Source organism: Ictidomys tridecemlineatus, chromosome 11, assembly GCF_052094955.1.
Source record: "Ictidomys tridecemlineatus isolate mIctTri1 chromosome 11, mIctTri1.hap1, whole genome shotgun sequence".
Classification (NCBI taxonomy): Eukaryota; Metazoa; Chordata; class Mammalia; order Rodentia; family Sciuridae; genus Ictidomys; species Ictidomys tridecemlineatus.
The window spans coordinates 35,664,345-35,736,433 of NC_135487.1; the positions used below are offsets into that span (position 1 = coordinate 35,664,345).

At 36.6% G+C, this 72,089-nt stretch overlaps 1 protein-coding gene across 1 annotated transcript; it reads right to left on the reverse strand.

Moving 5' to 3' along the window:
* Positions 1–24,409: 24,409 nt before the first annotated feature.
* LOC101957860 (putative selection and upkeep of intraepithelial T-cells protein 1 homolog) lies at positions 24,410–46,426 on the reverse strand. The gene is made up of 5 exons (XM_078027758.1): positions 46,182–46,426; positions 37,537–37,884; positions 35,752–36,033; positions 33,119–33,232; positions 24,410–25,514 (listed from the first exon to the last, which is right to left on the reverse strand). The coding sequence occupies exons 1-5, from the start codon at positions 46,255–46,257 to the stop codon at positions 25,348–25,350; spliced, it is 987 nt and encodes a 328-aa protein (XP_077883884.1). The 5' UTR covers positions 46,258–46,426; the 3' UTR covers positions 24,410–25,347.
* Positions 46,427–72,089: the final 25,663 nt, after the last annotated feature.

Here is a 72,089-nt window from a genome sequence, read left to right on the forward strand (position 1 = left end):
AAAGCTTTGCCTTCATCCTTTAGACAAAACTGGACCAGATGTTAAACAGATTGCTTTTTCAAATCTAACATATATTTTTTGAATTGCCTATAACAAACCTTATTCCATCTATTTTCCCTGTAAATCATAAACCCAAACTTCAAATCTTAATAAGCCCAAAAGACAGGTCCACCAGGATTGACTAAAAAATAGCAAGGATGAATAAAGATGTATAAGATATAATTCTATTTCTAACACTATGGAGAACTCCAAATCATTTTTTTTCTAACCACATGTGCTATAATATCTACATATGTATGTATGTGTGTACATTTCTATCTATCCATTTAATTTATAATCTTATATATCTGTCCAAGTATCATTTTCAAATTGTTTTGACCATTAAGAAAATATTTTGAGTAATGGAAAAAAAAGAGATATAGGTTTAGTCAGCTTGTTTGCTGCTGTGACCAAAAGACCTGACAATAACAATTAGAGGAGGAAAATTTTATTTGGGGGCTCACAGTTATAGAGGTTAAGTCTATAGATGGCTGACTCCATTTCTTGGGGCATAAGGTAGTGCAGGACATCGTGTCAGAAAGGTGTGGTAGAGGAAAGAGGCTTAGGACATGGCACCCTGAAGGTGGGGGAGAGTAAAGGAAAGGTGGGGGGCTCCCTTTATCACAAAGGTGCACCAAAGACACAATCCCCAGGACCCACCTTCTTCAGTCGCATCCTACCTGCCTATAGTTACCACCCAGCTAATCCCTATCAGGGGATTAATGCACTTATTAGGGTAAGACTCATGACCCAATCATTTCACTTCTAAACTTCCTTGCATCTTGTCACACATGAACTTTTGAGGGATACTTCATATCTAAGCCATAACATTCCACTCCCCAAAAGCTCATGCTAATCTCCCAATGCCAAATACATTTAGTCCATTTTCAAGAATACCCATAGTCTTGGGGCTGGGGATGTGGCTCAAGTGGTAGTGCACTCGCCTGGCATGCATGGGACGCTGGGTTCGATCCTCAGCACCACATAAAAATAAAATAAAGATGTTATGTCCACCGAAAACCAAAAAAATGAATATTAAAAAATTCTCTCTCTCTCTCTCTCTCTCTCTCTCTAAAAAAAAAAAAAGAATATCATGGTCTTAACAGTTTTAGCATTGCCCAGAAGTCCAAGTCCAATATCTCTTCTGAGGCTCAAGGCAAACTCTTATCTGTGAGCCTCTGTAAAAATCAAAACCGAGTTATTACATATTCAATATCTAAAGGTACAGAGTAAACATTTTCATTCCACAAGGGAGAAATGGCATAGAAAGAAAGGATGGGACCCAAGCAAGACTGAAATTCAGTTATAGGCCCTGTAACTCTACAGCCAGCATCTGGAGTACATGGTACAATGACGTTTTCTCCAAAGGGCTTGTGTAGCTTCACCCTTCTTTCTGGCTTTGCTATTTGCAGCCTACATGGCCTCTCTCTTGGCCTATCTCTGTTCAATTCCTGCAGTTTCCTTGGCACACAGTCCGTGGTATTGGCATTTCTCAGTCTTGAGAGTCTCCTCTGCAGCTTCAGCTTCCTTCTTACATCTTCACACATTTCCTTCCTAAGGGCTTCCCATAAGGACTCCAACCCTGGGGCACTTTGCCTGGCTTCCCAGACCTTCCTTTGGTGAAAGCCTCTATACCCCCAACCCCAGAGCCTGCATTTCTGTAGAATCAGCACCGCAGGGTTACTGCCAAGGTCTGCTACCATCTTACACTGTAACCAAGCCTCCAGGGACACTGGCTGCAGCAGCTTCTGAGTGTCCGGGCAGCTGAACGTGGTCAAACAACTTCCTAGGTCCTCCTGTGCAAGCAGGGTGCCTCACTGGTCTCTTCTCAAAGAATTTTTACTTTTACAACCTTCTGAGATGGGCATAGTCTTGTCAATTCCTGAGATACCCTTAAGACATCTTTCCTACTATTTCTGGAAAAGTATATAGAGTTTCTTTAGTGTCAGTAGTGTTTTTAACCACCACGCCTTCATTAGCTCTAGTTTTGCTGACAGATTTCTGGCCAAACTGCAAGTGTAAACATTTGTTTCTGCTTTCTACTCCTGATTACTACAATAAACTTGGCTAAAAGCCACCAGGATTATCTCACAGAAAGTCTCAGGACACCGGCAAAATGTAGACAACTTCTCATCCCAAGCAAAATATGATGGCCTCAAGTCTATATTCCAATAGAGTCCTCCTTTTCCTCTGAAACTTCTTGAACCTAGTCTTCACTGTGCATGGTCCTATCAGCAATTTTGGTCTTCTGAGCTCCACCAGACTCACACATTAAACTCTGCTTACAACAATCTAAAACTTTCTCAGCTTGCACCAATGCACTTTTGGAAATTCTTCCCACAAATTCTGAAAACCTACCAAATCTTCTGAACCACATGGTCAGGTTAGTCACAGCAATGACCCCACTTCTTGGTACCAACCAATTTCTGTTTTAGTTAGCTTTTTTTTTTCATTGCTGTGACCAAAAGACCTGATAAGAACAATTAGTGGAGAAAAAAATTTATCATGGGGCTCACACTTTCAGAAGTCTTAGTTCTCAGGGCCTGAGGCAATGCAGAACATCATGTTAGAAAAGTGTGGTGGAGGAAGGCAGAGGGAGAGAGAAAGAAGAATAAGGAGGAGGAGGAAGAGGAGGAGGAGGAAAAAGAGAGAGAAGAGAGAGAGCATTTCTTTCATCACAGACAAAATATGAACACCAAAGTCATGCCCCCATAGATCTACCTCCTCCAACTACATCCTACCTAGCTACAGTTACCACCCATTTAATACCTATCAGGGGACTCATTCACTGATTAGGTTAAAACTTATAAACCAATCATATCACTTCTAAACTTTTTCATATTATGTCACACATGAGCTTTTTGGGAACCCCTCATGTCTAAACCATAACAATAGTCAAGATCATATTTTGATGTCTCTCTTTCTTTCCTTTCTCTGCCCCCCTTTCTGACCCAGGTTGCTTACGTAGCTTTTATTAGAAGTCCACATTGTGATCAAGTGGCTCCATGACAGTCTCCAGAACCCTCATCAAGGGGGAATCCAGTAGAAATACCTGCATATGTCGGGAACCCCAAAGGAATGAATACTAAAATAGTCTGTGCAAAAACTCACCAAGAAAAAAAATACACCCAAGTGGAATGTAATAATATGAAAACTATTCTTGGTCCCTTGGTTCTTGTTATGGTTTAGATATGAAGTGTCCCTCAAAAGCTCATGGGTGAGACAATGCAAGAAAATTTAGAGGTGAAATGATTGGGTTATGGGAGTCTAAACCTAATCAGTGCATTAATGCACATGAATGTATTAATTGGGTGGTAACTGCACACAAATAGGATGAGGCTAGAGGAGGTGGGTCACTGGGGCTTGTCTTTGGGGTATATAGTTTGGGGTATATAATTTGTCCTTGGTTTAGTGGAGCTCTCTCTCTGCTCCCTGGTGCTGTGTCCTGAGCTGATTTCCCCTGTCATACCCTTCTGCCATGTTATTTTGCCTCACCTCAGCCCCAGAGCAATGGAGTTGGCCATCTAAGGACTGAAGCCTCTGAAACCATGAACCCCAAATAAACTTGTCCATCTCAATAATGTTATTGATACTTCTTTTGGCCACAGTGAAAAAGCTGACTAAAACCATACCAAAGAGTACAAATAAAAGTACCCTTACCTTGATAATTCAGAGATGTAAACTCTCCCTCAATGAGATTGGGTAAAACTTGGTAAAACTTAGTATTTTAAAGATAAAGCCAAAACTGATGGACTGCCGTAAAGGATATTAAGGTTTAAGAAAAAGTGTCAAAGACAACTTTTAGTTTTTGAGATTTTGTGTTCTTATTACAGAAGGAATATAATTAGGTTTTAATTTTTCATCTTTTTTGGAAATTTAAATGGATTGCTTAAGTTTTTGACATTTATGTTTCAAATCTCTAACGTTATTTTGTGTTTATTTTACATTCCTTTTCTTTATACATGCTTCCGTTCTTTCTTTTATTATCATTTTATTGAGTATTTTTAATCATCCTAGTTTTGCTTTTATAATTTTAATCATTCTATGTCTTTTTATTTCTAATGGAAATAATTTAAACAGTAGTGCCTATCATAGAAAACCCATGTAAGGAGGAAGAGGAGGAGGAAGAGGTTAACTATCGTGTCCAAATTCAATTAATATCTTAAATACTCATAAAGAATAATAAGACCTTGGACTAGTTTCATAACATTTAACCTCCATGGAGGTATACATTATGGTTGTTGAGGATTTTAATTATGTATTTAAACTTAATATACGGTTATTATATTACTGTTTTATATGGAATTATTTATATTTGTCTATCAGTATATACTTAAAAACATTTTGTAACATTTATTCTTTCTGACCTGTTAGAATTTACAAATACTATCACACTATCTGGTGGCCTTTATATCATCTTTTATTGCAATAGCTATTGGATTTTATGTTGCATTTATTTTCTTCTAGTGCATTGAACATACTGTTTTACTATTTTGGCTTCCACTGTTCCTGTTTTATTGAGAAGTCTGATTTTAGTCTACTTGCCACTTTTGAATTCAACCTCTATTGTTCTGAAGATTCAAAAGACTTTTTTGTGACTTGTGTATTTGTGTGTGTGTGTGTGTGTACACTTGCGTGCCTCAGTATGGGATTAGTTTTATTTTTCATAGTAACTATTTGTTTGGTTCCCTGATTTTCTGCATTAGTATCTTGAATAAGGACTCAAAAATTCTTAGCCATGATTGTTTTAGATACTTTATTTGCTTCTTTATTTAACTTTTCTTCTTTAACAACTTTATATGACCATTGATTGGAACTTTCCATTCCATCTCATATATCTCATATCTGTTCTTCTTTATTTTCTACTTTTTCTTTCCATGTTCATGTTGTTCAACATATTGTCAAGTTTACTAACTCACTCCAAAAGTGACTAATTTGTTGTAGAACTTAGACTTTGAATTGTTAATTTCAAGAATTATGTTTCAATACATAATTTATTAATGTCTTTGTCCATTATTTAAATAGATCGACTTTGTTCTACTTCAATATTATGATCACATTCTGATTATGTTGTATATTACAACTTCCTCTTTCATTCAAACTGCAGTTGCAAAAAATGTTTATTTATCCAACTGCTCAGAGTCCCAATGTGTTATATCTGGTAAAATTTCCAGAACTTTTTGTCTTTACAGATCCTAAATGAGGACATAAAAATAAATAAGAGTATGTTCCTGGTTAGCTATGGATGAATGAATAGAAATAACGTCTCACAATTTGCATTATAGCTCAGGTCAAATTACACATATCATCTGACTTAAACTATCTACTCTTGTCTCATCATGTCATAAAGCCTAGAGTAACTGTTCTAAGTTTGATCTCTTCCTCTTATTAAGTAGGCTCCAACATATCTGGTTTCTTAATTTGTGCATGTTTTCCAGTCTCTATTTTCTTTTAAAAATGCACCGTTTAATTTTTTTTTCTTTTTTTTTCCAGGCCTTATTTCAGATGACCTGTACTCATTGTATTGTGGATGGATATGGGATCTATGCATAATGTTGATTGTATTGATGGTGTTTTTCTCTGTGCTTATTCTTGTTCTATTTAACATATCAACAGTAAGTGAGGCAGTGAGGGTGGGAACTCCAAGGATGTATCTCCCATACCTCTGCCTAAATCCCCTGGGTCATTAGACTTCATTCAATGAAACTTCTGTTATAGGGTCAAGTAGAATATAGAAAAAAATGGTGGCTTGGGTTATCCATGTTTCTCTCTACTTTCATAAGCAGACTGGGACCATGGTACAATTTCCCTGTGTTTTCTTAAGTGTTGTAGGATCCACTAAATTGCAAAGCCCTTCTTGTGAAAGAACACATAAATGTGAGACTATAAATTTTGCTACCCACATTCAAGATTAATTAACACCAGATAAAGACAGAAAGACCCCAGCCCAGCTATATCCTGCTGGTTCAATGTTGAACGTTGCAGATCCACAGGGAAGGCTCATATTGACACCTCCATTGAACTCTTCCTTCAGCTAACCTTATGACATGGTCAGGTAGGCATGTGTACAGGGAGTGGAGGCATACTTCTGAAGTCATGAGCAATTCTCACGTGAGAGTCACATAACAATCAAACAAACAAATAAAAAATAGGTGCTGTGGCATAAGAGCCAGGCAAGTCTGCCTCACTAACATAGGTGTGTTTCATGCCTGTCTTGTCATGGATTCACACTAATCAATTACCCCCCTAATCAATATGTTTTTTACTTGTGTAGGACTAAAAAAAAAAAAAAGAGTCCCTTTAAGGATATGAGGATTATATAATGAGTGAAAAACCACATCTAAATTTCTTGTTATCTGCCCTTCAAAGCCTGGAGAAGTTGGGGAAGTCATACCCAAAACTTCATAAAGCAAATCTCAATTACTGGAAATGTCCTCATTGTACTAGAAGTTTTGTATTTAATTATAGAGACCTTTCCCCAAACATAGTCTTTTAAAAAATATTTATTTATTTTTAAGTTTTAGGTGGACACAATATCTTTATTTTACATTTATGTGGTGCTGAGGATGGAACCCAGTGCCTCGCACGTGCTAGGCGAGCGCTCTACCACTGAACCACAACCCCAGCCCCAACCTGAGTCTTATAACAAAATTTTAGTCTCTTTTATAAGCATTTCCTCCAATCCTGAATATTGAAAGTATAAAAAGATAGAGATAATTGGACATGTTGTAGAATCTGAAAAATACTTCTCCCCTCTTCTCTTTTGGTCCTTTTCCTCCCCCTCTTCCCCCTCCTCCTCCTCCTCCCCCCACTCCTCCTCCTCCTCCCCCCACTCCTCCTCCTCCAACTCCTCCTCCTCCCACTCCTCCTCCTCCCAACTCCTCCTCCCACTCCTCCCCTCCTCCCACTCCTCCTCTTCCCCCTCCTCCTCCTCCCACTCTTCCCACTCCTCCTCCCTCCTTCTTCTCCCCCTCCTCCTCCTCCTCCTCTCCCTCCTTTTCCTCCTCTTACTCCCCCCCCTCCTCCTCCCTCTCCTCCCTCTCCTCCCCCTTCTTTTTCTTGACATGGCCTTGCTATGTTTCCTAACCTGGCCTCAAGCTCACAATCCTTCTACTCTCAGCCTCAGAGTAGCTGGAACTTCAGACACATGCCATTATGCCAAGATAGAATTGGGATTCTTGAATCTTCCTTACCCTCTAATAATTGTACCAACAATATTTCCAGGGAAATAATGAACAAACAATGTTAGGAAAAATCATCGCTCCTTAATATTGGAAACTTTCCTCAAAACAAAGTTAGGGGTCAGTTAAGTAGAGATTAGGCACACTACTACTTAAATCTGAGTTAGGTCTGAGACCATAAATTAAGATGGCACCAAATAACATAGATCTATAAGCCCATTGAAGGCTTGAGCCTGTTGAGTTTACTAAAAAGTCTAGTCCAAATAGGCTCAGAAATCAGAAAGCAAAAGGATAAAACAGTATTTGCCCCAAAGAGATTTATATTCAAGCTCTGCTTCTTTCCAGGGATGGCAATTCACATAGAAGGCATGTGTACTGGGAGGGATGCCATACCATCCAGATCTTTAGCAATTTTTATGAAAGAATTTCATGCAAATAAATAAGAGCAAAAATTACAATCTAAAATGCAGAGAAAAGCAGGGCTTGTGTTAGTACAGGCTTGGTTTATTCCCTTTTCTTGCCATGGTTCAAGGGTTTTTCTTTCTTCCTCAAAGAAAATAAGGTTCATTCTAAATTCATCTCAACTTGGAAGTGTCCAAAATCCCCACCAGTGCTCTAAGCCTGTGGAAACAGGTGTCCCTTTCTGAAAGGGCTCCATTCTGGAGCATATGTCTTATCTCTGGTTTGTTTTTAAGTCCAGCAATTGAAGAGGTTCTGGTTTTCTTTACCTGAACTGCAATTGCCAAAGGAATGAAGCATAGCTGTGATATCCGAGTTCACATTCTACTTCCAAACTAGTACCTCTAACTTCTTTCTTGACATTCCAAATATCCTCATTGAATTAATTAGTATGTGTAATTAATACAAGTTAATAAAAAAACAAAAATCCTATCTGTCTTGAAGGGACTCTACTCCCTTTTCTAACTTAAATTTTATAATAGCAGCTCTCAAATTAGCAGCTTGCATGAGAGGTTTGAGAGGTTACATCCTCTCAAAATTCTTTGACATAGATGATTTATAAAAAAAAAGATTGATACTGGTTTTGCTACAGAATTTAACTGTACAAAACATACAAAGTTTTTTTTCCTTCCTCTAACTGTGATCTGTAGATTTTGCTTTTCATCTTTGTCATATGTTCTATGGATGCCAGTGAGCTCCAGCATCATGGATCTCTGATGTAACTCCCTCCCATAATGTAAATTTAATTAGGTTTGAATCAATATGGATGCAATAACATCTATTTCTTTTTTTTTTAACAGATTTTTTCTAATTAGGAAATGACTCTTTTCATCCGAAACAAAAGAGGCTGGATGACTGTAAAAGAGAAGATATAAAACTTTGAGGAAGAAGCATTTTGTACCAAGAACCTATATTTTTTAGCAAAGCCAAGTAATCACCAAAGTGTGGGAGAAAAATAAAAAATTTCCTGGAGACTCAAAGCTTTCTAAAACATATTATATGAATGTCTTATTTACAAAATTTTGAGATTATTTATGTCAAATATAATTACTTCATAAGAATTCAAGCTGTGATAATATCTAATTGTAGGAAAAGTGATAAGCTAATAAACAAATGTTTCATAAAATCTAAACATTGCCCTGAAATAGTCAAAACATTATAATCAGAAATATAAATAAACTGAAACCTCTGTTTTTCAGTCTGAGACTCAAGTTGAATGAAATTATAAAATAGAAGATATTTGTTTTTCAGGCCGTAGGCTTACAACTTAAGAATAAAAGCAATTTTAATGAAAAGAGATGGAAAACAAATTCCTGGAGACTCATAGAATACACCAATATTTACATTAGTATTATACAGAAAACATAAATACTATAGATAAAGAAGACCACTACATGTTAGCTCAAGGTGTCAGTGTTTGAAATTTTTAATATCTGGTTTGCATGTAGTGCTATCTTTTTGAGGTTTCAATTTTTTGTATTCCATTATGACTGCTTATCTAATCTAGTATAAAGTAGAGGGGAAAGCAACACTTTTAAACATACTACACTTGTCTAACTCAGTGCAAAATCAATCCAAGGCAATTTGTAAATGTCTATATGAGAGTTTAAGATAAGGACCTATTAGAAATTAATCCAGGACATTACAGAAGAAAAACTTGATGTGAAACTAACACTAGATAAGGATTTCTGGAGAAGGTAAGTTTTGAATTAGACTTTTAAGATAGTTTGTACTTCAGGCTTACAAGAGAAAAATCAACCAGGCACCTCGTGGTTCTAAAGATTAATACTTTTGCTAAGAATGGCTTGTTTTAAGTAGTCTTGCCTCTCTCCTGAGTTCTTGGTATTTTTAAAAGCTTATGGATTAGAAGACTTAATATGGTCCAAATGTGTGTACTACTGAAAGCGATTTATAGATTAAATGCAGTCCCCATTAAAATATCAATGACAACCTTTACAGAAATAGAGAAGTAATTTTAAAATTCATATGGAAGCACACACAAAAAATCACATAGCCAAAGCAATCTTGAGCAAAAGGAACAAAGCTGAAGACCTCACGAAACATGATTTTAAGACATATTACTGAGTCCTAGTAACCAAAACACAAAACCTGGTATCAGGATAAAAACAGACACATAGATCAATGGAACAGATTGGGTTTCTTTTATCTCACTAAGTCTTCTATCCAGAAATCTGTGCATCTGTAGTCAACTAATTATAAAAAAAGTTGTCAAAAACACATTGGAGAAAGGATAGCATCTTCAATAAATGGTGCTAGGAATACTAATACTAAATATACATTATTCAGAATATTGAAACCTCACCCCTATTGCTCACCCTGTGCAAAAATAAATTCAAAATGGATCCAATACCTAAATGTATGACCTGAGTGTGGGAGGCCATCCTTACACATGATTTGAGTTACCTCCCTGGCTGGGTGAGAGGTGCTTAGACACAGCTGTGTCAGAGCTTTCCTCACCCTTCTCCAGGTCTGAGGGCTTGTCTGTGCAGAGGCGTGTCTGGCCACTGCCTCAAAGACCCAATCGTTGCCCCTGACCTTGGGATGCTGCCCCTCTTAACCTTCGTTGGATGGGATTTTCCCTGGAAGTTTTTGTTCCCCAATAAAAGCCCACTCCCTCTCTTGCTAGTCTCTTCTGTAAACCTTGCTGCAGCATTAGGTGGCTGGAGGCAGGAGCGAGGAGAAGCCGTCCCGGAAGAGCTGGTATTAAAGGTAATTAGAGTCTTGTCTCTTTAATTTAAAACTCCCTAGCAATTACTCATGAATCGAACCTTCTTTCATGAAGCCAGCTCTGGTCGCGTGGCAGACCTGAGACTACAAAAATATTGGAAGAAAACATGATGAAAATATCTTAAGATGTTGGGACAGGCAATGATTTTCTGGATTGGACCCCAAAGCACAGGAAATAAAAGATTGACAAACAGGATTATACCAAACTGTAATGCTTCTATTTGGCAAATGAAGCAATCAACAGAGTGAAGAGATAACGTACAGAATGGGAGAAAATCCTTGCCAGTTATTTATCTGTTAGAGAACTAATATCCAGAATATAAAAGTAACTCAAAAACTTAATAGCAAAATACAATCCAACTAAAAAAAATGGGCAAATGATCTGAACACACACATCTCTAAAGGAGAAATACATATGATCAATAATTATGTAAAAGAATGCTCAATGGCAGCTATAAGGGAAATGCAAATTAAAACCACAGTAAGATGTAGTCTCATTCTAGTTACAATGACTATTATCTAAAAACAAAAAAATAACAAATGCTCATGAGAATGTAGAGAAAATGGGTATTTTATACACTGTTGGTGGTCATGTAAACTAGTACAGTCATTAAGGAGAACAGTATGGAATTTACTCAGGAAACTAAACAGAGATCTACTATATGATCCAAAATATATATCCAAAGAAAATGAAATCAGCAAGTCAAAGAGTTACCTACACGCCCATGTATATTGCAGCATTATTCACAATTGCTAAGATATGGTGGAATTAGTCTATGTGCATGACAACAGCTAAATGGGTAAAGAAAATGTGATGTATCTACACAATGGGATAATATTCAGCTATAAATAAGAAGGAAATCCTGTTATTTGCAGCAAAATCAATGTACCTGGGAGACATTATGACATTATAGGTCATTTTGTTCACCTAATCCTTTCAAGTATCACCTGCAAAAAATATCTTTTAGCGATTATTCACATGGAGTATGAGTATTGTCACATCTTGGGATTATTTTAAAGAGGTCCATGCATATATTTCTACCAAGATCTCCTTATCACCAATCTTCCAATATTGTTCAATTCAATGTACTGACCATTGTGATAAAGTTTCAGTTAAAGCAGTTTTATCTGGATATCTTGGCTAACTCTCTCTTTCTAATTAAAAGAATTACCATATGATCTAGCAATACTAGTTCTAGGTATTCATACAAAATATTTGAAATCAGTATGTCTAAGAGATATGTGGAGTCCTGTATTCATTGTGGAATTATTAACAATAGCCAAGTTATGAAATCACCTGAATGCCCCTCAGTGGATGAATGGATTAAAAAAATATAGTATACATACATAATGGAATACTACTCAGTCTTTGAAAAATGAAGAATTCAGTCATTTGTGACAGTCTGGATGGAATTGAAGAACATTATATTGAGTGAAATAGGCAGACACATAAAGATAAATTCCACATGCAATCAATCACTTAAAGGCAGAAATTTTAAAAATTGAAATCATAGAAACATCAGAAACTTTGTAGGGAGAAAGTTTCTAGATCTGTGGGGTGAAGGAAAAGAAGATATGATAATTAAAATGTACAAACCCTTAATTAGATGGTTTTATTATTTTTAACTATTGCAAAGCATGGTAATATAGATATAATAATATAATATAGATAATATAATATAGATAGAATAATCCATAACATCTTGAAAAAAATGGATCTCATAAATTACTCATTGTTTATTTGAAATCCAAATTTAACTGGGCATCCTATATTTTGTCTAGTTAACTCTGTTAAAGTCAGAAACACATGAGTTGGTTCACAGATTCTGTAAGTCAAATAAACCCACTAACACACACAACCACCAAAGTTTTTCAAACAATACATATTAAAGGGAAATGTAGGGCTTTATTTAAATCATAACCATGTGCACTAGAAAAATGAGTCAAGATCTGAAGAAAGAAATTTCTATGATCCGGGACACTAACAAAATCTCTCTACTATTGAATAAAAATGATAGGCCTATTTGGCACTTATACAGCCAAAATAAAAATATTTCAAAAAATGGTGCTTTGTATATTATTACTTTACATACCTGACAAATACAACAAACAAGTATCAGCAATGCTTCCCCATTAGAGGATTCACATGGGTGTAGGTAAGATCACATACTATAGAAAAGCAGGTTAAGTTTTCCAAAGAGATATAATCTCTAAATGATAGGTTTTCTGATATCTCCCTCCATTGCCATATGCATGTATTCAAAATCTTTCACTCAAATCTTGAATCTATGAAAGATATTTATCTTTGCAAACAAACTTATAAGAGTGATAAAAGTACAAGAAGGCTTGCATATTTACATTCATTGTGGCCTTATTTATAAAAAACAATAATTGGAAATAACTCAGAACTTCATTAACAGGCAAATGGATGAAAAAGTTGTGATTATCCATACAATATAATATGTATAGCAATAAAAGAACTGAACTATTTTTATACGCAACACACATGAATCTCAACAGGATCACTAAATTAAAGGAGTCGGACAAAAAATTGTATGATGCACATGATATGATTTCATGTATATAAAATTCTAGAAAATGAAAATAATCTTTATGAAAACAAGTCAGTAGTTATCTGGGGACAGGGGGAAGAAAAGAAAGAAGCATTTACAAAAGTACATGAAAACACTTTGGCAATCATGAATGTGTTCATTATATTGACTACAGGGATAATTATGTGGATGTATACATAAATAAAACTTAAATTATTCTTAAATATAATGAAATTTGCTTTATGTAAATTATGCCTCAATAATAAATGTTTTTTAAAAGTCTACTTTTTAAAATGCCATTTAAAACACTAGTAATAACATTTTAATGAACATTTAAATTTATTCACTGAACCATCTGTATTTTAGGAGAGAAGTCTTGGTAACTGGAACATCACTATGATCACTACCAAGTCTAAAATATTGATTCCACTCTTTTGCTCTGAGATCTTAAAAGAAGAGACTAGGTAAATTGCACGAATTCTAAAATTCAGGGAATGGGAGAACATGATCAGCAATCTGAATAAGGAATTTGAAAGCAGATCTCTTTTTTCAAGCAGTTCATTGACTGTTAGCTTTCTAAGTTCCTAGATATCATTATCCTGTGATAAAAAAAGATTGTTGAGATATTACAGAGGTAGAGCTAAATGAAATCCAAAGGCTAGACTTAGGAAGAAATATCCTTGCCTCCAACTGTTGGGACCTCTGCTGACCACGGAAGTGCAATCGCTGGGGAAAAAGAAATCCCCAGTCTTGTGATTCTGGTTTTGTGATTCTCCATGTACATGACAGTTAGAGTTTGAGAAATGGCTTCCATATACGTGCCTGAACGGCCCCAAGATATGGCTTCCGCAAACACAAAGAATAACTCCCCAGCAATGGGGCACACATACCTAATGGGGTATTGTTTCTGCAACTAGGGTAACCGGGGCTCTGTTTCTGTAACTGGGGTGCCTAGGCTACTCCAATCTGGGGGACTCTCTGATCTCTGATTGGCCCCTGCCTTTGCCCCCACCTCTCTTCTCCTCTCTCTATATAAGTCCTCTCCCTCCACAATAAACTGAGTTGCTGCCACCATCTCGGCTGACTCAACTCCTGACTAGGTGTGATTTTTTGCCAGGCAGGGTGGCGGGCCGGGTTGCGACACTCACCCTCTCGCTCAGCCCGGAGACACTCACTAGCTGGTCTAGTGATTCTCCTCAACCTCTGTCGGAGGGCGGTCCGACAACCACCATCAGCATTCTGATCACTTACTTGAGCTCCAGAATACAGAGAAAATTTCTTTCCAGGTCTTTCAAATGGTTGCCTTGGTGCCTGAAGGTAGTTCAGCAATGCTTCTACAATAGCATAGACCTCCACGAAAGTCCAATCCAGCACATTGTTTACCTGAGCTTGCATTATGTGCCAACTAAACTTTTCTTCCTACCAATCAAAAAATTAATCGCTTTTCATGGAGAAAACAGCAAAGCTTCTGCTTTATGCTCAAGTACAATTGCAGCGTACATTGGCATTACTTGAAAGGTTTCTGTGTTCTGATTGCAGTAAACCTGTTCCAACATGATATGCCTGGAACTGAAGTGATATCTGAGCCAAGGTGTGTTCTTTCATATATTTCCTACTTGTATCTTTCCCGGACATCATGCTTCTGCTGGGAAAGATTTAGAGGAATTCTTGTTCTTATTAATAGTCATACCCTATGTAAATAACATTTAAAATTCTCTTTTTTCACTCCAAACCCTACTGGATATCATCTATTTTAAGCTTCCCATTGTAAAGGTAAAATTTCTAAGCTGATTCTAAGCTGCGAAAGCCTGAGTTAAAGTGTAAAAGACTGGGCATTGTAAAGTTTCTTAATTGCAAGGCCTGGGCTAAAGAGTAAAAGACCAGGTATTGTTAAAATTCCTCTGCTACCCCCGGAACCTGTAATCCCTGTAGCTGTTAGGACAATACCTGAACTGCCCAATAAATATTTCTCCTGGTCCCCTGGTTGTTTAATAGCTAAGGGCTCCAAGTAGCTCGGCACGTAAGCATCCAGGCCACAAAACCAATCAGTTTAAATGTGTACCCCGCTTAAGAGTGACCAATCACCCCTGCCTAGACTGTTCCCGCCAATGAATGTACTAATCATGTCTCAGAGTTGTTGTTCAATTTTCCTGCGCCTCATGGTGATTTGTTCTGATGTATGCAAAGCCCCCCCCCCCAAAAAAAAAAGTGCACTTAAGCTCTGCTTGACCTCTGCTCTGGGCTCTGGGCTGCTCTATCTTCCTGAGTGAGCCTGGAACCTCAGCATGCTGAATTAATAAATCCCCTTTTGCCAATTGCATGGAGCCAGTCTCTTGTGTGGTCTCTTTCTCTGACGCTCCGCCGTACCCTTATACCATATCAGTTCTGTTTTCTTCCTGAAAGTTAAGCTACATTCAATTTAGGGAAAGGCACAGGGAAGGCACTTGGAAAATAATTTTTAAAGCTTTCTTATTAACTAGACAATGGATTTTTTTTTTTAATCAGAGGAATCTAGTCAAGGCTTAGGGAGGCTTCTTTTGGCAATTACTTATCCAAAGGGAAGTTTTAAGGAATGTAAGAGGAATGGATATAGGCTCCAACTACCATAAAATACAGTTATAAAATGCAGGTTAAAATGTATAAGCCAAGATGGAGAGGACCACGGAAAATTCCTGAACTCTCCTTATCTCATAGAACACTGAGCTTAGTACAGACACACCTGGGCTGTTCACGGTGGTCAGTGTTTTGTAGAGAGGGTCCCCTGTTACCATAATGCCCTGTGTATTTAGGGGATCAAAAGAAGGAAACACTTATGTGACTCTAAAACGAAGATTACTCCACTATTGGTCATAGCCTGTTCTGTTGAGCTAACTCAGACCTATTGAGCCATCTCTCTGCTAAACTAACTGAAAAGAGCCTAGAAAACAGAGTCACACCTAACATTTTCCTTATGAAGCTGGCACCTGAGGGATTTATACATTTTTCTTTCCATTATTAGTCACTACCTGGGGGAAGAGTGAAATATTATTTGGGCCAAGTCTCCATATTTGTGACAAGAAAAAGAGTTCCTTACTCCATGCCTCAGGGCCCTACCCACATTTGAGGATGGAACCATTTAAGGCTGACAGAGTTCTATCACTCCCCCTTGGAATTTAGTAGGACTAAATTATTCTTGGATCAGAATAATTGGCTTCACAGATATCCAAAGTTGCTATGCTTTTATTCATGTAAACTTTCAAATTACTTAAGGAGTTTCCAGCTAAATAAACCTGCTAGGGTTTTTATTGAAGGAAAGTAACATATTGAGACTTCAGCCCAAAATCATAAGTGCTGATCAGTTTATTTAACTTATTTCAATTTACCTGATTACTTATGAGGATAATAAATTCTTGTTAGACATTAAGGATATCCCTTTATGAGGATAACATAATAGACATTTGTCTTAGTTTAGGGCCCTGGGAAACTGATTCTAAGATGTGTGTAGGGTTTGTTTGTTGGGGGCATATCATCAAGATTAGCACCAATGGTCAAGTGAAAGAAGTAGGATTTAAAAGGAAGTATACTTGAATTGTAATGGAGTCGAAACAAAGATTGATCCTGTAAGAAGTTAAAATTGTTATTCAGGATTGTTGGGCCTTGAGGCAAGTGTGCCAGGCCTTTCTTCTACCATGTTTATCACTCATTGGTATAAGCTGCTTTTGCACATGATGAGGGTGCATGAATTATGATGAGGGAGCTTGCCTTGGCTGAAGACAACTCCCAGAAAGACACTTAGCTGAGAAATTGTAACTACCAATTCTCCCGCAATATAGGGGATGGATGCCTCAGAACTGAAGGGGGCTCTGGGTGGCTTTAGTAGAGCATCTACTATATACCACTCAGTACGTTGGGTTTTTAAAAAGGTTTTGTGGGTAGAGTATAGTTTTAAATAATAATGGGCTTCATTTTGACATTTTTATACATGCATGTAATATTTGCTCCATTTCAATCTGTAGTACTTCCACTTTCCCACCCCTCCTTCCCATCCCTGCTCCGTTTCCTTAATTCTAGTGGTCTTCCTTTGGCTTATTCATCATTTTTTAATTGGTGCTTTAATGATACACTTAAAAGGGTAATTCATTATAATATATTCATTCCTCCATTTTGATCTCCTTCATCTCATCTACTATTCTTCCTTCTATCTTCTTGGAATTCCTTCCTTTTAAAAATAATTTCTCTCTAGATTCTGCATATGAGAGAAAACATTGGACCATTGAATTTCTGAGTCTGTCTTATTTCTGAGTCTGTCTTATCTTATAGCATGATGTTCTCCAGCTCCATCCACTTACCAGCAAATAACATAATTTCATCTTTATGATTAAGTAAAACTCCATTATCATATATAGGACATTTCCTTTATCCTTTCATCTATTGATACCTGGGCTGGTTCCATAACTTCATTAGTATAAATTGTGCTGATATAAACATTGATATAAATGTATCATATAGGATTCTGATTTTATTTCTTTTGGATACCAAAGAGTGGAATAGCTGGGACATATTGATTTCATTTCTAATCTTTTCAGAATTACCATAGTGCTTTCCAGGTAATTTGTAGTCCCATCAACAAATATGAGTGTATCTGCTCCTCCATATACTTGCCATAATTTACTATTATTTGTGTCCTTGACGATTGCTATTTTAGCTGAAGTGGGATGAAATCTCAACATAACCTTGATTTGCATTTCCCTGATTACAACAAAAGTTAATGAGTGCTGGTGAGATTGTGAAGCAAAGGAAGACTTTGTCCACTGTAATTGGAAATCTAAATTAATGCAGCCATAACAGAACACTATATGAAGGCCCCTCAAAAAATTATAAGTAGATTTACCATATGACCCATCAATCCCATTATGGGATTGGTATCAAGGTTGAGCATGGGGATGGACTTCAAATAGGTGCAAGAGAATTTGGGGGGTATAAAATGTTTTAAACTGTATGATTATTTTTATTGCACAAATCTCTGGCAATGATGGCTAAAGAAAATCCTGTAGCATTCCAGCAGACACCAAGAAAACAACCTTCCAAACGATTGAATACATTATCTCAAGGTTTTTTACATTTGAAATAGGCCTTAATGGTGCTCATTATTCATTAGCTTCCAGGTGTGGGAGAACCATTGTAGTTATTGACATTGGAAATGACCAAACTGCAGGGGCATCGGGCATCTGCCACCAGCTGCAGTGTCCTCGGGCAGTCCCATGGTGGGGAGGAGGGCCACCTGCTGGAAAGTTCCCCCTGCACCCGCGACCAGCTTGCATTGCACACGTGGCAGCCGCTTCACACACCCTCTGGTGATGAAAAGTATTTAGTAGTAGCCTTTTGTTGCAACTTTTTCCCTGATACTCCTTCCTCCTCTGAACTTTCTTCCTCTTTCTGACTAGAATTCCTGGGCTTTTATCAACGTATGCCCTAACTGTTCTTGGTTCCACTGGGGTGCCTCTTTCCCTTAGCAATTTACTTAACACCCTTTCCATATTTTTGTAACAAATACGACACACCAAGACAAAACAAGACACAAACATACTGTATCAATCCTCTCCATTTTCCTGAGATGGCCATCCTTCCTCTCGCCCTATCTGCGTCCAGGGACGAGCAGCTTTGCTCCTGTCCCATCTATCTCCAGGGACAGGCAGCCTACCTTGTCACTCACCCCCGAGCATCCTGGGGCTCCCCGTATGGGCCACCATCTGCCGCAGTCTGGCTGGGCAAAATAACCGTGTGTGTGTGTGTGTGTGTGTGTGTGTGTGTGTGTGTGTGTGTGTGAAGCAACTTGTGAAGGTTGAAACAGCAGGAGCCCCTTTATTGTAGGACAGCAGAGGTATTTATACCTAACTCATTATACACAGCTTGTTTCAATTAACATCATCTAGATACAGCAATTAGTCATTAAGGAATCCTCATCATCTTAATAATTACACACAGCTTAACTTAATTAACATCATCTAGATACAGCAGTCAGCCATTAAGGAATCCTCATCATCTTAATGGCTCGCTGGTGTTACTTCTCAAACCACTCCTCCTGGCACAGTGCCAGGCACCATCTTGACTTGTCCATGGCCCTCAACATATTTCTGTTTTTTAATTTGACTTAGTTTCTACTTTGATTGACTATTCCTTATATAAATATGTTGCTTGCATTGCCTATGGTTCTGTCTTCCAAATTGGTGATGCTTTCCACTGAATTTTTTAATTTGATTTATTGAGTCCTTCATTTCCACGATTTTTGCTTTTTTTTTCATTTCCTGTATTTTCTGTCTGATTTCACTCCGTATATCATCATTTACTTCACAGATAAGTTTAACTATGTACATCCTAAAGCCCTTTTCTTACATTTCTTCACCAGTGTTGTCAATGGATTCTATTATTGGAGCATCTTGGTTTGTTTGGGGCCCTTAGTTCCCTTGTTTTTTCCAGTTTTTTGATTTTCTTCCCATCTAGCAGTATGGATCAGAGGCAATACAATTTCTACCTTGTAGACTTATCATGTCCCTGAAGGTTTCCAGTGTCTTGCCTTTAAAAGGAAGACTGATATTAACAGCATCCAATGCAAACAACATATGGCCTTAAACCTAATAGCTCCTATTAAGATGCCTATTGATTTATTGCAATAAACAGAAATTACGTGTTTAATTATTGTCTACAATATAAACAGTAAATTTGTTAAAAGAGTTTACAATTTTAAATGGTGGATAAAAAGATAACAGAATGGTGTATGATGTGATATTTATTAGGGAGGCAGAGAGAAGATAGATGTAAAAATTTATAGAAAGAGTGAAAGAGGAATTGAGTGAGGTTGGATATTAGCAGAAGAAGAGAGAAAGAAAATCCAGGGAAACAGATAAGTGTGAGAAAAAAAATTATACGAGGTGAAAAAAAAAAGATACACAACAGAATTGTAAAAAAAAAAAAAACAAAAAACTATTCAGACATCTCAGACATCCCAGTCCACAATAAACTAATGCATGAAAAATACTTGGTTTCAAAAGTTTCTCAGCTTCCCTTCTTGGGTGGGGTTGATAGGTGGGGTTGTCTACAGTTTGATGTTATCTTTAGTCTGGTGGATGCCAGACTTATTGGCTGAGTAAGCTGCCCTCACACCCTCTTTCAACCTTCTGACCAGATGTAGTCAGCCCCATCTGTCTATAAGCATTTCAGGACTCAAGGAGCTTGGGAGATCCCAGCTCTTTCTAACCTTTCTGACCTGTGCTCCTGCCAAGAAAATGCTCCCAGTCTCTGATTTTTTCACAAAATTGCCAGGCACAGAGTGGCCATGTAAACCCAGCTACTATCTGGCAGATCTAGGCTTCAGATATCCCAGGCTCAGCCATGTTGCAGTCTCAAGATCTCAATTCCATTCTAACATTCATTCAGTGATACCACCAGGGATGAACTCACAGAAAGGAGGGACCCTGTGAAGAAGCAGCAAGATGGTGGCCAATAGCCCTCCTAGCAGGAAGACCTCAGGGGCAGCTAAACCTGCAGGTACCTATCCCTAGACCTCTTGGCCCTGGCCAGTGTCCCCAGACAAAGTTGGCTGTGCCTGAGATGGCCATGGCAGCACAACTGCAGGCACTCTGGCTCCCCAGGTCCTGGCCAATGTCCCAAGATGGAGGTGGCCACATGCAACCAAGTCTACAGGCACCCTATCAATGGAGCTCTGTGTGGTGGCAGCAGCATCGATGGTTTGAATCAAAGAATTATAACCAGACAAATGATTTTGGAATGTGAAAGTTAAGACCAACATATATAAGTGTGGAATAATAAGAGGAATATTGTTTCAAAGGGTTTTTTCTGAGGACTCTGATTACTGGAATTGACCATTAAATATAGTGTTACTTTTATAACTAGAAATAGATAAAGTTGAGGCACATGAAAAATATATAATATCGTTAATCCTTAAAGAAATGTAAATTAAAACTCCAATGAGATACTAGTTTACACACACTACAGTAGCTAAAAGTACAAAGATTGACATAACAAATATTGACCAGAACATGAAACAGTAAAAACTGTCATACACTGCTGGCACAAGCATGTTGTAGTATAATTTAGTAGTTTCATAAACAGTTAAGCATACATATATCATATGTTGATGCTGATATTCCATGTCTACATAATGAAAGATAATGAGGACAGTCCACAAAAAGACTTGCACATGAATGTTCATACCACTCTATTTGTAATAGAGTGGAAACACTGGAAATTATTACTCCAAAGTACATTAACAGTTGAATAATTCAACAAATTCATCATATTGAGTGGCATATCAATACAATGGACTACTATTCTGCTGTATATATATAACAGCAAAGATGAACCCCAAAATAATTATGTGATGAGTCTTTTGCTGAGGGCCATTGCCAAGTAGGAATGACACATCGAAATTTCCTTGCCAGCGTACCCCATGTTAAATGGACTTGCCTTGGAAATTTGCTGTGACATTGCATGTGTGTTTGAGAAAGGTGACCCTGCTCAAGGACAAGGGTGGATCCAGGTTTGGGGTGTATCCTGCAGGTTTTAGGAAGTATCCCGGTTTAGGATAATTTGGGTTTAAGGCGTTCCCGGTTTAAGACAATCTGGGTTTAGGGAAGTTCCAGGCTTAAGGTTATTGCTGCTGGGAATAGGGTGTTCCTGCTGCCTGAGTTCCCGTTGAGTTCTGGAATTCAGAAAGTATTTGGGACGTGAATTTGGGGGCAGAATTTGGATTTCCCCAGAACGTGTGTAGAGGCTGGTGTGAGTTTGGGAATAAAGAACTGCTGTTTGAATCTACAAGGTGTGAGTGGCTTGTGATCTTGTGCCCAGCCAAGACTGCGGCAGTATTTCATTTTCTTTCTGTTTTAATCTTTATCTTTCAACTGCTTAACTATGGAGAGTGTGTCATTTTGTGTTTATCCTAGACAGATGGAAGACAGAACAATGTCTTCCATCAAATTTCTGTGCTTCAGATAATATAATGTCTATTGAGATAGCTTCAAGTCTACCAATTCTTCCTTTTGTGTCAAATATGTACTGAATTATTCCAGTAAAATTTTCCTTTCAGTTATTTTCTTTTCACCATCAGAATCATCTTCTAAAATTATAAATAGAATTTATTATATTATTTAATAATAGTACAATTATTATAATAAATATAATTTCTCTTTTTAAAAAATCTTTATTGGGTTTATTTACCATGCAAAGAGATGATACATTAGGACATACATTTTTTTAATGTTTATTCTTAAGTTTTAGGTGGACACAATATATTTTACATTTATGTGGTGCTGAGGATTGAACCCAGTGCCTTGTGCATGCTAGGTGACCACTCTATGACTGAGCCATAACCCCAGCCCCTATAATTTCTCTTTATTGATTGTCTGTAATTGAGGTTGAAATACAGTTATTTACAAATTTTAAACATTTTCCAATTCTTTGAACACACTTATAATAAATGCTTTAAAGTTGTTATCTGATAGTTGCAACATCTAGACCACTTCAAAGACATGTTTTTCAATCACCTCTGTCATTGTTCTTAGTAGGACACAGAGAAGCACCATCAATCAATGGCCTTGGAGCTCCATGTAGCTGAAGAGAGTATATTTCAGTTTCTTTGGTCTTCTGCATTACAGAAAGTAAAACTTCTCCTTCACTTTCTCTTGTTAGTTATGGAGAGCAGTGATTTGGATCATGGTCTCTGCCTCATGGTTGTGGTACACTTGCATTGGGAACTTCTTGGGCAAGCAAGGTGCAGGTCAAGATTGTCCAGTTGCTATGGACAGCCTGCCTGAAAAGGCTCTGTGCAAAAACACAGAGCTATATCAGTCTTGACTTTGAGCTCAGGCACCAATTCTGAGGAAAAGAGAATTCTGAGCTTGACAAGATAACCATAATGTCTGACCAGTGCTCTGACCTCCAACCCTGCCCTCTTCCTAGGAACTCTGGACAATGGGATTCCTGAACACAACAGGATGCTCCTGACATTGCAACAGTAGAATAGCTACAAAAATATTTCTAGTCCTGTAACTTTTTAGTGCACAAAGAACATTAACTTCCTGATTATGAAACCCTATATAATAAATGTGCTGTGCTGGCTGTGGGTCACTGCTTCTCCATCACAGATCAATGTATTACCTGATCCCAGCTTTCTCTCTAAATATTTATGTGTCTTTCTTAATTCCCCATTGCCCCTTGCCAGTTTCTAAGGTTTGGCTGTGCAGGTCACAGCAGTTAGTCTCATTGAGTCAGTAGGTAAATGTGACTTAAGCTGAAGAGTATTAACTATAGGATCCATACTACTTCCCTTTATCATTAATCCATTCTTATAAATGCAAATGACTGGTTGATTTTCTTGTTGGCAGAAACTAGTATAAGGAGTACAAATTTGTACTTTGCAAATACACTTATACCCTGCATTTGTTTCATTGCAATGGTGGACTGTATCTGAACATTAAGAATGTAATGAGGGAAGTTTGTCTCCTGCCCAATGTCCTGTGTGTGATCCTTTATGTCCCACCATAGGAAATTACAAAGACTTTGCCTAGCAAGCCTCATGGAGAAAGCTGTTTTCCTACACCACATACTGCACACAGCCAGTGCCTTAAAGTGTCTGCAGGGAGTTGCAGGCAAGGAATCAATCCCCAGCTCTCAGGCAGTCATGCTCTTGGCATATGTGGTCCAGGAACTGTCTTTTAGAGGCCTCTTTATTGAGATCCTCAGCTAAGACAAATTTCAATCATCTCTGCTGAGTCTGTCTATTTTATAAAACATCTTGACTATAAAAATTCTTCTGTCTTCTGACTCAATGCATTTCCATTCCTAATCCTTCCCTGTATACCCTCATTACTCCTCCTAATCCACAAAAGGGCAGGAGCCCTCTGTAGTGAGGCTTTCCTTCACATGCACCACATGTCTCAGGTGACATGTCGTATAATTTAACCTTGCTAAAGTATTGTTCCAGGTGGGAAAAGGAACGGCACTGTGTTAGTCAACATTTCATCCTTGTAGTCAAAATACCTAATAAGAACAATTTAGAGGAGGAATAGTTTATTTCAGGATCATGATTTCAGGAATTCAGTCTATGGCCAGCCAACTCTATTGCTTCAGGTCCAAGGTTAGGCCGAGCATCACGGTGGGAATCTGTGACAGAAGAAAGCTTCTTAGTTCATGGTAGCTGGGAGAGAGAGAGAGAGAGAGAGAGAGAGAGAGAGAGAGAGAGAGAGAGAGAGACTCCAGTGACAAGATATATTCCTCAAGGTTACATACTTAGTAACCTACCTCCCTCAGCCATGACCATCTGCCCACAGTTGCCACCTAGCAGAACATTCAAATTATTAATCTGTCAAATGGATTAATTTATTGATGAAGTCTGAGCCCTAATAATTGCTGAAGAGCCCCACTTCTGAACCTTCTTGTATTGGAGACCATGCTCCCAACACCTGATCTTTTGGTGACATTCCAGATTCAAACCATAACGTGTGGAGAACCAGTATTACTTTTCCTCTGACCTCTTTCTTATACTCCTGCAATAAGTGAATAAAGGCTTGACTGGGTTGTCATTTTGTCTTGTCTAGTTGAACATCTCAACACCTGTCTGCTCTCAGTGGGTGGTCTAAATAGAGCCAAGAATCAGTGGATGCAAAGATGAAAACAATACAGAGTTCTGTGTTCCAGTTTCTGAGCCTTCTTTACTTAAGCAAAAACGATTTCTTTGTATTGTGCATGGATTTGCATTTTGTTTGAGGGGAAAAGCTGAAGAGAATAAAGACTATGTACATTTGGTTAATCATGTACATTTTTTAAAGTAGAACGCTTTAAGATTATAGGTTATTGGTAGAACACAGAAATCAAGTGTAAAAATTTCCTTCCTGGGTCACTAGTTCTATCTTCCCTTCTATTTTTACAAGAATTGACTTGAGTAAGGGAATATTTCAAAGACACATGTCCTTTATCAATATAGGTTCAGAAATGTTCCTGGTTCTACCCCTGTAGACACTCACACGTTTCTGAAAGAGAAAACTATGATGTTAAATGTTCAATTCTGCCTCTGAGATCATTTGAAAAGAAATCATGTGTGTTTTTTAAAGAGCTGTATATACAGAAGTTTCAGAGACTGCAGATCAAACAAAGCTGACCCTTCCACATGTACCTGGGAGAGTTGTTATAACTGTGTAATCACAGTTGTGACTGTCAGTGGATTTTGAGCCACTAACATTGGCACTATTTGAAATCCCAGGAACCTCAAGAAAGCTACAATCTACAAATCCTGACATAGGACACAGTTCCTCATTCCTTCCTCCAATTATTAAGACAGAAGGAACAGAAAAGTCACCCTTCTGGATATCCAGCCATCAGTCAGAGTAACCATGCCTTCTGAATTTCCCATTCCCTTTACCTCTCATTTTGAAGTAAATAAGGGAAATGAGCATGGTGATGAAGACCATCAGCACCCAGAGGAAAACAATCATATCTTCCGCCCAGATGGCATCCAATGCAAATAGTGGATCTGAATCAGGAACTGGGAGACATGAAAGAATTAGGGAGCTGCCACTCAGAAAGGAGGGCTGTATTAAAGATTGATGATAGATTTGTTTTTCAGATTACTATTATTTCTTACTTTCTGAATTTGTGAGAATGGGAGAGAAGAGGCTACATGGACAATCCTGGACATGAGCAAGTTTGGGCTAAAGCTGGAGGAGGGCTATGAGGTGGTGATATCTATTCTTCTATTCAATACCTTGGTGCTTGCTCTGGCTGGCCAGAGTCTGGATATGTTATGCCTTTGTTGGCTTTATCTAGTGCTGAAGGTTCTGGAAAATTATAATTCCTAATAGTCATACTGTCATATGGAGCAGAAATTTCCCTTAAAGTGTTTTTTTTCTTGGTAATTCTATAGTGAAAAAAAAAGTCCACAGCTCATGATATTGGTTACTGTGTCTTGTGATGGTAGCACCATTGCTAAAACTATGCCAATTAGAAATTGTATTACTGTGTAACAATGCCAATTAGAAATTACTTTCTGCCAGGCACAGTGGCACATGCCTATAATCCCAGCAGCTCAGGAAGCTGAGGTAGGAGGGTTGCAAGTTCAAAGCCAGCCTCAGCAATGGCGAGACACTAAGCAACTCAGTGAGACCCTGTCTCTAAATAAAATATAAAATAGGGCTGGGGATGTGGCTCAGTGGTTGAATGCCCTTGAGTTCAATCCCTGGTACTCCCCCCAAAAACAAAAAAATAAAGAAATTACTTTCCTATATAAACTATAATTAGCTAGTATCCCATTTATTAGTATAAAAGTTCCTAACAAAAATAGAATAATAATGTGATCCAAAAGTTTCATGTCTGTGTATACACCCAAAGGAATTGAAAGCAGGAACTAGAAGAGATGTTGGTATACCCACATTCACAGTAACATTTGGTATAAGAGCTAAAACAGAAAGCAACCCAAGCATCTTTCAGAGGATGCATGGATAAACATCTTATATCAATACAAAGGAATATTGCTTAACCTTAAAAATGAAAAATATTTTGCAATATATTACAACATGAGTAATTCTTGGGGACATTATGCTAAGTGAAATATGCCCATCAAAAAATGACAAATACTATATGATTCCACATATGTGAGGTACTTAAAATAGACAAAAACATAAAGAGAGAAAATAGAGTGGTGGTTGCCAGGGGCTGGAGGTGAAGATGGTGAGTTATGGTTTGATGAATACAGAATTTGAATTTGAGAAGATAAGTTTTTTGGAGATGGATTGTGATGATGGTTGCACAACAATATGAATGTACTTAATATCACTAAATGGTGGAGTTAAAAATGATTAAAATGGTAAATATTAAGTTGTGTACACTTTACAATAATAAAAAATTATTGTTTCTGTTTTTCAAGGAACAATGTTATGAAAATGAAAAGGCGAGCCAGTCTGGGAGAAAATATTTGTAAAACATATATTGACTAATTATATGAGTTTAGAACATTTTATCTTTCATTTTTTACAAGGCATCTATGGCTATCTATACCTCATTATATCATTTGCATTTCTTTTCACAGAAAAAATAGTGTTGGGTAACAGCTATGAGTCTACCTTCCCTGTGGTTGGCAGTTGTGTGTTCTTGGACCATCCTGCACATCTCCAGTAGAAGCCAGAGTGGGCAAAATTAATTTCTGTCCTTCAAATACAAGGAAATATAAGGGGGCTATTCTGTGATCACTGCTGCTTCTCGTCACCAGATGCCTGGGTGGCCATCATTGTTACAATTTCCCCTCTTATTGCATGTATCTCTCTCTCCGATCGAGGTAACATCCAGAGTACCTACCCCCAAAACTGCTTTGTTTTTCTCTTTTCTTTCATTATCTACAGCTTTAATGCAACTAACTCATACAAAATTCAGTAGCATTTGTTGCAGGAATAGAAAAGCCCATCCTAAAACTCATAGAGAATCTCAAGGAGCCCCAAATATCCCACCCCCCTCGCCATTTTTTTTTTAAAGAAGAAAAAAGCTGGAGGACTCTCGGCCTGCTTTCAAAACCTACTACAAAGCTTACAGCACTTAAAACAGTGTGGACCTGGCATACAGACATGCATGTGGACCAATGGAATAGAATGCAGCCTACGTCCTTACATATTAAAAAAGTGATCTTGGACAAGGTGTCAATACATTCACTGGGGAAAGGACTCTCTTCCATAAATGGTGCTGAGAAATACTGACTATTCACATGTAAAAGATTGAGGTTGGGTCTTTATCTAATGCTGTATCCAAAGATTAATCCTAAATGGGTATATCATTATGTATAAAAAGCATAAATGTAAAATCTGATATTGTGTAACTCTTAGAGAAAAACAGGCCAAGGGCTTCTTGACATTGAACTTAGCAATAGGTTCTTGGATATGGTATCAAAGAAATCATACACAAACTGAACTGAGTGCATAAAACTTTTTAAAAATTGCACATTAAAATGCATCATCATAGGCTGGAGTTGTAGCTCAGTGGTAGAGTACATGCCTAGTATGTGTGAGGCACCGGGTTCAATCCTCAGCACCACATATATAAATTAAATAAAGGTATTGTGACCATGTACAACTAAAAAAAAAATTAAATGCACCATTAATAGAATAAAAACATCAGCCTAAAGAATCATAGAAAATATTTGTAAATCTTTTATTTGATGAAGATCAACATCCACAGTATATAGAGAACTCCTGAAACTCAAAATAAAAAACAAATAATATTCAAAACTGGGAAATTGACTTGAACAACTATATCTTCATCTCACAAAAATAGAAGGGAGACCAACAGAATAGAGGGAGTGGATCAAGAGGGAGGCAGGAGGGTTGGGCATGGGGAATTACTAGGGAGTAAAATCCACTTAGTTATGCTATGTCTATGTATGAATACCATAATGAATCATATGTGTGTATACACACAAATATACATGCACTAATATATATGTATTCCAATAATTAAAATGACAATAATAGTAGTAGAGAAACTAGTAAAGTACAGAAAGAAGATGAGGGGTTGGGGGGGTAGGAAAAGTACTGGGGAATGAGATTGATCAAATTATGTCATATGTATGTATGATTACAGCATGATGAATCCCATCATTATGTATAACTATGATGCACCAATAAAAATTCTCCAAAAAAGATATATTAATGGTCAATAAGAACACAAGAAGATGCTTAACATCATAAACAATTAGGAAAATATAATTTGAAACTATAATGAGATACCATGTTACTCTTCTAGTTGGTTACCATATATGGAAAAAAAAAAGGACAGTGTTGGTGTTCACAGGAAGTAATAGGAATTCTTGTGCACTATTTGTAAGGATAAAAAAATGGTGAAGACACTGTGGAAAACAATATGACAGTGCCTTCAAAAATTAAAAAGAAAATTGGACCAAGTTCCATTTTGTATTTATATCTAAAATAATTAAATTCAGAGTCTAGAAGAGGTAGACCTGTGTTCATAGCAGTGTTATGCAAAATACTGTGCTAGTGCACAATATGCACTTAGACTCTAGCCATTTCAATAATTATAGTGTACATTTCTTCAATGAAAAACTGAAAATATTATAAAAGAAAGGGATGCTTAGTAGTAGCTGTCTTCTGTAAAATGAAATAATGTATTCTAGATTCAGTTATTTGTCAGTATGTGTATTTTACAAATCTTTTATTCCACTCTATAATGCCTTTTCTTTGTTGTAACAGTGTCCCTTGAAAAGTAGAAAATTTTATTTTTTAATCATAGTAAAATATGCATAACATGAACTTTACCATCTTTAACAATTTTTAACTCTACAGTTCAGTTATATCTCATGCTTTCATACTATTTTTAATATATTTTCCACTTTTCACTTTCATTTTATTTTTTGTTCTTTTTAGTTATACATGACAGTAGAGTATAATTAGACATATTTATACAAACATGGAGTACATCTTATTCTAACTAGGATCCCTGTCTTGTGGTTGTACGTGATGTAGATTCACTGTGGTGTGTTCATATATGTACATAGGAAAGTTAAGTTCATATTGTTTTGCAGCTATCACCTCTATTCATCTCCAGAAATTTTTTTATCTTCCAAATTGAAATTCTGTATTCATCTAACAATTCCCTATCTTCTATATTCAGCCCCTGCCAGCCACCACTCTATTTTTTTTGTCTGTATGATTTTGATTACTCCTAGTGCCTTATACAAGTGAAACCATATAACATTTTTTGTGAGTAGTTTATTGCATTTAGAATAATATCCTCAAAGTTCATTCATGCTTTAAGCTGAACATATTGTAAGATGACGCAGAATTTCTAATTTCACCTCATTTGGTTTAAGACCATTTGTGTCTTCATTTTATCAGAAAAAGTTAATGAAAAAAAATCATCTGAAGAGTCCAGTCCTACTTTATGGTTTCTGCATTGTGGTTTTATCTATGACTCTGACATATTATTAAAAAATTACTTTGTCTTTTTTTTAGAGAGAGAGAGAGAGAATTTTATTTATTTTTTAGTTTTTTCTGCGGACACAACATCTTTGTTTTTATGTGGTGCTGAGGATGGAACCCAGGCCACACGCATGCCAGGCGAGCGCGCTACTGCTTGAGCCACATTCCCAGCCCAAATTACTTTATCTTAATGATCATTACCTTGTACATACAATTTTCTTAGGGACCTCAAAGATACTGTGGATGGCACATTTTAAATGCTGAGTTCAACTATCCCAAACTTTTGTAATTACTAATTTAATTTCACCTTCAAGGAGAGGCAAAAAAGAAGGATCAATTTCAGGTGTCCACGCACACCATGACACTAAGCAAAATTCTTATGTACTGATGGATAATTTTGAAAGAGGGTCCCTTTCTTTGCATCAGTCTCTGAAAGATATCTATGACCTACAAACATTTAGATATAATGAATTATTATCTCTAGGTTAAAGTATGGGAATAATTAGAGTAACTTATGAAGCAAAGTGCTGATGGCTAGATTTAGGAGCAAAAATAAGACTATTAAATTGAAGAAATATTTTCTCTAGAAGCAGAAACAGCAGTAATTTTTACTGTATCATTAATCCCATAAAATTCAGGAGGCTGGAATTCAAACCCTATGACATGTGGCCCAAGGGTCTATTGTTCCTATAGTTCACACAAGTATCCCTCCTCTTTGGCTAAGTATCTTAACAGCTATTGGGCATTTGGGGAAAAAAATTTTCATCCTCTTGATCCTACATACCTCTTTGACGCTGATACAAACAGACACTGAGTACGACATCCACAACCACTGAAGAAATGATTATTACTGAACCCACTAACAGAGGAGAATTCCAGCTGCAGCATCTACCTGAAGAAAAAGAGATGTTAATAATCACTGGTTACTGGTGGGAGACACTTTGGATTTGGGGGAAAGGAAAAACGAAAACAACAACTATATTTTGATGCCATCTCCAGTATTGATTAAGAACAGGACTAAGGATTAGGACTGAAACATCAGAGAGCTGTTGATGATAGGTAAAAGGGATGGGAGAGGTGTTGGGCTGAGGCTAAACAGGTCTGGAGGAAAGAAACAAATCTTACTCTACCTAGCCCATCAATCAATGGGCCTCATTAGAGAGCAGGATATGGGGTTTTAAGGTCTTTAAATACAAGAATATCACAAGTGAATGACCTTCAGATAACACATTATTTAAAATCTTCTTTATCTCAAATCATGGTAGTATCATTTGGCTGTCTCTTCTCTTCATGGAGTTATTTCATGCTGTGAAGGCTTACTACTATGGGTTTGCCCATTCTTCTGCTACAGGGTTAAATGAGCAGTTTAACTTAGTGATTAAAATATAGGATATGAGTGTAAATATGGTTTATATTCAAACTTATTTCCTACCATTATCACCTTTGTGATTTTAGGTGCAATACAACTTTGAAATACCTAATTTTCATCATATGGAAAAATGGGGATAGTAATAACATCTAGTTCAAAGTGCATTGTAGAGGTCAAATTCCTTAATATTTGTGAAGTTACTGGAATAGGCCTTGTTAATAGTAAAAACTCAGTAAAGTGTTAGACTCTCATGGTGATAATTCCTACCATAGAATGACTCTGCCACCTTGAAAATGATTCATTTCAAATGATTCAAGAATACCTTCTAGATAAAGATTAATAAATGTTAGGAGTTAAATTATGCCAGAAGGGAATAGTTGAATAACTGGAGGCAATTTGCTTTGTAAAGATCAATTCACTATAATCTCTAAAGAGCTATCTAGAACAATACATGTTTCCTTAGAAGTCTCAATAAAGCACAAGATACTAGAAGGAAGTATGCAATAAAAAAGGAATTACATTAAAAGGTGTAATGAAGCAGAGGAATAATTTAAAAAATCCTTGAAACTTGGATGCTGTCAATAAGCAGATAAGCTACTAAACAAAAATTTACTTTAGTGAAACAGCAACTAGCAGGAGCTAAAGTTGTGGATTTGTGGCTCTCTGGTGCGTGGGTTCTTCCCAAGCCCCATGGACACAGTAATGGAAAATGGCAGCCATTTAAATCAAATAACAGAGTTCAGGCCAGAAGAGCAGGTAGAAATGAAAAAGGAGAGATCCATCAAGTTGGGAGAAATGCAGAAGAACTGAGACCCATATCCTCAGCTGACTACTTGGTTTGGGAGGAGATCCTAGGGGATCTTATCTGATTGTTAAAGACAGGGTACCAGAGTGGGTATGTGAGCTTGAGGCTTTTTAAATTGAGCCTGGAATTATTATTCTCAAATACATCCAAAGACATAGTTTATGTAAAAATTTCTCTTCTAGTCATATGAACGAGCATATCATCTACTTTGGCTTACTGGCTTGTGCATATTGGGCATGACCTTGTCATTTTGTCTGGAAATCTGATGTCTTTTCTTCCCAGAGGAAAGACTCCTCTCCTAGCCTACCTAGAAATGATATCCTTTCCTGCAATGCTGTATGAGGAAATGAATCCAGGAGTCTGCTCTTGAGCCAATCAAGAATTCTGCTATGCCATTTTGAATGTTTTGGTATGTTGTAAACCTTTGGTGCTTTCCAAAACTGAATGGCTATTTATTGTGTATACTAAATTTTATTGTGAATCCTTCAATTTCACTTCCCCCCATAGAATAATTTAGAATGAATGAAAACTTTTTCTCCAGGGAAAAGTAAATCACCCCATGATGCAACTAGTGTATCTATCCCTGAGTGCTCTGTTTTCCTGATGCAGTGGTGAGTGACCTCTCTGAAGCCTTTTCATGGCAATATGCAGTTTGATACTTTATTTTCTGTCCCTGAGAAGGTCATTTCCAAGGGATAAATATGTATTAATGGTGTTAGATGTTGTTAAAATCTTTCCAAGCTTGTTTGCCTATCTATTACCATAAAAAAGAGGTTTTAGCTTTTTTAAGGTACAAGAAGCTCAGGCTTCCAGATAAATAACACTGTAAGCAGCTCAGCAATAAGAAAAATATATCTAGGACCAAGGAATTGGTGTACGATATATATCTAACACCCAAGAGTTTAGAATGTCTCAGGTAGACAGACTTGGGAAGAAAGAGCAGCTTTAGCTCTTTGCCCTCTTCCACTTTGCATCTCTCATTCTTCAAACCTACTTACCTTGTTCCTGTTGGCAATAGAATACAACACTGGGAAATGCAATAGAGGATATCAGCACTGTCGCAAGTGTAATTATAATTATTATCCAAATTTTCTTCTGTGAAAATAGTTCATCTGAAATGGAGAGTTACAAATCTTACCTCTTGGGAAACTTGGGGTGAAGGACCCACCCAATTCAAAATGATGATTCATCCAAAGCATAATCCAATTCAAGATCCCTTCTCCCTGGAATATTAAACCTAAGCCAGTTTGGAGAGACATTTATGATTGGGTAGGTGAAAAGTAGGATTGGGTCTAGAATGAGGCTGAGTCAGGCTGACATATGTGAGTGAAACCCACTCTCTGTATTTCTTCCCATGCATTCTGTTTCATGAGCTCCTTGGGTAAAAGAAAGAGGTAGTTCTAAGTTCTTCCCCCTTAAACTCCCACCCAAGACTCAGATGCAGTTTTTCCAGAACTATAACAAGGTCACTCCCAACTCAAGCCTTCAGTCCTCTTGTCTAAATTATCAGAATATGTGCAGTTCTGAATTTGCCAATGTACTTTTTGGGTCTGGCATTATTCTTCTCAAATACATCCAGAGAAAGAGTCAATGTAAAATTTTCTCTTCTAGTTGTATGAACAAGCATCTACTTTGGCCTACTGGCTTGTACATATTGAGCGACCAAGATACCCTTGGTGTTGTAACTAATCCTGTATCCAGATATCCACCCTGTCCTCCTACCGCAACCCAATGAGGTCAAAACAGACCTTTATCTGCTCACAAGTCAGGCAGGGACAGAGTTCCAAGTAAGATTAAACTTACGATATTTTCTTTATCATAAGTTTTGACTCTTTCCATATGTTCTGATATTCATGCATGGAACATCAGATCTCCCTGAGATGTCTATATTTCATGGAACTGAAAACTATTTCCCAAAGTTTGTGTTAATTATAATTCTTTTTAAAAATATAAGTTTGTAGAAAAGTACGTGTCTACTTTAAGCAAGTGCTAACTCAAAAAATATGTCTCATTATTTTTGGAAGTTGCAATTAAATTAAATATTTTCCCTTCTATATCTGCCATGAACTATAGGGACAGAGAGTAGATAGATCAATCTTTCTTTTTTTTATATAACAGTTTGTCCTTCTTTTTCTAACACAATATAATATGAAGCTTAGTTTTTGAATACCAAATGAGAAAATAAATGTAAAAGTGTTTGAATAAAGTAAATTGATAAAACTGTTAGGAGAATTAATATTATAATATACATGAGTTACAATATGCTTCTCAGCTTCTGGTTCCAACACTAATTTTATGAACTCATACAAACACTAATACATACATATATAACTAGTAGTTTACAAGATACTTTTTTGGTTTTATTTCAATCATTTAAGTCTAAATACCATATGCCATGCAATATTTGAAGCAGTTGGGGGAGTGTCTCAGTTAATAAAACCAACAAAAATTCCTACCTTTATGTTTTGAAGAGGAAAAGAGATAAGAGAAAATAAAATAATTACGCTATGCCGTGGGTTAAAAAGTAATGATACTAAAAATAAAAAATTAAAGAAGTATGAGGAGATAGGAGACCCCAGGTGATAGGAAGCAGGTTACATTTTTTTCAGGTTGGTTTGTGGAACAAGTTCTTATTAAGAAGATTAGAGTTTAGCATAGACTTTAAGGAGACAAGGAAGGTTAGTGAGATTTATGGCATTGTAGGAAGGGGAAACAACTAGAGCAAAGACCCCACAGTAGGAGCTCATCTGCACAAATGGGGGCAGCAAGGAGTCTGTGTGACTCTAGAGTGGACAAAGGAGGACACCAGGAGCCGAGGTGAGCTAGGTAATGGAAACACAGACAATGCAGGACGTTGTGGGGCATTTTACTCTGAAAAAATGGGGAACAATTGCAGGATATTGAAAGAGGGTAGTGTTTTATGTCTCATGTTTGAGATGGGTCCTTATGTCTGCATGTTGAGCTAAGCCATATGAGTAAGAACAGACGTGGGACTCTTTCAGGGGCTATGGCACTGCATCACTCAGTGGGGGCTGGGGTCTGACTTGGAGGGCAGTAGTGAGGTGGTGAGAAGTGATGAGACATCAGGTATTTATTTTAGAGCTAGATATGGTGTTATTTCTTGACAGATACTACATAGAATATGAGAAAAGAATTTGAGTCAAGGATAAGTTTAAGGATTTTGTTCTGACAAATTGAAAATATGAAGTGTGATTGGGAAGGTAGTAAACTAAACCAAGAGTATAGTTTTATTCACTTGGCATGAGGTACCCACTGGACTATGTTGAGATGCTGAGATGAAGATGAGAACAGAGTGGGAAGAGGTCTGACCTGAAGATAAAATTTGAGAAGCCATCATTAGATCAATGGTATTTAGAGCCGGGAGGCAAGATGAACTCATTAGAGAGTAAAGGCTGAAAACCTATGCCCTGGGAAATCCAATATCAAGAACACAGTGAAAAATAGTGACTGTAGGAAAGAGAAGAAGAAAGACAACAAGCAAAATGATGAATAAATCCAAGAGAAACTAATGCGTTGGAAACCAAGTGAAGAAAGCAAGTGAATGTTTCTGTTTTGTTTATTCGTCATGTGACATTGGCTATCATTTGAAGAACAAATACACAGATCTCACCTGCTAAGACAATGCTTGTTCTTTCCTCTTGGCCAGTTAGAGGGTTTCTAAGGTAGCAAGCAACATTTCCAGAGTGGGCATCCCTGAGAAGAAGGGTCATCTTCATGTTGAACAATTTGTCTCCATCCTGTGAGTGAGACTTTGATGTAGGTAGGAGTATGTCTCCTCTGCTGTCTCTCCATTCCATTTGAGGCTGTGGGAACCAACCTCCTGAATGACATTCCATAATAAGACCTTTGGTATTAGGAGGATGCACAAAAATCTGTATGTCTGAGCTTGTAGCTGGTTGGATATGAAGGGGGAAAACAATATTTATAGGTAAAGGAGAAGAGGAACATAGCAGCGAAACAAAAATCCAAAGGAAAACCAAATAAGCCAGGCAAAAGAGTTACACCATACAAAGAACATTTTGCTCTAAATAAGTTAGGGGAGAAAATGCCTCTTTGTCTTATTTATTCATTCATTCATTCAATCAAAAATGTTGATTAGTTATTTACTAAATCTTAGAGGCTTACATGGGTCCTTGGATTGCTAAAATGATTACATTATGATTATATAACTATTATAAGATTACAGACCTCATAGGTATATGGCTTAATATCTTTTATTCTATCTTCATCATGAGTCACTTTTGAGCCACCATAATCAATTATAAATAATTGATTATAGTATGAATCCAAGTTTGCAACTTAAACTGAAACTTTATGTGTTCATTATATATAACAGGTATTTATATACAATATGTCTTGCATAAACAGGTAATATACTGATGACATCAAAATACATATTCATTTAGAGAAAAAAAAACTTTTGAAGAATTTCAAGGTATTGCCTGAGACACAAGACTTGACTAACGTGTGGACAGAGGAAGAATTAGTAGAGATTTAAAGTTTAACCCAAAAGCAGATCTGTCCAATAAGACTTTCTGTAATAAGAGAAATAGTCTATACCTCTGCTGATAGAGTAGCTATGTGCTACATGAGAATATTACCTGGAATGGAGTCAGTGAGATTTTAGAACTGGACATGTAATTTTCATTTCTTTAATTTTGATAAATTTAAATATAAATTTAGACGATCACCTCATATTGGATAGCTCAAATCTAGACTGCAGAGTCAGGTGGTATATAATGCCCAATAAGTATGTTAAACATGAGTGGGAGGGAGTCCTACATTTGGGTGCTCACATATATAAAATTCTTCAGTTTACTCCATATCCCTTGCATTTCTCTGTCATTTGGAATAATTTAAAGGATGAGGAGCTTGACTTAAATACTATGAATTTGCATCCCATATAGATATAGCATATATATCTGAAGACATTGAAGATTGTAGATAAATAGATTTTTTTTCAAATAGGTTTAAGAAAATTAACTCAGCACTAAATAGTCAGAGAATTGAGTCTGGGAGAAGTGACAATAAAATTACCATTAGGGAGACTTTGTAAAGATTCAGGTAGCTTGTAAAATTACATTTTACTAAAGTGCTACCAGAAATAACTGAAAACATAAACAAATCTTAAAAATGGATTTATTGGTCTTTTAGAAGTCTACAATGTATGTGGACATAAAAAGAGGGTATTTGGTGATAGAGTTGTTGTCTTCACAGTTTTCACCCTTGATCATCTACTCTTTCCAGTTCAAAAACTAAATGCATGAATTTGAACTTGCTAACCAAATTATGTCAAAAGGAAATAGTCTGAAACACTTGAGAGTTTTTCTAATGCTGAGCCACAGATGGGTTGAGAATCACAGATGCAGAGAAACTTCAGAGCGATCCATCTTACCTGTGACCTTCACTTCTGTGATGTCCTCTTCAGAGAAATCTCCATCTCTGAAGAAGCAGTGGTACTGGCCGTCGTCATCAACACTGACATTAAAGATCCTGAGGGTCACTTTACCTTCTCCAATGGCATCTTTCAGGAGTTCTGTCCGCTCCACGTACCTGGAGGTAGTTTCTCCATACAGATCTTTACCTGCCTTGTACAGGTAAATAGGTTGTGTGTAGCGGTTACGGAACCAGCGGATCTCCATGTGTTGTGCACTCTGCGGTGGAGACAACTGGCAGCTGAGCTCAACTTCTCCACCAAATGGAGCCAGGATTGGCCCCTTTATGCCTTTCACCATGAATTGTTCTGGGAAGGGAAACAATAACCAAAAGGTGAGAGCATGAGTTAGGACACACCTTCTACTCAAATCATTATCTTCTCTCTCTCTCTCTCTCTCTCTCTCTCTCTCTCTCTCTCTCTCTCTCTCTCTCTCTCTCTCTCTCTCTCTCTCTCTCTCACACACACACACACACACACATCCTTTATTGAGAGTCAATTATTTTGTTTACCCTGAAGACATTTTAACTTAACCCTTGACTTGAGTAGAGTTCATGAAATTATTTACCTTAAAAAATATGAAAATATGGCTTCATTGCTGCTAAATGGTTTGTCTTTGTTAGGAAAAAAGTTTAATAGCTGCTTCTTATTCCATTCTATTTGTTCATCCTTTGTAAACCTCTGTCTCAGACTGCTTTTAATATTTGCTGCACTTTAACTATAATGAATGTATCCTTTTTTCTAGATAATTTTCATAGGGTCTTCTTGAGTTGGAAGATTCTTATTTTTTTTTCAATTCTAGAAATTTCTACTCATTGCATGTTTAATTTTATTTCTCTTATTCTCTATATTCTTTTATAACATAACTGTCTCAGCTGTTTTAGGAATTACCAGGAAGACATCCTAAAGTACCACCACCTTCTCCTCCAAGATTCATTTTTTGTTTTCCCTTTTTGGTGCAACTTGGCTACAGTACATGTTCTTTCAGGCAAGAGAGTCAGAAACTCTGAAGGCTGATTGGAATAAGATGTGAGAATACGGGACATTTTAGACTCTCTCATTTTCGTCTCTTGCACCATTCATTGAGGGGAGAATGAAAAACAGTTGTTCTCACAGTACTCTCCAACTTCCCACATGATGGCCACCTTACTTCTCTCAATATCTTCTGTTATATCACCACTTAATCAAAATGGCCAAGTCAATTTAGGTTTTTTTCACCCTTGGAGGCTTAACATTCTCAAGTATCAGTGTGCGATTGATCAATTTATATTTAATACATTTATGTTAAAAATCATTTTGTAAATGTGAAGTAATGCTACATTAGGTGCTGTTTGTTCGATCTCTAAATTATTGTATGCCTATATAACAAATCTTTGGGGATAGTTTCATATGTTTGAGCATTGCTAGTGAAGTTAATCTTCTTTCCTTAAACAATTAAACTCTTATTTGGATCTCTAAAATACAGATTATTTTGTGTGTGTTTTAAATGCACGTGTTACAGACAATATAATTGCAAAGAGTGATTATACATTGGCTGCCATGTTTACCTTCACATCTACTTCAAAATAATAATGATGAGGGGTTAAATCATTTCATTGTTATTCTCTACTAGTTTTTATATATAACTAGACAAATAATTTGCTACATTTTCATCTTTATTTTTTTATTTGTTGCTTTTAGATATACATGACAGGCATATTTTGACATACATACATGGAGCACAACACATTCCAATTAGGATCCCATTCTTGTGATCACACACAATATGGACTTACACTAGTTGTGTATACATTGATGAGAAAAGGACAGTTATGTTCAATTCATTCTCCTGTCTTTTCTATTCTCTTCACCCTCCCTTCCTTTCATTCCACTTTGATTAATCCAATGAACTTCTATTCTTTCCCTCCCTACCCTCCCTTATTGTAGGTTAACATCCACATATTTATTTTTATTTTTGTTTTTAGATACACATGATAGTAGAGTGTATTTTGACATATAAGTTCTTTTTTTTTTTTTTTAAGACTGGGGATTGAACCTGGGTGCTTTATGCCACCAAACTACATCCCTAGTCCTTTTAATTTTTTTTTTTTATTTTGAGACAGGTTCTCACTAAATTTCCCAAGCTGGGCTTGAACTTGCTATCTTCTTGCTTCAGCCTCTTAAATTTCTGGGATTACAAGTGTGTGCCACTGTGACCAGATACATACATATATGTGTGTGCACATGCATGTGTATGTGTTAGAATAAGAATAAAAAATATATGAGTATATTCTTATATAAGTGTATATATACATATATATATTCTTAAAGTTGTATAATACTTAATTTAATAATTTTTCAGGTTATAAAAATCTCACAGGCAACAGAGAAAGGAAGAAAATACTCAAAGTCAAAATAGAAAATATTGGAGCTTTTCCTATTAAAATCAACAATGCAGAAAGGACAACTCAGTGTAAGAATTTGAGGCTGCCAAGATAAAAATCTTTGAACCATTTCAAAAAGAAAACATGTATATAAACTTCTTTTAATCTATTTTTAAATTGGTGCATGTTAATTACACAGATTGATGAGTTTCATTGTGGCATATGGTACATGCATGTAACATAATTCGATCAAGTTCACTCCCCAATAACTCCTCTTAATTTCCCCTCTTCCATCACCCTTATTTCCTTCCTATACTCTATCAGTCTTCCTTCTACTTTAATATTTTTTTCCTCCCCCTTTTTTTTCTCACTAATTTCCACATATGAGAGATAACACCTGGTACTCCACTTTCAGTCTGGCTTATTTTGCTTAACATGATGTTCTCCAGTTCCATACATTTTCCAGCAAATGATATCACTTAGTTCTTCTTTATGGTTGATAAAACTTTGTGTGTATGTCTGTATGTGTATGCATATGTGTGTACGTGTAAGTGTGTATCACATTTTCTTTATCCGTTATTCTATTGAAAGACACCAAGGCTGATTGTTTGACTTTCGTGAATTGTGCTGTGATAAACATAGGTATTCATGTGTCCTTAAGTATGCAAACTTTCATTCATTGGATAAATACCAATGGTGGTATAGCTGAATCATATGGTAATTCTTTGAGAAACCACCATACTGATTTCCACAGTGGCTATACTAATTTATATTCCCACCAAAAATGGACAAGATTTCCTTTTTCCCTGCATCCTTACTGGTCTTTATTATTATTTGCATTCTTGAAGGTTGGCATTCTAACTAAAGTGAATCTCAGTGTTTTTATTTGCATTTTCCTGATGGCCAAAGATGTTGAACATTTTCCATGTAATTATTGACCATTTGTACTTCTTTTGAGATGTTTCAGTTCAGTCAATTTGCCCACTTATTGATTTGGTTATTTGTATTGTGATGCCTTCAGCTCTACTCTTTTTGATCAGGATTGCTTTGGCTATTCTGGGTATTTTGTCTTTTAAGAATTTTGTAATTGCTTTTCCTAGTTCTATGAATAATATCATTGGTATTTTTATGGGTATTGCTCTATAGATCAACTCTTGGTAATATGTCCATTTTAACAATAATTATTCTCCCTATCCATGAATATGGGAGATTTCTCATATTCTGGTATCTGCTTCAATTTCTGCATTTCAAAATTTTCTTTATACAAGTTTTGCACCTCCTTTGGTAGATTTAGTCTTAGGTATTTTTAATCTATTATAGATGTAATTATTTTTTAAATTTCTTTCTTAGAAGATTCATTATTGGTATATAGAAAAACTATTTGTTGTTATACATCAATTCAGTATTCTGCTTCTTTTCTGAATTTATTCATCAGGGTTAAGTGTCATTTGAACCAATGTTTAGGGTCTTCTAAGTATATGATTGCAGCTGCCAATAGGGATAATTTGACTTCTTCCTTTCCTATTATATCCCTTTATTTCTTTCCCTTGCCTAATTGCTCTGGCTCAAATTTCAAGGACTATAGTGAAGAAGAGCCTTGATGTCTTTCAAAAACAGCAGCTATACTTATCTCAATCCTGAATTTGAAAAAAAAATGCTGTTTTTCTCCATTCAGTATGATGCTGAGTTTGGTTTTGTCATATATAGCCTTTATTATGTTGAAGGATTTTCCTTCTATACCTACTTTCTTTATGGACTTTATCATGAAGGAATGTTCAATTTCATCAAATGCTTTTTCTGTATCTATTGAAATGATTATGTGTTCTTTCCTTGATTATATTATGTTCTATACTACATTTATTGATTTGTATACATTGAACCATCCTTGCACTTCTGGAATAAAACCAATTTGATCATGAATATGTATTTTTTAATAATGTTTGAATTTGGTTTGCAAGTATCTCTTTCTTTCAGTTAGTTTGGCTAAGTTTTTACCAATTTGTTTATTTCCCCCCCAGAGAGAGAGAATTTTTTTATATTTATTTTTTGCTTTCGGCGGACACTACATCTTTGCTTGTATGTGGTGCTGAGGATCGAACCCGGGCTGCACGCATGCCAGGCGAGTGCACTACCTCTTCAGCCACATCCCCAGCCCCAATCATTTGTATTTTTATTTTACTTTTTATTTCATTAATTTTAGCTCTGATGTTTATGATTTATTTCACATTTCTAGTTTGGGTATTGTGTTGTTCTTGTTTTTATAAGTCATTGAAATGTATCATTAGCTTGTTTCTTTGAGATCTCTCTGATTTTTTTAAATGTAGGCATTAATATATATAAACCTCCCTCTTAGAACTGCCTTTGCTGTATCCCATAAATTCTGATATGTTTTATTAATATTTAGGATTCCAAAAATTTTTAAACCCATCTCCACAGTTTCTTCAGTGATCCACTTATCATTCAAAAGTAACTCTTTCATACATTTGTATAATTTCTGTGTTTTTTCATTTTGATTTTTAATTTTATTTCATTCTGATCTGAAAGGATGCAAGAGATCATTTAAAATAGCTAAGGTTTGCTTTTTGGCTTAATACATGATCACTTTTGGAGAAAGTTCCATGAGTTTCTGAAAAGAATATGTATTAAGCTTTTTTGGGATGAAATATTTTGTAGATTCTTGTTAAAGTTATTTGGGCTATATTACAGTTTAAATCTGATGTGTCTTTCTTGATTTGGGGTCAGAATGACTTGTTAGGGAGAAATGTGTAGTGAAGTACTCCACTATTGTTGTATTGGGACCTGTCAGTCCCTTTGTACCAAGTAATGTTTGTTCTATGAAATTAAGTGCAGTGATAGTTGGGGAATAAATAATTATATTTTTGTTAGATTGTTTCCTTTACCAATTGTTTCCTTTATCAAATGTTTTGACATTGTTGGCTGTTCTATTTTTGGCATGAAGTCTGCTTTGTCTGTATTATGAGATTAGCTAATCCTGCTTGGTTTTGGAGTCCATTTGCATGGGATATCATTTTGCATCCTCTCACTTTTCAGTCTCTGAACATCTTTGCCTATGAGATGTGTTTCTTGGGACAACATACAGTTGGGTCTTGCTTTTCAATCCAGTATTCTATTCTATATCTTTTAATTGGAGAATTAAGACCATTTGAACTTATTATAAAGAATTAAGACCATTTGAACTTGTTATTAGAGAGGTATGTACTACTGTCTGTCATTTTATTTCATTTTTCATATTTGAATCATGACTAATTCTCATTTGCTTATCTATTTTTCTAATGGAATTTATTCTTTTCCCTAATCCCTTGGTTATTTTTATCTTCCTCTTCTGTGTGTATCTTCTCCCTTAGATCATTCCTTGGAACTTTGATCATTGTTTTTCAATATTGTTTAGTTGTCACTGGACCTGTATTTTATTTATTTATAGGTGGTGCTGTAACTTGAACCCAGTGCCTCACACATGCTAAGCAAGCATTCTGCCACTGAGTTGCAACCTCAGCCTTTGATCATTTTGACAATCAACTTTTTGAAATTTTTCCTGACATTTCTTCTACTTCATTGTCTATGGGTTCAACTATTGGAAAGTTATAAAATTTTGGAGACATGTTTCCATATTTCTGTTTTGATATTTGAATGTGGTGAGCCGTTTCTGTGAACTGTGGCCGCCATTACAAGATGGCGCTGATAAGCGCCATGGCCTGTGATAAACAACTCCTTGTTTTGGGAGAGTTGGCACGTAGCTGTAAAACACCCTATGAGAAAGATCCACGTGGCAGTTGTGCATTGGGGCTTGATGTGCTTTATCAAGGCTGGGGCGCTCGGGTGAAGTAGTAGTGGTAGAAGTAGAAGTAGAAGTAGTAGTAGTAGCAGTAGCAATAGTAATAATAGTAATAATAATAATAATAATAATAATAATAGAAGCTTCCAGAGACACATAATTAAAGGCCTGAATAAACTGCTGAGAGAAGAATCCTGTGTCGTGTCCTCCTTGCTGGCGAGGGGTCGCGGCATTTGAATATCCGCTGGGCTAGATATATCTTCTACTCTTATGTCAGAGACTTTTTTAGTGAATTACTTTGTCTTTACCATGTGCCCTAGGCTGTGGGTAAATCTCAGCATAAAAGCAACTTCTCAACATATTCACACTACTGTGATCAATCCCCAACCCTTCTTTGAGAAATCATAATAATCTTGAGTAAGTGACCATTTGAGAGTAAACCATATACTAATAATCCATAAAAACTTATAGATAATGATCTTTGTAGCTCCACTCATCCAAAAGTGAAAATGGGAATAATACTATAGTAGGTTGTAAAGTTGGATATTGAAGAAAGTAAAATTAATATTTAACTTTGCCGAGTAGCTGCTTTTATTCCAGATTGGAGGAGCAAACATTTGTATAGCCTGCTTTTGATCCACCATCTTGATCTTTCAATCTCTGGAAATTTTTTATATAAAAGCTCTATCTTTAAGTAACTACTGGGTATGGAATATATCTACAAAATATTAAAGTTTATCGCATAAATATAATCATCTTTTTGAAATCTGAAATTAGTTCATGAAGACATCTCAATGGAACAGAGTTTAGAAATTCAGACACACTAGAAATTTGGTTTATGACAAAGATGACTTCTGGAATCAGTGGAGAAAGTTGAGTTAATCAGTGGAAAGGACAACTGATTAATTATTTTTGGACAAAAATAATGTTGGATTTCTCTCAATCCTTGTATAAAAAGAGAAAATGTTAATAATAAAACTGTGAAATAATAAGTGAATAACAAGTGAAACTGTGTGTGTGTGGAGGGGGTGCAGATGGCAATAAGGAAGTGGGATTATATGGGAACTCCATACACTTCCTGCATAATTTTTTCATGAACCTGAAACTGATTTAGAAAATAGCTAAAAATTAAAAGTTAAAAATAAAAATTAAGTGAGTTAAAAATTAAAAGTCAATTAGGAAAAAATGGAGGACAAAATAAATAACAACTTTGGCAGGTAATTTTGTAATCAATCAAATAAAATTAAAATTCAAAACAAAATAAATTTTATATATCCAAAATATGATTTAAAAATCTAATAAATTATAAACTTGTCATAAACATAGGGAACAGATAAAACAGATTAAAAATCAAATCAATGGTTAGTTTTTTCTTTGTTGCTTTTTATGAATGCCTAACAATGAAGAGGAAATAGGAAATTAGAAAATAACAGGAAGTTCAGAGAAAAAGAAAATACAAAATTTTTGGAAAGATACTCAACCATACTCATTAATAAGAAACTAGAAAGTGATCAGTGTAAAATCCTATTTTTCAACAATAAGTTTGGAAAAGATAAAAAACTTTGATACCTGTAACATCTACCTGACAAACTCATGCTATTTGGCAGAAGTTATTGACAACTACTTCAGAATAACATTTTAATAATAAAATAGTGCATAAACTGTGGTCAGCAGTTTTACTGGAAATACTTTGTATGTTCACACTCACAGTTATGCTCAAAACAGGTACAATGATATTTGTGGAATTTTTTTATTTTAATTAACAAAAGACTGAATCCCACCTAATGTTGTATCAGTAAGATGTTTTTCATCTAACATGCAGCTTTTACTAGAAATTTCTATACGTTTATGTCATTTGTTGTCTTAGAATTTTATGGATCTCTAAATACCTATATTTATTTCTGCCTTTTCTAGATTCCTGGACAAATGCAGATTCCCATCTTCTATCAAGATCCCTCTAGTCTGTTTCATCTTTACTTATTTTATTCTACACTGTTCTGAAAACACACAAGGATTCCAAGATGGATCCACTCTTTGCACCACTTCCTCTCTGCAAAAGTAATACATAAATCATGTCTCCTCAACATGAAAGGTTCTCAAGGGCAAGTTTTATTTTATCTTTATTTGTTTTTCCTTCCTGGAACCTAGTACAAATCTGAGTAAAGAAAACTTGCTCATATGTAATGTTTTGAACAACTAATATAAATAAATAAATAAATAAATAAATAAATAAAATAAAATAAAAAAAGAAAACTTGCTCATTAGGAACGATTAATTCTTCCTAAATATAAGCTGTATCCTATGGTGCTCATCTTCATATCATTACTACATATTAAACCTTAGAAGCAATTGTCAAAAAATAAATAAAAACTTATTTTTTGAGTTCTTCCTTGCTTTTCCTGGCAAACTTCATTTTTCTTATATTTGTAAGGACAAGTGAGAGATCATACCTGAACTTGGTGTAACCATCTGAAGGAGATACAAGACAAGAAAGAGTCTGAAGAAAAGTACCCTTGTAGTTTCCATTGCACCTGTGATAAGGAATGAGGCAAGTTCATAAACAGTGATAACAGGAGAAAGAAGTTGCAGAATTCAAACACCTCCACATCTTTTCATAGTAATTAACTCTCAGGTAAACTTGCCAGGTAAAATTGTAGGGCATCCAGTTAGATTTTAATTTCAGATAAACAATAAGCAAGTTTTAGTATAAGCATTTCCTTTGTAGTATTTAGTATCCTCAAATTTTGATTTGCTAACTCTGGCAACCCAACCCTTAAGAATATGCAATGTAATGAGTAGGCCCAGACTGACCTGTCTTTCCCACTCAAGGGCGAGTTCTTCTCAAGCTAGATGTCATTTGTCTTCTGGTTTTGTAGACTTCATTGAATGACCTGCTTTTTCAAAGTGACAGACCTAGAGAACAGAACCTTATCTCCTAAGTCTCTGTATTGCAAACATCTGTCACATATAATTACATTTACTTAAACAGAAAACTTTACAGACAGACAGACATTTAGGCTTATTATTAGGGGAGATCCAAGTGGCCCTTTCAAAAGGGATATGGCTTTCCAAATTTTATCTTCATGGAGGACTTGTAATTAGAGATAGATGTGTGGACTCGTGTGGTCAATAAAAAGCAAAGGGGAAAATGAAATTGGCTTCCTCAATCAAATGTGAAGGCTTTTCATTCATATGATAGTTTGATTTTTGACTCAGCAGATAAATGTGATAGTTATCAATGGGTACCTCAAAACAAAACAAAATAAAACAAAACAAAACAAAACAAAACAACAAAACCCAGCTTCCTAGGTGCTAATGTTACAGACAAGAGGAAAAAATAGCTGATGGCAACAATGATGTGCCCACCCTGTGTACACGGGCAGTTCTAGCAACCTGGGAGAGCACTTCTCTCTGCAGCACATAAATATAATAACAGAGAGAAGGTCCACAGAGGCTTTACTAGTGAGGAGTGCAACCTTGTGAAGAGAGAGGGGCTTTCTCACGAAGCATGAGGCAAGGAGGACCTACATCAGATTCAATATGAGGAAGCCTTGCTGAGCAAGAGGACTTGAGCAAAACCTGGTAAGAATGATGAGTGAGGCAGAGAGCAAATTACGGGAAGGCTCCACATGCCAGGTTAATGAAAGTAAGTCTTATCCTCTATGCAAGGGAATTGTAACAGTCTAAGCAGTCATATGCATAGGGGTTAAAAGCAGGGTCTTAGAAAGGGACCAACTAAGTCGAAATTCTGCCCTTGTCATTTAACTGTATGAGTTTAGGAAAATTACTAAAACTTTATGTTTCCATTTTTCAGCTGTATACAGGGGATGATAATTTCTTTCTCATTGTATTTATTGTTGGAATTAATGGAGTAATAATATCTGAAGTAACCAGAATAATACCTGACACTACTCTACTATAATGTGTAAGTACTTAACGAACTCAAGGACTATAAGTATTAATTTTCTTACCACTTTTAATATTGTTGAAATATTTAAGAGAGATGAAAAGTGAGAGCCTTGGAATCAGACTCACACCCTGGCTTTACTACTTAACGGTTACCTTGAGGTATTTGTGTAATTTCTGTACCTCTGTTTACTATCCAGAAAAATACATAACAGTATATATTTCACATACCAATTAAATTAATTAAATATAAGTGTTTAAGTTTTTAAAAAGTGGAGCATGAAAATTCTCAAAAATGTTATTTTTAGTTATTGATAAAGAATTTGTAGTGATGGCACAGTTTATATAGATTTACATATTTGAAGTGCAATTCTGAAGGCTGAGGAACAAATGGAGCCAGTAACACCATGTGGCAAAAAGAATGAGTATTTCAACCCAAACAGGTGTTATTGGGGAAGAAATGAAAAGACACCACTTAAAAGAGAGAATAACTGTACAAACTCCTGGATTAAATCAGCCTCTGAATTGAGAGAAGAGCAGAGAAGAATTTTCACATGACTTCTGAGCTTCTTGGATGTGGCTAAATTATGTCACTAATCATGATAAGACCCTTGGGAAGAAAAGCAATTAAATTTTGAACAGGTCAACTTTTAGATTTCTATGCAATTGTTTTTATTTATCCTAGTGAATTATGAAACACACATTATTCTCTGCTACAATTATTAAGGTACATGACTTGGCTAAAGATTTTTAGGATTTTTAATGTAGGAATTATAGCTTCTCTTCAAAATATGTTGCAGAATCCTGTAATGTGTCCAGCATATATTAGATGTGCTGGCTGTCTCCTGTTTGCTTCCCCAGATACAATCTCCGTTTTCTCCACCTTTCTCTGTTTCTCACAAAATGAAACTAAGGATTATAGCAATTGGCTCTCTTTTCAGTGGCTACTGGTGAAATAATAAGCAGATTACACGAATGAAAGAGGATGACTTTGGAATATTTGCTCTCTCAGACTTTTCTGCTGGATTGCTGTGTGAGCTATTTGTCCAATCATTAAGCAAGCAAACAAACAAAACCAAACATAAAACAAACTAAAAACATACCCTGTAGCCGTCTTTGCCCATAAGTTTTGGTTCCTGCTTCCTGCCTTTATTTCCTCAGGTGTATGGGTGATCACAATCTCTTTATCTTAGCTCCAGGGTCCTTCTTTGCTCTTCCAAATTGCTCTACATCTTATTTGCACATTTATAAATAAGCTTTTTAATTAATATTCCTCAAATTTGAGCATGTCTTTCATTTCTTGCTGAAACCCTGGCTGGTAACAGGAATTTGGTAACAGGAATTGAGTGTAGTTCTCAGAAAGAGATTCCCAACATGTGCTTCTGAAATTGGGTTTCTCATGCACTGGGGGAAGGCACAGCTGACCCTACTAAAAGGAATGGAAAAAGAAATCTATAGCATGCCACAGCACCAAACCTATTCAAAGTATGAATATGGGTGGTATAGGATCAAGTGCAGGTGGTGAAGAAGGCACAAGGAAGGAAAGGAAATAGTGTGGTTGGTATGATCAAAAAGTAACTAAAAAGACTACAAGAAGACTGACCTGAAGAAAAGGAAAAATTAAAAGCAATGAATCCACAGTTGAGAACCAGGGGGTCTCCATCCTAACTCTGGAAAAGCTCATTTTTTCCCCTAATTATAAGAGATGGAAATGAGAATTGAATCCAAGATCTAATTTTAAGGGTTTCAGAATTGGAGCAATAATTAAATGCTACATTTATAAAGACTCTTAAGCTAATTTAAAGACACTCTAAGGCAGCCTAAAATGCTGAGACATGGGGCAAGGGGATTTGGGTCAGAGGAACAGGGCCATGCACAGGATTAACAATATGGATATCCTTGCTTTTAGGATTATTTAGCTATCACCCCTGAATGTTCAGCTTATTATTTCAGGAGACTCATGGCTAGCTGGTGGCATCCATCATAAAGGAAACATAAATTTATACTCTAGGGGTGGATACTGACTCTATCATTGGATGTGAGTTTCTGGCTGGTAGTACTTCATCATGCAAGATATTCATACACATAAAAATGCCTTTCATTCCCTTTTTTGTAAAACACATGCAACATTGTCTCTGACCAGGAAATTCATTTTACAGCAAAGAAAGTGCACCAATGTGCTCAGGGGCATGAGATTCACCAGTCTTACCATGTGCCCATGACCTAGATATAACTGATTTGATAGAACCTGAGGAAGGCTGAGGTGTAACACTAGCCCTAGAACATGTGGGGTTTGTTTAAACTAGTGGATAACTGATTGTGACTTCTCTCTATAGCAGAATTCAAGTTCCTGGAAACCAGTTGAGTTAGTAATAACTACGTTTTCCCAGCACCACAAAAAATAATAATAACTATATTCTGTATTTTTTAATCATAAATTTTTGCCTGTTTTTCTTCCAAGTTACTTTGCATGAGTGACACTGCTGATGACAGACTATGTTTCAGGCAGGAAGTGTGACCAAATTAATATTATCTATTAATATTAATTACAGGATATGGCACCTTATAGGATTGAAGTTTCCCCATGGTAATTATACAAACTTATTCCACAGTTGAAAGGCAAGACTAGACTGAGGACAAAACTCTTGCTAAGAGGTAAAGGTTACTGAGATGCTCATCTTACTTTGTCTATCTACATCTACTCTGCAGTTCTCCAAAGATAATTTTTAAAAAACAATTTAAAAAGAAAGCCAAATATATATTTGACCTTTATTTTATTTATTTATATGTGGTGCTGAGAATCAAACCCAGTACCTCACACATGCTAGGCAATTGCTCTACCACTGAGCCACAACCTCAGCCCCAAGCATTGATCTTAATATAGAAAACATTGTCCTTTGGAACATTGCTATAATGAACCCCCAAATTCCAATCTCACTCAAATAATAATCCTAATTAGGTACATGTTTCTTACCATACAGATGAGTTCTAAAAAATATTTGAACAATGGGAGTTAGTGTTTAATAGAGAGTTTTAATTTGGGAAGGTGAAAGATTTCTAGGGAGGGATGGTGATGATTGTTGCCCAACAACAAGACTACACTTAACGCTACAGAGAAGTACACTTAACATTTTTAAAATCATACAGCATGTGTATAACATATTTTATCAAAGAAATTTTCAAATGTTCAAACAGAAAGCAAATATGTCAGTTAAATACTATAAAAGTTACAAATCACCTTCAACAGGCCAGAAAAGTTAATCAGACCATAAAAGAAGAGATAAATGTCTTTAACTCAGTAAGACACAGAAACAATGCCCAACCCATCCCTTTTTTTTGTATTGCATTTATTTTAAGCAGAATCAAAGTGTTTCTGATGTCATTCTTTACTATTGAGAGTAGATGATTTAAAATATTTTTACTAAGTCTTTCATGTAATATTTTGAAAGTAAAAAATAGTTCAGTTTTCTTGAGAAAATTTTGAATTTACATCTAATAATGGTACATATTTATGGAATACAATGTGATAATTCAATGTGTAATATTCAAATCATCGTAGATAACATTTCCTTCTCATTAAACGTTTAGCATTTCTTTATGCTGGGAACCTTTAAACTCCTCTTTTCCAGTTTTTTTTAGAAAGATACATAATGAATTGTTGTAAAATATAGTGAACCTATGGTACTGTGGAACACTAGAACTTACTCCTCCTAAGTGTATTTTTGTACCTACTATCTGACTTTCCTCTCTTTCTGCTTCCCCTTCCTTACCTAGAATCTACTGACAACTAATCTACTCTCTACTTGTATACAATCAACTTTCTAACATCCATATATGATTGAGAACATGCAGTATTTGTTTTTCAGTGCTTATTTCAGAAAATGAAAGAATTCAGATACCATATTTTTAAAAAAGCTCATCATAAACATTTCACTATGAGATTTTTCTCTTTCTCATTCTATTTTTATTAATCACAACTAGCTACACTAAAGGAGAAGTACTCTGGTTGCAAAGAATTAGTTCCCTTTGTGAAAAAACAGGTGATAGAGGAATAACATGCACAGAAACACTATTTTCTTTTCTTGTTCTCAGGCCATCTCCAGAAATTGAGCCCAATATTTGCTGAGACACAAAACTACATTCAACTGATCCATAAAGAAAGATTGAAAAATATTTTTCTCCTACAATGATGAAGACTGCCCAATGCATTACATCCTTCTGCACTCCCAGATCTCACTAGTCTTCAAATATAGGTCAGTCAAGTCCATAGAAATTAGAGACAGAAGTCCTCTCAGAAGGTGCAAGAAGAGGAAAGGATAGAATAAGTAGACTATCCATTAAGAGAAAACCATGAACCTAAACCCTAGTAAGTCCCCTCATTAACTTGAGCCTGTCATCCTGAGTCAGTTCACTCTTGACCCTGCAGAAAGAGTTCCAGTTGAGTTACCTGAATTTCTAACAGTGTTTCAGCGGTTTTTCTGCAGTCAAGGCGAGATATTCCAGAATCAGATGGGGATCCCCACTCCTGCTGTCAAACTCTGCGCATATGATTCTGCTAGGCTGATACTTAAGTCCTTTTCCATGGGAAATTCCAAGGGATGATTGTTTATACAAACCTGTGGGTGGCACTCTGTTCAGCTGAATGATTGCACCTGGCATTGCTCAAGTACCAACATGACTTACCTCACTCTGGAAAGAAGAAAAAAATCTCATTTATAAATTTTCATACCATTCATGCTGAATAAAAGGACTGTGGTGAATTGATTCTGAATGCTGAATCTGCACATAGATAGGAAAGAAATGGAGATGTGGAGGCACAAATTGAAGGCACAAAATTCAGGTTGGCCATTCAAGGAAGGTTTTGGAGAGCTGATAATGACTGAGAAGAGTCTTGAAGCAAAGCAAACAGCAGCCAATTAAGACTTCAAAGGAATAGAGTAAGTTTTCCAGGCTGAGGAAGCACCTTGACTTTGTAGACATAAGAGAAGATAATGAATTCAAAACACTTCAGGTAATTAAGTATAGCCAGAGTGGGAGAGAGGATAGGAGGGAATAATGAGAAGTGAGCTGCATAGACAGGAAATAAGATAAAATTATGAAAAATGAAAATTTAAGAAATACATTTGATAAATACTTAAGTTTTATGTGCATATGTGTACATTTAAGTTTATGTAATATATAAAAGGTCAGGTTATCTGATGACCCTGACTATAGGATGCGGCTTCAGTGGAGTCAGAATCCATACATCTTATCATTTATCTTAGTTCTTGTTTTGATTTGGAGATGAGGTATCCTGTTGGATCTCCTGTGTTAATGCAGGAATGTTCAGAGGTAAAATGATTAATTATGTGAGTTATGATTTAATCAGTGGATTGATCCACTTACTCGATTAATAATTTGAAACGACTACTATGTTGGGTGGTAACTATAGGCAGGTGGGACATGAGTAGAAGACGTGGGTCACTGGAAATATACCCTTGATGATTATATCTTGTCCTCCTGGCTCCTTCTTTTCTCTCTCTCTCTCTCTCTCTCTCTCTCTCTCTCTCTCTCTCTCTCTCTCTCTCTCTCTTCACTTCTGAGCCTGCCATGAGCTGATATCTTTCCTTCACCATGTCCTTCCACCATGATGTTCTGCCTCACCCCAGGTCCAGAGCAATGAAGTCAACTGGTCATGGACTGAACCTCTGAAACTATGACGGAAAATAAACTTTTCCTCATCTAAATTGTTCTCGTCTGGTATGTTGGCCACAGTGACAGAAAGCTGACTAACAAAGTTCCTGAATCTAGTATGCTTTTTATCTCCAGGTATTTATGGCAAAGCCCTGCCTAGTTTTTTCCCCTGGAGACTGGGAGTTTGTCTAAGCTCTTTCCCAGCACATAGAACAATGGGTGCCAAAATAAGCACAGAAGAATCTGGAGAGAGATTATGGATATAGCCACCAGTGTCACCCATTCTGTGACTAAAACATTTATAATGAAATAACTTGAGGAACAATCCAGAAGTTTCTCCACTCTTCTCTCAGTATCAACCCCAGAGTAATTCCTGGGGTTAGTTCTGATGTAAAAGTCTTAACATAATTTTTATTTATTTTCCTATGAATGGTTGCACCTTGTATTCATCTCCTACCTCACACATTTACCATGCACTTTTGGTATCCCTTCATATAAGATTTTATACCTGGTCAACTCACTTTAAAATCATCTATGAAACACCTGAGAACTACTCTGTTGTGGGGAATACCACTGGTATTTTAAAAACTTCTCCCAGATGATTGCATTTACTACTGAAGTTGAAAGCTATCTTTCTATAGGTAATGCATATTTCTGACTTGCCCTTAAGATTTTTCAGGCCTTGTATGAAAGGGAGAGTAACAGTGTTTTTTTTTCAACTAGGTCTTTAGAAAGTAATTTAAAATCCTATTTTTTGATGTTCTCTGAATATGGTTATGCTGTAATTATGTGGGTGGGACTGCAATGTTATGAAAATGCATGCTTCATCTTGCAAATGGAAAGTGGTTTCATGTGTTGTTATCTTCACCTATCGTATAAGTCAATGAGAATACATGCTTTCACTGTTTACCTAGTCAAGATGGGAAAACCTAACAAAGTAGGAGTGTTTACATGAACTTCAAAAGTTTTCTTTTACCCCCATAGAATTCATATAAGGCAGCATTTATAAAAGAAAATATTATGAATGAAACATTATTCAAACTTATATTTTCTACTTATTCGAATATAATGTTATGGATTCTGGCTTTCACCAGAATATCTGAAGTGCCACAAACTTAAGAATATGGAAAAATTAGATAATCAGCAAAATTACAGCTTTACTTGATCCTTGGAGAGATTTCAGAGAAACATGCAGCCTGGGATTTCCAAGAAGAGATGGGATAAAAGCACTGACACACCAGGAGCAAAACACAGAAAATTAGTCACCATACAAACTTGTGTGAAGACATCAACTAAAATTTTAATGATTAAATTAAGCCCAAATGTGAGTGTATATGAAAGAGTAATTTCTCAAATGTGTACACACACAAAAAGAGTTTGCAACCACCTGTGAGAAACCGCCTGTGAACCTCACTTTGTATTCATGACAGTGATTGAAGGTAGGATGGAAAATTGGAGAAAACTTTCCTTCTTATGCAAGCCAGGAAGAGGATAGGAGCCTGCTCTGCAGGAGAGGCAAAATTTATAGTAAGAGCCTTCTCCCTTATAGGAAAAAAGTACTAAGATGCAGGCAGAGAGCAGGAAACTATCATTCCCAGGATACAAATGAGGACCCATTGTTAATTTTTAAAAAATTCCCCAGTTTCTCTAACCCTGATGGAGGATTAGGAAACTGTACTGATTCTTGACCATTAGAACCCACTCCCAATGGAGAAAACTAATATGATTGAGAAGTACTCACATCTGAGATGTAAACACACAAGACTGGAGCTAAATAGGACCACAGAAAACCTTCATCATGGTAGCAAGCATCAGGTAAAAATCAATAGCAAGTTGCTACCTGCTAAAGGAAAGACAATGACAGTGGAGATCCTCTCTGATAAATGGGCTCCAGGGAGATCTTATAGACTGGTGTTAAAATTTTTATAAAATTAAGAGAAGATTGAAGTGCAGTGGAATGAGGCAGAAATCCTGACTCTTCCACAGCACCAAAAGGAGGAACAGCTGACCAAAGGTCTGAGTTTCAGAATAAATGCTCTAAGGCTCAACATTGGACAGTCTGAGACCTACAGAGACTTGAAGTTTGGTTATCAGGACAGAGCTCCTTAACCTTGAACCCAGACTAGGTTAGGAAGTGGGGAGATGGGCAACAGAGAAAGAAAGAGGGAGAGGAAAAACATACACACTCATTCCCTTAATAACAGCTGGAAAGAAAAGCAGGTCGAATGAAAAGACAACAGGAACAGCTGAGTCACTGAAGGAGACCAAGTAGTTTAATACAAATTGAGAACAAAAAGTCATTCTGGGCATGGCAGCTGTTTTGTGGAGCCCACAGGTGGCCAGACAGCCTAGAATAAACGAAAGGAATCTCTTTACCTTCAGATAGCCACAAATATGACCAGAGGGAGTACCCCTACAGTGAAATAATCTATCTAGAAGGATCTTGTAGAGGGAATGTTGCTAGTTGAAAGCTGCTGAAACATCACCCCCACCCCCACCCTCACCAAGAACAAGAGGAGTGGGCTAGACCTGCCCTTGGAAGTACTAGCCTAATGAATCACTCTGCACAGCCTCTATGGGAGCCCAGACAGAGACGGAGTGATCACCTGAGATTCACTGTTGTGAGAAATGAGAGCTCAGAACCAGACATGAAGGGAGTCTTTGTCCTTGGCAGTGCAGGAAGAAAGCATCTGTGACTCACGGCTAAAACTAGTTGAAGCTTGGACACAGGAAGGACAGCTGTTCTGTCCCAGGCACCAGAGGAAAGAAGTACCTATGGTTCACAACCTTGGGCAGTGGATGTTAGGACAGTGCCCCAGACACCTATGTCAGTCAAGAGGGATGCTTCTGCACCAAAGGCTGCACACAGAGAAACCATGACCACAGGTCCTGCGCTTGAAGACCGTCGTGGGCTCTATGCCACTTTGAAGAGGACTCTGTGGAGAGGAGAGGGAGTGAAATGACCCATGGTGGACAGAACAATAGTCCAAATCCCTACATTCTGAGCTCCTGTATACAATAGAAACATCGAACCAACATAGCACGACACCCTCCAAGCATCCAGGCTCACGTCCCTGAGCTGACAAATGAACCATCTGATGAGAGATGTTCAATAGGGGAGTGGTTTCTGTAGCCCAGAACCTCTGGGGAGATATGAAGCCAAAGAATGATAAACATCTTCTAAAGGTCCCAAATCCTGATGAAATCCAAACCAAGAGTCAACAAGAATTTTGGTTATGTTGCCATTATTTACTATAAATAGACCCCACATCAATTTGAATTTCATTTTTCTAATGTCTTAAAGTAGTAATTGGAATAATTCCATCTTTGTTTTCCTAACTCAGGTTTACAATTGCTCCTCTTAACACCTCTTTTTCCTCTTATTACCAGATACTCTCTCAAATCTTCAAATATCCCCCTCCCTCACATCAATCTTTTTTCTTTTCTTTTTACCTTGGTGTGTATTATTGTTTTCTATCTTACCTTTTCTCTTTCTTTTTTATTTTGTCTTTTCTTTTGTACATTTTTTTTCTTCTTCCCCCTTTCAGCACTATATACTGCCATGGCAATTTTACTACATTTAATAATTAATTTTTCAAGTTATTCCAGAACTTTACTATGAATTTATTCCTGGATTAGGATAACAATATTGACAAGTTTTATGGATAACAATATTGACAAGTTTTTGGCTTCTCAAAGGTTGAGTAGTACATGACTTTGCTCTAAAGTGATTGTAGGGAGGATTCAAGATGGTGGGCTAGAGGAAGTCTGCATTTCTTGTAGCTCTGTGACTTAAGATAGAAGCAGTGGGAATTCTGTTTCTGCATGAGTTATTAGAGCACCCCTGACAGTGCTCCTGTGCAGGACCCCCCCAGCTACCACTCCCATGTGGACCCCCATCTACCAGCATGGAGCTCCCTCTGGTCGCCTCCATCTTGGGACACAGCAAGCACTGCCATAGTCGCCTGCACCTGGGGGTCACTGGACAGGGTCTGGAGACATTTACCAGCCACAACACTGCATGTAGCAGAGCTGCATCTCCAAACACGCCAAACAACACCATCACCTGGCTCAACCTAACACCCTATTTATGAAAGCAGCTGCCTCCATCTTGGGACACTTTTGTCACCAACTTGGGTTATCAATCACCATTTTAGTTGGGGCAACTTCCAGCTTGGGACACCAGCTGGGTCCTAGAAGCAATATCAAGGTACTTGTAGTCCCACAATTCCCCCTACCTCCGCAGCCACTAAACCAGCCCAGTGCTTGCAGTTAGATGGCTGCTCCAGAGCTCACAAAGACTGGTCCTGAAAAGCCCCATACAAAACAGCTCTCTGTGAAAGGAGCCCAATCCCCAGAGCACAGCCCCAAAGACCTCCAGAGAAAGAGGTTTCTGATTGGGAAGTAGGAAGGGAAGGGGTGAGTGAGCTATAGATGCATTCTTAGCTGAATTCTACAAGAACTTCAAATAAGAATTAGTACCAATACTCCTTAAGTTATTCCATGAAATAGAAAAAGAGGGAATACTGCCAAACTCATTCTATGAAGCCAATATCATCTTGATTCCAAAACCAAAGACACATCAAAGAAATAAAGCTTCCGACCAACATCTCTAATAAACATAGATGCAAAAATTCTCAGTAAAATTCTGGCAAATTGTATACAAAAACATATTAAAAAGATAGTGCACCAAGATCGAGTGGGGTTTATCCTAGGGATGTGAATTTGGCTCAACATACAAAAATCAATAAATCTAATTCATCATATCAATAGATTTAAAAATAAGAATCATATGATCATCTCAATAGATGCAGAAAAATCATTCAACAAAATATAGCAACCCTTCATGTTCCAAACACTAGAAAAACTAGGGATAATAGGAACATATCTCAACATTGCAAAAGCTAGCTAGGCTAAGCCCAAGGCCAACATTATTCTAAATGGAGAAAATTTGAAAGCATTCCTTCTAAAAACTGGAATAAAACAGGTATGTCCTCTTTCACCACTTCTATTTAACATAGTTCTTGAAACTCTAACGAGGGCAATTAGATAGACAAATTAAAGGGATACAAATAGGAAAAGAAGAACTCAAACAATCACAGTTTTCTAGTGACATGATTCTATACATAGAGGATCTAAAAAATTCTACCAGAAAAATTCCAGAATTTGTTAAGGTCTGTAAACAAGTCAAAATAATACCTGGTATTTTGCCAGGGGAATGTTAGAGTTCATAAACAAGTCTGGATGGTGCCTGGCAAAATGCCAGAGGGAGTGGTTTGAGAAGTAACAAAAGTGAGCCATTAAGTGTGGAGATTCCTTATTGGTTGACTGATGTATCTAGTTTATGCTAATTAAGATAAGCTGTGCAAAATGTATAAATACCTCTGTTGTCCTACAATAAACGGCTTCCACTCCTGCTGTATCAAAGTACACAAATTGTCACCCCCCCCCCGGTTATTCTGCTACAGCTGGACTGCGGCAAGAATTAATAAATGAATTCAACAAGGTAGCAGGATATAAAATCAATACCCATAAATCAAATGCATTTCTGTACATCAGTAATAAATACTCTGAAAGAGAAACTAGGAAATCTACCCCATTTTTAATAGCCTTCAAAATAAAATAAAATACTTGGGAATCAACTTAACAAAAAAGGTTAAAGACCCCCCTACAGTAAAAACTATAGAACACTAAACAATGAAATTAAAGAAGACCTTACAAGATGGAACTATCTACCTTGTTCTTGGATAGGCGGAATTAATATTGCCAAAATGAACAAACATACCACTGAAAGCACTATTCAGTTTTAATGCAATTCCAATCAAAATCCCAATGACATTTCTCATAGAAATAGAAAAGGCAATCATGAATTCATCTGGAAAAATAAGAGACCCAGAATAGCTAAAGCACTCCTTAGTAAGAACAATGAAGCAGGTGACATCACAATATCAGAACTTAAACTGTACTACAGAGCAATAGTAACAAAAATGTCATGGTATTGGCACCAAAATAGACTTGAATACCAATGATACAGAATAGAGGACACAGAGACAAAACCACATAAATACAGTTATTTCATACCAGTCAAAGGTGCCAAAAAACATATATTGGAGAAAAGATAGCCAATTTAACATTTGGTGATGGGAAAACTGAAATTAAAACTCTATCTCTCACCATGCCCCAAACTCAACTCAATGTGGATCAAGGACCTAGGAATTAGACCAGAGACCCTCTGGAAGAGGGAGGTGGCTGGCAAGATGATCAGGAAGCAGAAAGAGACTAAGCTTAGCTCACCAAATATATAGCCCAAAGGCACACCCCCAATATCCCATCTTTTCCAGCCACACCCTACCCAGCTTTAATTACCACTCGGGTTAATAGCTATCAGGGGATTAATTCACTGATTGGGTTAAACCTCTCCTAACACAGTCATTTCACCTCTGAATGTTCTTGCATTTACACATGAGTTTTTTGGGGGGACACATCCAAACCATAACATCCATATAACTACAGTCATCTAATACTTAACAAAGGTGCCAAAAACATATGAGAAATGGTAATTTCTTTAACAAATGTTGCTGGGAAAGCTGGATATTCATATATAGAAAAACAAAATTTTATTCCTATATCCCACCCTGCACAAAAGTCAACTAAAAGTGGATCAAAGACCTAGGAATTAGACCAGTAACTGTGTAACTGCTAGAAGGAAATATAAGCCCAACACTCCAACATATTGGCACTGGAATTAACTTTCTTAACTAGACTCCTAAAGTATAAGAAATAAAGCCTAGAATTAAAAAGATTCTGCAGAGCAAAGTAAACTATTCAGAGCATGAAGAGAGAACCTACAGAATGGGAGAAGATCTTTGCCATCTGTCCTAACATAGGGGACTGATATCCAGAACATATAAAGAACTCAAAGAAGTTAACACCAAAAAGAACCTCAAATAGCCCAATTTATAAATGGGCAAAAGAACTGAAGAGACACTTCTTAAAAGAAGAGATACTAATGTCCAATAAATATATGAAAAAATGCTGAACATCTCTAGCAATTAGGAAAATACAAATCAAAACTACATTGAGATTTTATCTTGCTCCAGTCAGAAATTATAATTTTCAAGAATACAAATAATAATAAATGTTAGTGAGGATGTTGAAGAAAAGGTACACTCACATCGTTGATGGGACTACAATTAGTATAACTGTTCTGGAAAGCAGTATGGAGATTCCTTAAAAGACTAGAAATGGAACCACCATATGACCCAGTTATCCCACTTATTGGCATATATCCAAAAGATCTAAAGTCAGCATACATACTAGATGGATGTCACCACATTGACATTTATAGTAGCATAATTCAAAATAGCCAAGATATGGAACCAACCCAAGTGCATCTCAAGAGACAAATGGGTAAAGAAAATGTAGTATATATAATGTGTGTGCGCGTGTGTGTGTGTGTGTGTGTGTGTGTGTGTGTGTGTATACACAATGGAATTTTACTCAGTTATAAAGGAGAATGAAATTATGGCATTTGCTAGTAGAGATGAAACTGGAGAACATTATGCCAAGTGAAACAAACTATATCCAGAAAATGCAAGGTTGAATATGTTCTCTTGTATTCAAATACTAGACCAAAATAAGGGCAAGAAAAGAAAAAGAAAAATGGGGTGGAATTCCATGAAAATAGAAGAAAAATCAGTGAAATAGAGGAAGAGGTTTGAGGGGAAGCAGAGGGATGAAGAAAGGAAGGGATGATGGAAGGAAATTGGGTAAATTTTTCATAAATATAAACATATCAATGAATTTCACATTTAGGTATATTCATAATCCACTAATTAAAAATATATAAATAAATAGAATAAAAATCACTAGAATAGAGGGAAAGGAACAGGAGAAGGGAGGAGGGAAGGCAAATGTGAAGGACTGGGGACTGGATTCGAGCAAATTATATTCCATGCTTGTTAATTATGTAAAAGTGGACCCCAATATTATGTATAGCTATAATAAACCAATAAAAAGAAAAAAAATTGAGAAAGCCCTCTTGTTAATTCAGGCAAACTGACAGTTGAAGTTACTCCTAAAAGTAGTGGTATTGGAATTCTCATACAGAGTGCACCAAACTATCCAAAGATAGAGATGGTTTGGATTCCAAAGAAAGATTAGATTAATTCTAGATAGGGAAGAGGGGTGGGGGGGAAAGGGAGGGGGCAGGGGATTAGCAAGGATGATGGAATGTGATGTACAAAGTACATATATAAAGACTTGAACTGGGTGTCAACATACCTTATATAGAGAGATATGAAAAATTGTGGTATATATGTGTATTAAGAATTGCAATGCAAAAAACTACATGTATAATGGCATAAATTAGCATGAACAAACTTTACATACAGAGATATGAAAAATTGTGCTCTACATGTGTAATAAGTATTGTAATGCATTCCACAGTTGTGTATTTAAAAAATAATAATAAAATCAATTAAAAAAAAAGTACTATGCCCAGGTGATCAATCCAAAGAATTTATTAGGGGAACTTATACTTAGGAGGGAGAAGTGGCAACATATCTTTGTGGATAACAGCAAGAAAGAGGGAGAGAGGGAGAGAGACAGAGAAAAGAGAAGAGGAGAGGAGAGAAGAAAGAAGAGAAGACCACTTTTCTGTTCTCCCAAATCAAGCCTAATCAAGGAGCAAACCTGGACTGTTGCCGCAGTCTGGCTGGGCACAATTCAGGAGCCACTTGTCAAAAGAAACTAACTTTATTTTTAGAACCACACATGCCAAACAAAACAGCTCCTCAGGAAAAACCCTCAGAGCCCAACTGCCACCACCAGCTTCCCACAAGCCTCTCACACAAACACAAGACTCTCCACCTCCCACAATCCTCCTGCTCTTGAGGCCGATTGGCTGGGTTGCATGGGCGGAGCCAAAGAAGTCCCCCAATGAGCAGCTCCATGGTCTGAAAGGGCAGGGAAACAGCCCAATGAGCATCACCACAGAGGAGCCAATCAGCTAGATGTTGATGGGGCCGCTGTGAGCCAATCATCAGCTGGCAGTCTGAAAGGGCGGGGAAACAGCTCAATGAGCATCTCCAATGAGCATCAACACAGAGGAGCCAATCAGCTAGATGTTGCTGGGGCCGCTGTGAGCCAATCATCAGCTGGCAACTGGAAGTTTGCTGGCAGCTGGAAGTTTGCTGGGGCCCCTCCAGCTGTGGCTCTCAACAGATTATAATGTCCAGATACATATTATTATGAAGGACACCGGCTTTCTCCTATGCACAGGGGGAACTAGACCAAGTTAATATTATCTATTAGAAAGCTAGTGACTAAGATTACTGTGGAAAGAATAATGCCACCTATTGCCACTAAATTCTTCTTGGAGGAGCCAATGATTGTAAGTTTTTCCCAATAAATCATGTCTTGCATGCTGTCTCTGGGCACTTTTTTTGACCTGTATGCCACCCACGATTCTGTCCTAGCACAATTGGACTGTGGATGTCACAAGTTTATATGAAAATTCAAGGAATTTGGCTCTGAGTTGTTTTGAGAAACAACCTAAACACCTTTATTAGTGCCCAGGAATGCTCAAAATCTAGACTTGGGTTTAAGCAATGCCAGGAAAATCTTGCAATTGGATGGGTCACAGACCTGTCAAAGCACTCCATGTCTCCTGGTCAGAACAAGAGAAAAAGAGAGGCACCTGGGGAACTCTATACATCTGTTGAACAAGTCCTCACCCTTGAACAGAAGATATACTAGAGGGTATTTTAAAATAAAATATTTTAAAATACCGAGTTTATTTCTAACAAACACTAAATCTAGCGTAATCAAGGAGCAAGCCTTAATGTTGACTCAGATATTACAAGCATCTATAGCATTGTCTCCATATGAAGTGAACTAGTACAGTTTTGGTAAATCAAATAAAATCATAATCATCTTAATTGTCTGCTAACTTCAATTAGCTATACACATAACCTCACTTTTTCTTAGTACAGTCAAACTTTTAAATAGAGAAAGCATGAGAATAAATCACTAATAACATGAAGAACTCAGAAGATCATCTGGGAAATTTAGAAGGTAGACTTTCTAAAAGTCAATTTTAGAAGAGAAGTTCTTATGCAACCTACAGTAAACATATCAAAAAATAAATTAAAACATGGAATTCATTGTAAACATATCATCAAATTATTTCTACCAAACAATATATGTAATATAATGTCTTTAAATCAGTTGAAGAAAAAATACCTTAAATTAAGAAACAAATATAATTTTGCTTATTCTATTTACTAATTCGGTTTACTCAAATGACTTGAGTTTTGTTTAAATTTCAGCAGAAAATATTAAGGAAAAAACAAGAAAATGGAACAAACACTTTGTAATAAAAGGTTCCCATGCACAATTTTTTGTCAGGTAATATACTTACCTGACATTATCAATGAAGATATACTTCCCTTAATCTACTTACCTGACATTGTTACTACAGATACTATTAAGAAAAGCAGTTTTTGTTTTTTGGTTTTTTTTCAGGTGAACCTTCATTGACAATATCAGGTAAGTATGATGATGTTTTCATTCTTAATTTTTTGAGGACTCTCCATACTGCTTTCCAGAATGGTTGCAACAATTTGTAGTCCCACCAGCAGTGTATGAGTGTGCCTTTTTCCCCACATCCTCACCAACATTTATTTTTATTTGTATTCTTGATAATTGCCACTCTAACTGAATTGAGAAGGAATCTCAGTGTAGTTTTGATCTGTATTTCTCTAATTGCTAGAGATTTTGAGCATTTTTACACATTTGTTGACCATTAGAATTTATTTGATATGAATTTAACATAATCTGTGTCCTTCTGAAAGTTCATGGGTAGAGAATGTAGTTTCAAGTGTGGCAGTTATGAGAGGTGGGTGGACCTTTAAGAGGTGGAGCCTATTAAAGGATCCTTAGGTCACTGGGTGTGAGACAATTCTCTTGTGGACCATTGGTAATTTTTAGAAGAAATTTGGAATAAAAGGAGCAAGTCTGACATCTCTGTTGCTCCTACTTATCTGTGCCATAAGATGAAGCATTCCAAAGGAATCATTGCCATTGAGTTTGAACCATGACATTTGGACTTTGATCCTCTAAAACTTTGAGCAAAATAAACTATTTCTTCATAAGAAAGCTGTGTCAGGCATTTCATTACAGAAACACAAAATGGGCCAACATAATGATCCTGTAATTTAATATTGCAAAGTACTCAGATACTTTAATTGATCCTTTTAAATTTCTTATTTTTTTAATTAGTATTTCCCAGAGGATTTTTAAGTAGTGCCAAGCACTGAGTAATCCTTTACGCATTCAATCATCATGTTTTACAGTTCCTGTAATTGTTACCTTGAAAATTGCTGTGGTCTGAATGTAACCACCTGAAGTATATGCACTGGAAACTTATTTCCCAAATCCATATGTTAGTAGTGTTTGGAGGGTAAGACTTTTGGAAAGTAATTAGAATGTGATGGGGTTGTGAGATTGGGTCCCCCATGATGTCATTGGAGGCTTTATAAGAAAAAAAGAAAGACCGGCTGGCACACTCTCTCTGTCATCACCAGGTAGTGCCCCCCACCATGTGGTGATACAGCAAGAATGCCCTCAGCAGAGGCCTTGGGACCTCCCAGCCTCCTTAATTGTGGGCTTAGTAAATCTCTAATTCTTTACGTTGCCTAATATGTGGCATCCATTTATAGCAGCAGAAAACGAAGACCAAAAAAATTTTTATAGTGTTTTAATGGTTTTAAATAGTAAATTAGTTTCACTGATTTCCCATGTGTTTCATTTGAAGAGTCCAAAGAAGAAAACTTGGAATGGAATCAACATTTGACCCAGTCATCTCACTACTAGTTTTATGCCCAAAGGACTTAAAATCAGCATACATTGATGCAGCCACATCAATGTTAGCTTAATCCACAATAATTAAACTATTGAACCAACCTAGGTGACCTTCAATGAGAGAATGGATAAAGAAACTGTAGTATGTATGCACAATGGAATATTTCTCAGCCTTAAAGAAGAATGAAATTATGGCATTTGCCCTTAAGTGAGTGAAATTAAAGATACTGTGCTAAATGAAATAAACCAATCCCAAAGAACAAAAAGCAGAATGTTTTCTCTGACATCTGAATGCTAATTCAAAATAAGGTTGGGAGGAGAATAGAGGCATTTTGAACTAGTCATAGGGGAGTGAAGGGAGAGGAGGGGGCATGGTGGTAGAAATTATAATAGAATGAACCAGACATTATTACCCCATGTGCATACATGGTTACATGACCTATGTAATTCTTCATCATATATTACCAGCAAATGAGAAGTTATACTCCATTTATGTATGATGTGTCAAAATGTATTCTACTATCATGTGTAACTAATTAGAACAAATTTTTAAAAAGAGTCAAAAGCATTGTCAATTCCATCAACTATAAAATCCAACTCCCCATCTTATAGAGCAGTTATTCCAGGTATGATAATGTTTTTGCTACCATAATTTAGTGTTACCTAAGACTAGAGCAGAAAAGTAAAATCAGAAAAATAAACATGTGGTTTCTTGGACATGATACCAGTCAGTTATGTTAAATGCCAACTTCCCACAAAAACCACCAGAACAACCCACTCTTCAAGCAATATTTATCAAACCAACTAGTATAAGAAAGAACCCATCTCAGCAGAGTCTAAGTAGCATCTCAAAAGGAAGAAATAATAGGTTTGTAGGGTTTGAGGGGAGTGAATGCAGTGGTTTCAGTTTTCTTCTCAGTCAGGAAACTGAATATAGGCAAATCTCATGACAATAGCTTAGATTGATGATTTTTGTAAAAGAATTTTAATGAGCAATTTTTTTTTTGCTTTTGCAAGAAAACTGTTTGTTCAAGTGAAGAATTTACTGTCCTTAGAGGTGAGCTGTTTGATTAAATTAGTATTCAAGAACTTCCTTAGTTAAGAAATATAAATGCAGGTAGATTCAGTTCTTACTGAATTATGGTTACATAATTCTAAGGTCATCATAATTTCTCCCGACACAGCATGATATTATTCTTCCTTTTGTTCTGACTTCTGTTGTTTCTGGGCTTTTTTTCTTTTATTTAATGTTATGTTCTACTTATGTATCACGTTGCCTTTGCATATTTCATTCTGCAGTTTCCCTGAAGTCTGCCCAAAGTGGTTATGCACTTTTATCTAATCAGTATAAATCGCCTGGCGCACCCTTGTTTGTTTGCTTTTATATTTTGAAGATGAGCTTTATAAATCTTTCAACTCTGGGAAAAAAATGCTATGGTATCTTTAAGTGTTGCCATTTTGTCAAAGGGGAATGAAGAGAATATCATTTGTGGCTTGATTGGAATAGGAAAGATAATAGAATGAACTGGACATTGCTTTCCTCTGTGATATATAAATAAAAGACCAATGTAATTCCATAAAATGTACAATCAGAAGAATAGGACACTGTACTCTATATATGTATAATATGTCAAAATATATTCTACTGTCATCTATAACTAATAAGAACAAATAAAAATAAAATAAAATCAGGAAAAAAGGTATTGTCACTTTGTGTTTCATTATTACTTATTTTTTTTGTAAATTAAATTAAGAGTGTTGTATTTCTCATACTGTAATGTGCATCTGAATCCCTGCTGAATATATATTATTTTAAATTACTTTTATTTCTTTTTTTTTTCAGTACTGGGTATTGATCTCAGGGCTTCACATGTTAGCAAGTGCTCTAAAAAAGTGGTAGTTTTTGCTATTGTATTTTCGTTTTTGCTATTGTATTTACTTTATTCTCTCACAACTTACTCTTTCCTTCTCAAACTCTTCCTGATGTGACATTTATCAACTGACTTTTTATTGAACTTATGTGATTATAAAATTCTCACGAACACTCCCTTAAGTTTGTTTTAATTGTTATTTTCCCGTCGCCCAAGAATTCTCATCATGGCATTCTGTATTTTATCTTTTATTACCAAAAACTTTAAACATATAAATACATAAATGTAACATGTATAATCCATGTTCCCATTACACACTTTAAATAAATATTAACTTATTTCTGATTTTAACTATACCCTCACCCACTTCACTAATTTCTATATAAAATTAAAGCAAATTCTAAACATTGTAATTTCATTTACAAATTTATCAGTATATCTCAATAAAGAACAAGATTTTTCCAATATAGCTATGATATCATAATAAAACCAAAATTAATATTTCATTAATGTGATCAGAGGTACAGATAATACTAATATTTATAATTGTCTAAAATTATCAAAATTATTTAATGGTTTATTGTTTTAAAAAATATCCAAATATATAAATAAATTTTGACTGGATGATGTGTTAGTCACCTTTCCATTATTATAACATGAATATGAGTTTGTCAATTTATAAAGAGAAAAGTTATATTTTGGCTCACATATTTGGAGCTATGTGTGACCAGATGAACCTATTGGTTTTAGGCCTCAGGTAGGGAGGAAGCACATCATGGCTGGAGAAAAACCTTAGACCTCATGGCCCAGAAACAAAGGAGAAAAACCAGTCCTATTATCCATTTTGAGGATACACTCACTATGACCCAAAGACTTCGCACTAGGCCTCACCTCCTAAAGCTTCTACCACCTCCCAATAGCAACAGACTTGGGACCAAGCCTTACTACATGGACCTATGATGGACATTTGGGATCCCAACTACAATATTTTTTCCCAAGCCCCCAAAGGCACATGCAAAATAGATCCAGTCCATATCCCAAGATTTCCAGAGTCTAAACTGTTGAAGAATTTCTCAAAAATATCAGTCCAAAATCTTCTCTGAGACTCAAGACAAACTCATTTCAGAGCACTGTAAAAGTAAAAGTGAAAGTTATATACACCCGATATACAATGGAGGAACAGGCACAGGATAAACATTTTCCCCATTCTAAAAAGGAAGAACAGGAAAAAATAATAAGGAGACCAAAGCAAGATTGAAACCCAATAAGGCAAACATTAAATCGTACAGCTTCAGGTTGGTCATTGAGGGTAAACTGTGGTGGGATGTGGGCTCCCAAGGGCTTGGGCTTCCCACCTTTATGGCCTTGCTGGTTGCAGCAGCCCAAATGACCTCTCTTAGGCTGGTTTTCTATGTCGTCTGCAGCTTCCCTTTGCGAGGGTTCCACATGCTGGCCTCCCTTATCTTCTTGGTTCTCCATTGTAGCTTCACTCTCACTGTTCCATATAGTACCTTGTCAAAGGTTGGTTGCCAGAACTATGACCCTGGGACACATTGCCTGGCTTCCTTTGAAATTTTGATGGAAATAAGTTATGACTCCATAACGCTGTGTTCTGCCTGCATCATGTGTGTGAAGCCAAAGTCTGTTGCCAGTGTAAGCTGTACTTTGGCCTGCTTGAGACCTGGCCATGCCAGTCTCTAAGTGCCTTGATGGCTGAACATGGGGAGATGATTTGCTAGGTTGCCCTTGGAGGCTCTTCTCAAAAAAACTTTATCCTGAAGTCTTTCAAATAAATTTGTATCTCTAAATCTCTAAGCCTGTGATGATTGTGGTTTTGTTAATTCTTGAGATACTTTCAAGAATAGTCATCTTTCCAGTTGTCCCAAAACAAAGCACTTGGGTTACAATCTGCAGCCTCCTGGTCCAAACCCTTATGCAAACTCATTTTCTGACCAAGGTGTGAATTTTTCAAATATTTCTGCTCTGCTCATTTTTTTTGCTTCTGATTCCCATTCTAAATTTTACTAACATCAGCCACATCACCACCTGAATGTAGGGCTGCCTTGAAATTTCTTCATTCTAGATAAACAAGTCCATCACCTTTAAACTCAGCCTCCCTCCAAGTCCCAAGGCATGGGCAAAAGGTACCCAAACTTGCTTTGTCACTTCCATCTGAAACCTCATCAGCGTAGTCTTTGTTGCCTGCATTCCTATTAACATTCTGCCTTTCTGAACTCCAGCCAGAATTATCTGTTAAATTCATAATCATATAATACCAGTCCTTCTTTTTTTAAAATTTCTTACAATAGTGCAGTCCTTCATTTTTCTAGTTTGCTTATTTTCATAAGCCTTTTAATTGCTGCAGCCAAAATACCCAACAAGAACAGTCTTAGAGAAGGAAACCTTTATTTGGGGGCTCATGATTTCAGAGGTCTGATTCCATAGACAGTAGATTCCCTTGCTCTTGGTCCAAGGCAAGGCAGAATGTTATGACAAAAAAAAAGTGTGATGGAGAAAAGTGGCTTAGGACATTACACCAAGAAGCAGCAAGAAAGAGAGCTCTCCTCACCACGACAAAATATAAAACCCAAAAGCTTGCTCCCAGTGACCCACCTTCTCTAGTAGCAGACTACCTGCCTATAGTTACTGTTAGGGTTTGCACGTGAGGTATCACCCAAAAGCTCATGTGTGAGACATTACAAGAAGGTTTAGAGGGGAAATAATTGGATTATGATAGCCTCAACTCAATCAGTGAATTTATCCTGTGATGAGATTAACTGGGTGGGAGGTGAGGGTGGGCAGGATGTGACTGAGGAGGTTAATTATTGGGGGTATGCCTTGGGGTATATATTTTGTATCTGGCAAGTGGAGTCTCTGTCTGCTTTCCATCGCCATGTGAGCTGCTTCCCTATGCCACACTATTGTGCCCTGATGTTCAGCCTCACTTCGAGCCCTAAGGAATGGAGCTGGATAACAAAGACTGAGACCTCTGAAACCATGAGCACTCAGATGACATTTTTCTGCCCTGAAATTGTTCTAGTCAGATCTTTTAGTCACAGCAGCAAAAAACCTGACTAAAACAGCTACTACCCACTTAATGGTTTTCAGTGGGTTAAAGCACTGATTAGGTTAAGGTTTTCATAACAATCATTTCACCTCTAAACTTTCTCACATTATCTCACTCATGAGCTTTTGGGGGACACCTCACATCTAAATATTAACATTGATTATCCAAACTTTTTCCAAATTTCTTCCATAGATCAATTCCAAAGGCTCTTCCACATCATCAGGTATATGGCAACGGCAATGACTCCATTTCTTGTCATCAGTGTGCTGTGTTAGTTAGCTTTCCATTACTATAACAAATGCTTGAGTTGATCAACTGATAAAGAGTAAAAGAGTATTTTGTGTTCGCTGTTAGGAAGGTTTTACTCCATGATTAGGTGGACACATTACTCTTGGTCTCTGGAAGGGAGGTAGCACATCATGGTAGCAGTACATGGCAGAACAAAACTGCTTACCTTATTGTCAGAAAGAAAACTAGAGAAGAAGGGGCTGCTTTGTCCCTTCTGTGCACTATGACCCAAAGACCTCCTGCTATGTTCCTGCTCTTAAAGGTTCCATCACCTCCTCATAACACCAGACTTTACCACAAAGAAACTTTGGTTGGGGTGGAAGGGAATTAAGATCCAAACCATAGCAGCTGATATGCTTTTACATCTTCTTTTAACAATAATCTCTTCTTCATCTTCCATTTAATTTTTTTAAAAACTTTAATGAAGATTTTGAAACATTGATTACGCAATCTTCTATGTGTATATTTTTCTGATTCCATATCTGTTATTGTATTATATTATTCTTTTTTTGATATGTCCTAAAAATTGAAAATTGCAACAGAATTTTAATCAGACTTCAGTTTTTACTTATTATTTATATATTTAGATAAGAAGACCTAACAGGTAGTGTTTTTTTACATCTATAAAACTATAATCTCTTGTTATCACTCTTTCTGTAATATTAAAGTCATTGATATTCAGTGACTAAGGTTATGAATATATGGTAATCACATGATGGGTTCTTTCCAGCTCCCAGTTCACCCCATGAATACCAAAATCTGTGGAAATCCCTTATATAAAATCATTTAGGCAGACAGAAAGTGCAGCCGCACTGAGATCAGCACAGAAAGCAGAGGCTTTGCTTGTGGGCCACCAGACTGAGCTCTGGACAAAGCACAAGGTCACCCCAGCACCCCCAACCTCACCAAACACCCTACACAGGAAACAGACGGAATCCATCTTGGAAAACCTTACTCGCCATCTATCAGTGGGCGTGGCTACCAGCGCAGTTCTGCGGCTGATCAAGTACCCGGTTCCCAACTCCCCTACCTCCAGCTGAGATAACTCAAGATTTTTCTCACAAGCTTTTGGGGGGGGGCATAGCTATCAATGCAGAATAGCAACTGTACAGGCACCTGGTTTCCATCTCAGAGACTAAGAGTAGGGAGGCTCCAGGTAGAAGTTCAAGTCCTCTCACACTGGCTACCTCCACCACCCTGAGCACAAAGACTTAAGCCAGGAATAGACAACTCCACCTATTGGAAGAAAAGAAAACAGAATTCTGAGAGACTTTTCTTTTCTTCTTTTTTTCTTTTTTTTTTTCTCTCTCTTCTCATCCATTCTCCTCTACCCTTCCCCCTTGGGTCCTCACAACCTCAACATATGTGAAACCAAGAACTTTGCATGAAATAGGACTTTAACAACTGAATTACCAGAATAATATAATATAGAGGAATTAAATATGCTCCATCTCCACCCTTTTTTTTTCTTGTTATTTTCTTTCTCCCTCTCTCTTTTTTCTTTCTTTCCTTGTTATTTTTTCTTCTTTCTCCCTCTATCCCACTTTCAACCTCCTAACTTTTACTATTTATACATAGGGAAATTTTCTAAATATAGATAGGAGTTTGAATTGATTCATTCTTCTGTAACTTACCCGTCTATTTATTAGAGTTCTCCTCCCAAGTTGCTAAGTTAGATTAACCCCATA

Coding starts and splice junctions, on each gene's coding strand:
- LOC101957860 (XM_078027758.1), bottom strand. CDS start 46,257: ATGGAAACTACAAGGGTACTTTTCTTCAGACTCTTTCTTGTCTTGTAT. Junction 36,034..37,536: donor CACAGAAGTGAAGGTCACAG/GTAAGATGGATC, acceptor ATATCCAACCAG/CTACAAGCTCAGACATACAG. Junction 33,233..35,751: donor AACAAGCATTGTCTTAGCAG/GTGAGATCTGTG, acceptor TCTCCATTTCAG/ATGAACTATTTTCACAGAAG.